Source organism: Gracilinanus agilis, chromosome 2 (genome assembly GCF_016433145.1).
Source record: "Gracilinanus agilis isolate LMUSP501 chromosome 2, AgileGrace, whole genome shotgun sequence".
Classification (NCBI taxonomy): Eukaryota; Metazoa; Chordata; class Mammalia; order Didelphimorphia; family Didelphidae; genus Gracilinanus; species Gracilinanus agilis.
In genome coordinates this window covers 266,565,039-266,637,127 of record NC_058131.1, presented here as the reverse complement: position 1 = coordinate 266,637,127, position 72,089 = coordinate 266,565,039, and the positions used below count along the sequence as shown (strand labels likewise).

Below are 72,089 nucleotides of genomic sequence, written 5' to 3'. Positions count from 1 at the left end.
CAACAATGTGTTAGTGTGCTTATCATTACACAACCCTTCTAACACTATTGCCATTTTTCGCCAATTCACAGGGTGTGAGGTGAAACCCCAGGATTATCTTGATTTACATTTCTCTTATTTTTGGAAATTTGGAGCATTCCTTCACAGAGTTGTGAATACTCTGCAATTCTTATTTTGAGAATTATTTGTTAACCTTTTTGATTTTTAGCCATACACATATGTGTGTACATTCCTTTAATGTGAATGTCACCTATACATTTAGGATGTACCATGGGAAATGAATGGTGTAAGATACAGGTCTAACCCTAATTTCTCCCAGAATGCCTTCAGTTTTCTCAGTTTTTATAAAATAAGGAATTTTTTCCCCTGGGTAATATATTTTCCACTTTGTCAAACACTGGGTTTTTGAGCTCTATTATTTACGATTCTTCCTTATCTAGTATGTTCCTTTGCTTGCTCTATTTTTAAACAATACTCTATATATATGTGTGTGTATATATATATATATATGTATATATATATATATATATTTTTTTTTTTTAAACCCATAACTTCCATCTTAGAATCAATACTGTGCATTGGTTCTAAGAAGAGCAATAAGGACTCAAGTACTTGCCCAGGGTCACAGAACTAGGAAGTATCTGAGGTCACATTTGAACCTAGGACCTCTCATCTCTAGGCCTGGCTGTCAATTGACTAAGCCACCTCCTCCCAATATGGTTTTAATGACTGTGCTTTGATAAGTTGGAGGACTGGCAGTACTATTTTCCCTTTGTCTCTACTTTTAATTATTTCCCCTCATATTCTTGATTGACATAGCATTAAAAGCGCAAATTAATTTTGGTAGTATTGCCATCTTTGTTATATGGGCATGGCATAGCCTTGAGCACTGAATTTTTCTCCATCTACTTAAGCTGTTATTTCTTTAACATTTTGTAACCAAATCTATACAAATATTCTGAGTGCTTTGGTAGATTAATCTCTACATCATGCTTTCTGTTTTTGGGATATGGTTTCCCTTTTAATTATTGCTTCTTGGATTTTGTGATATAGAAATGCAGTTAATTTTAGAGGGTTCATTTTGTAAACTACAACTTTGCTTAAGTCACTGTCTTGTTTCTATTTTGTGGATTCATTCCCTGTTTGTTTCCCAAAGTGCAGGAGGGCAAAACCTGACACTCTGTTGAGCAAAGCTCTGGAGACACGGAAGGCAAAAAGTCTGAAGTCTGTCATGTCTCTCAACTTTTCAGCCCGAGGCCTGTAGCCACAAACCTCGCTCTCCCTCTTACCCTGTAAAATCACTGATGTATGTTATTTCCTTGGGAATCTAAGCTAGGTTGTTACATGGTGATTTATGATCTATAGAAATCACTGTGTAGACCCAATGAGGTAAACCAGATTACATTGTACCACTTTATCACTTTTCATTGTGAAAACTTGTGCGAAGACCCCAGATTGCTCTCTCTCTATAAAATGTTAGCTCTTCCCAATAAACCTTCGCCTTGAAAGTCATCAGCTTTCTCAGTTCTCCTGACCTCCCATTTACTGCCTTTTGGGACCCTGTTTCTGCTGGGCTGGACTCATCAGATGGTGCCAAGACCAAGGATTCTCAGAGGCTTATTGAGGGGTCACAGGTAAGGGAACCCCCTCAGCAGGGGGAATGATTTGTAGAGCAGGAAGGGAATAGTTGGGAGTAAAATGCAGAGGACAAGCCAGTTCATAAATCTAAAGCTAAATCTGTTCTCCTTTCAGAGGCATCTAGTTTAAAAGGACAAAATTCTTTCCTTACTCCCTTACTCTCCTACCCCCCAGAAGTGGCTAGTTATTCAATATTCTTTTGCTTATCCAGAAAAACTGGTTCAACAAGCTTTAAATCAAGCTCTTTCTGAAGCTCAGGTACCTAGGCTAGACATTTGTCTCCCCATTGCCCTTTTGATTTTACCAGCAATATATACTCCCACTGCAGGTATTTATCAAACTACTTCTCCAGCATGCATGGGAATTATTCAGGCAGGTATTAGAGCTACTTCATAGTAATAATCAGGAACCTGAATCCTTAGACAATTCTCCACGAATTTATCCTCCTTTTCTTGCTCCACCTCTTCTTCCCCTTTCCGCTGCTGCTGTCTCAAAAACCCCTCAGTTTCTCAGAAGAAAGTGTATGTTTTAGGAAGTAAACTTAGAAAGCTTTCAGACTCTAAACATAACATCAGAGTCAGTTTTGCAGGTGTTGGTGACCATTAAAGTGTGAAAAAAAGTCACTCTTAATTCCTTGCAAAAGGGGCAGCTGGGTAGCTCAGTGGATTGAGAGTCAGGCCCAGAGCCTGGAGGTCCTAGGTTCAAATCTGGCCTCAGACACTTCCCAGCTGTGTGACCCTGGGCAAGTCACTTGACCCCCCATTGCCCACCCTTACCACTCTTCCATCTAGGAGCCAATACACAGCAGTTAAGGGTTTAAAAAATTTTTTTTTTTAAAAATTCCTTGCAAAGTTAACCCTTTTCCTGATTAACTAGCTCCTGCAATGTAAAAAGCTGGTTCTTCTAAGCCCAAAGGGCTTTAAAAGACTGCCTGCCCTTTGATCCAGCCATACCACTGCTGGGTTTATACCCCCCAAAGAGATAATAAGGAAATATATGTACAAAAATATTTATAGCTGGGCTCTTTGTAGTAGCAAAAAATTGGAAAATGAGGGGATGCCCTTTGATTTTGCTATATGTTGGTGATGGAATACTCTTGTGCTAAAAGGAATAATAAACTGGAGGAATTCCATGTAAACTGGAATGACCTCCAGGAATTGATGCAGAGCAAAAGGAGCAGAACCAGGAGAACATTATACACAGAGACTGATACACTGTGGTAAAATCGAATGTAATGGATTTCTCTACTAGCAGCAATGCAATGATCTAGGACAATTCTGAGGGACTTATGAGAAAGAATACTATCCACATTCAGAGAAAGAACTGTGGGAATAGAAACACAGAAGAAAAAACAACTGCTTGATTACATGGGTTGATGGGGATATGACTGGGGATGTAGACTCTAAGGCTTAGAGTCTAAGCGATCACCCTAGTGCAAATATCAATAATATGGAAATAGGTCTTGATCAATGATACATGTAAAACCCACTGGAATTGCTTGTTGGCTGTGGGAGGGAGTTGAGAGGAGGGGAAGGAAAGAACCTGAATCATGTAACTATGGAAAAATATTCTAAAATAAAAATTTTTTAAAAGTCTGTTCTTTTTTCTTTAAGTTAACCTAAGAAGCAGAAGAAAAGAATTCTAAGTGAAACAGAATATAACTCACAAGTAGAGAAATAGTGAAAACAGAGAAGGTGTTAGGTACAAAAACAAGAGAATTCTAGTAATCATTTGTAACCCCAAGGGACTGTTTAAGGAATGAAATGACCCCCTTCTTAGTGGTAAAAAAAAGTGTAAGTCTATGTTCTATGTTGCCAGAGAGTATAATAGCTGGGAAGATATGTTTGTGTTGTCTATGTTTGTTGTCTGCATGCCCTGAAAGGTTTTAATTTTTGGGAAAACAAGCCTCAGATAGAAGAGGTAACCCCTTTCCTCTCCATTTGTTTCAGAAAAATGAAGAAGGCAAACAAAGACTGGGAAATTTTAAAAAAACATTTTTTTTTGGTGTGGATTTTTGAGTCTCCTAAACTTTGAGACAATGTAATTGATTACGCATAAAGGACAAATATACAAAATTGTCAAATATTTCTTCCTTCTGTTCCTTGCTGGCCAAGAGGAAAGAAATGTAGAAAAGGTGAAAAGGTTAAGATTGAGGTATATCGTTTTGGAAATCACAAAATGATTTTGGAATGTAATCATGGAACTAAGTTAAAGAAGCTAAAAGTGAGTTTTTAAGGTTTGAAGTGAAAAAGAAGTTTATTTTCTCTGAGATTTGAAATGAACAAGGTTAAAGATTTAAATGTTTAAACATACCTAAAATGTTTGCCATTTTGAGTAAGTTGACTTTGAGAACTGACTGAATGTATCTAATAACCAGCCTGATGCAAATTTTTTGTTTTACAGAAGCAGATGAGCAGCAAACAAACTCCTGATAAGTGCTATGTTGGCAGCTTAATAAATATTAGGGTTTCAAAAAATGAGCATTGAAGTGTATAAGAATTTAACCCCAACTTATTAGAAGATGTGAGGTAGTATGTAGAATATTTTGCATGATCTAAATTTAGGATAGTCAACTGAAAAAGTGAAACTGTTACTTTAATACATGTATTATTAAATTAAGCAACAAGCAAAAATATCATGAACATTAGGGTAGGAGAAATTGAAAATCTGAAATGAAAAATGTATTAAGGATTTGGAATATTACAAAAATGGAATTTTAAACAGCATCGTACTTGATTAGGATACAAAAACTGCTTTCAATGTATGTGCAGTGTATAAGAAGAAATTCATGGTCTAAGAATTAACCATGCATTTAAATACAATTTGTTAGAGTGTAATTATTAGAAAAACAAAGTATGTATGCAGCTGTACTGTAAAGAGAATTTATTTTTCACCCGAATTGGATAAGGCCAGATGTACAAATGTGATATGCCAACTGTGCATATGAATAATGCAATTGTCCAGAAATCAAATAGGACTTGGAATAAGACTACTGATTATAGACAATTAAGTGTAGTTACCTCTCCTCTGTTTGTTATAAGGGTAAAGAGAAGCCAGATGAATTAGGAATAATAAAGAAGATACTGAGTGAAAAATCTAGTTTATTTATTTTTTATTATCGTTTATTTAATTAATTAATTTGGAGTATTTTTCCATGGTTACAGGATTCATGTTCTATCCCTCCTCTCCTCCCACCCCAATGTGCAATGCCACTGGGTTGAGTGAAAAATCTAGTGCAAAATAGATACAACAAATGAATATTATTGGTAGAATTTAATCAATTATGTAGAAATATTTTGAGATATACATTTGAAATTATGAAGTTTTGAATCACTATCCATTGAGAGTAATTTAATATCAAAGTTAAAACATGCAAATTTTAGAAGTATAGTAATCTAAGTTGTAAAAAAAGGAATAGAAAAACAAGGTTATTTATTAGTAATAAAAAGATATTTTTTCCTCATTTCCCAAGCAATATACACTTACTGGGATATGAAGCCAAGATAAATCACAAGCAAGACACCTTTTAGATAATATCACTAAAGACTTAGAACTTCCTAAAAACTTATTAGCCCCTTCCTCACAATAAACAGAAACTTAAAACCTAAGATGTTAGTTAGCAGCTTCATTAAATTTTGATCTGGCATAAAAGATAATACTGCAACCAAAGCCAACAGCAAACAACAAAAAATGGTGTGTGTGTATGTGTGTGTGTGTATGAAAGTTGTATGTAAACAATAACAACTGAATAACTATTCAGATACCTATATGGAAATATCAGAAATGAAAGATTATAAATTTTATGGGGAAAAAATCTAGAATGTGTCTTTACACCAAATTGTACGGTAAATACTTCCAAAATTTTAAAACAAAGCAGATTCACAAAGTATTTCAGCAGTGATTTTAGACTACCAAGACTCTGATTATCCAATTAACATGTCACAAGTATAGATAACTACTTAAAAAAGAAATAAAATCTTAATTTTAGATTAAGGGCTTGGATTTTTGACTAAATTGTTATATACTGAATGTTTCCAAAACATGTACTTTGTGTAAGCATGATTCTGCTAAAACTGGAAATACATGTTTAAGTATAAGCATATGTTTAGAAGCAATCTGTTAAATTCAGTCATGTTTACTTGAAATAATATATGATTTGTACTGTAAACTAAAAGTTTAAGGTAAATTGGTTATGACAATGTGCAAAAGATATTACATTATGCATGAAGATAATGTTGGTTCAAATTGATTTGTAGTAAGGTAGAAATTAAACAATAGATATTTTCTTTACAAACTTGTAGTAAGAAACCCTCAAAGTGAGATCACAAACTGCAAATTTTAAGAATGAAAGTTCTAATTTCCATTTCCCAAACACAGTAAATTAGTAATTAAAGGATAGAATCTAATGACCCACCCCAGCTCCTGTCTTCCCAGGCACAAGTGAAAAGTTTGTTATGAATGTTTTGCAGCTAGGAGAAAACAATTAAGCATTTTCCTCTATTCTCAGTATAGAAACAACTGGAAGTTTGAAGTCATCATTAATCAAGATAATTTTAGTAGAAATTTAACTCCCAGCAAAATTATTAACCCTTTTTCTGTATGAATTGGGAAGAATTGCCAGATAGTTTACGCATTGTCTGTGAAACTCAGACAAGACTAGAAAATTATTGGAAAGAAAAATTGGTAATCATTAACTGGAGAAAGAAAAAACCAAACCCTTGCATATTTTCCTCTAGTGGTAACTTTTGGTTTGTGTGAACAGTCACTAGCTCTGCAAAACAAAAAGCTTATTCGAGTTAGGGAATCTCTAAACAATGGAATTGGATCACTGAGAATACATAAATCTGTTCATAAAATGGCAATGATTTCTAATAATTGGTAAAAGAGAAGAGAATCAAGTAAAAGCTATGAAATCAACTCTCTTCATTGTATATGTGAATCCTGGAAAAAAAAATTTCAGCTCTAACCTGCGATTGGTGAGATTTGCTGTTTAAGGTAAAAAAAGCTTTTGGGATTGCAATTATTTTTGAGTTTTGAATTCAGGTATAGTTGTCTGATGGATCATTGAACAGTATCCACCACTCAAGAGAAAAGACAAGGTACTGTGAAGTACAAATGTTACTGCATTACTGACTAATAACCGACTCTTACCTGAAGGCAAACTGTTATAATCCTTTCCCTGCTTTTTCCTTTCAAAGCAAATTTCTTTAATCAAAGCAAAGCAAATTAGTAATCGATGCCCCTTAAATCTGAATATGCATAGCAACCAAATATGTTCTACTACTTACCTAAGAAACTGTACCTCAACCCAAGTTTCTTTTTTGCTTCAGTCAGAGTACAATAAATCTCTTGTAAGTTAATTCATTTGGGTAATCACTGAACATGAGTGGGAAAAATCTATCTACAAGAATGTTAAACCCAATTTCTACATTGTACAATTTACCTCAGTAGCTAGTTCAACTGTCCATAATTTTCTCCAACTAAGGCCTTTTAGACATTACCAATATCAATTCCTGAGGGTAGATGGAGACTGGACCATGAGAGAATACCCATGCTGTACCCCTTCAGGGAAGCATTCTGACGAGTCAAGAACATCACCCATAAGTCCTTGGACTCATTGCCCTATCTCCAAAAAATTCAATTGGACAGTCCAATATAGTATAAAGCAACTTGACCATTAAAAAAAAAAGGGGGGGGGGAAGACTTGAAAGGAACATCACCAGACCCAAACCTATCAATTTTTTATAAAATTATAACATGGGGGTCAGGTTTTGCTTCTGTTTATACAGGAAATGAACAAGCCTAGATCCACACCCAGCCCATCAAGCCAGAGCAGCAGACAGATGCAGCAGAGGACCCGTGGGAACAATGGAGTATGGAGAACACAAATGACCGCCTTGAGGATCCAAGCCACGAAACCCATGACTTGGGGACAAGCCAAAAGAACAGTTCACATGGCAGAGCAATTCCTGGAGGTGGCAAGTCTCCCCAGGACTGGCCAATCTTAAATAAGCCACTTGTGCAAAACACATTTACCCGATTTTATGTTAAAAGGTGGCTGCCTCACCCTTTGTTTTAACTCCAGCCCAGTTATTCCAGGGAGCTCCATCCATTATATCTATAACTAATTAGATCTTTCCTCTCCCACAACCCCTTTTCTTGTCATTTTTCAAGTACATACTCCTGGCTCCCGTTATTCTTACCCAAACGATGAGGTAAACTAGATTACACTGTACCACTTTATCATTTTCATTGTGTAAGTGAAAACTTGTGTGAAGACCCCTGCCTGTTCTGCTCTCTATAAAATGTTAGATTTTCCCAATAAACCTTTGCCTTGAAAATCATCATTCTCAGTCCTGCAGACCCCCAATTGTGTCTGTCATTTTTCATTACTGCCTTTTAGGACCCTGTTTCTGCTGGGATGGACTCATCATCCAAGTATACCATATTATCAGCAAATAGTTTTATCTTCTTTCTGCATGCCTTTATGTCTTATTTATTTCTCTTGATTTATTGCTGTTGCTAGCCTTTCTAATGTTATGTTTTTAAAAAATAGTAGGGAATTGAATATCCTTGCTTTATATCTGTACTTATTGCTTTTGTTTTTAGAGATACTTTTTTATATGGATTTAATATCTAGAATTACGGTCCTAGTCATCTTATCAACAATCTTTTAAGTAAATCTATCCATTCCTTTCTACTTCTACAACACTACAGGCATTCATTTCCTCTTAATTTAATCTCCCAAGTTATCTTACTGTCTTAATCTTTCCCATAGCTTATGCTTAATAATCAATTATTGAACGAATCATCAAACTACCATCCAACTTGCACTTAAAGTCTTCCACCAATGAGGGGGAACTCATTACCTCAAGACAGCTCATTTCATTTTGGGGTAGGTCTTATCATTAGGAAACATGCAAGGCTTATTTTCCCAAGAGATTGGGCTAGATATCTTAAGATTCCTTTCAGCTCTTACTCTACACTCAATTTTTCAAAGATCACCATTCAGCAAAGACATTAGCCAGATCTTTTAGCTCCCTGGGATATATAGTCATTTAGGGCTGATGACTTGAACTTGTTTGGTGCAGCTAAATGCTCCATCTTTACTAGTTACTTTCTTATCGTGAGTTTAAATTTCATTATTTTCCTCCTATCTTTCCCAGTCTGGACTTTTTTTTTTTTTTTGGGCAGGGAAAGAAAAATGGCTCAACAATTTTGCTGCTTCTATTGACCATTATGTTTGTTCCATCTACTGTAAGCAGTGGAACTATTCTAACAGTCCTTGGCTCCCAACGCAAAAAGTTTTTTGTTGCCCTTAATTCTGCTGTCCAAATATCATTCCTGATGCATGGTTTTGATCACCCCTTCTCTACATATCTACTGTTTGAGACCCTCCCCCAACCTGGCTCCAATTTAATTTGCATTATTCCTTCATTTGTTCTTTATTCTAGCAAAACTGTACATTCACACCTCTCCTTTCCCAAGCTTATTTTACCCTTTCTCTTTCAGTTCATGCTATTCTCTCTACCCAAAATGGCCCATCCTATCTGAAAATACTTCCCCCTACTTTTAAGGTCCAACTCTTAAGCCACCTTTAATGTCAAGCTGCTCTAGGCTGTAACCTACTGAGAGAAAGACATCTAAAATTTCTCTTATTACTTTATCTGGGCTTCTTTAATCACAAATCATTAATTCTGCCTAGTATTTTAAACATTTCTGTGCATCGTATCTCTTGCTCTATTAAGTTTGTAAGCATATTGAGAGCAAGACCTATATTCTTAGTGGTTCTACCATCAGGCACAGAACCTTGCATATAAGAGACACTTAGAAAATCTATTGAATTAAACTAGTCAAACCATGTTATCTAGTGTTTTCCAGTCAGTTTGGTCTTACTGGAATGTGAGATAAGCTGCATAAAGCACTTTGTAAACCAAAGCATCACATAAAGGTAAGCTATTATTACTACTACTATTAATTTTCAGCAGGATCATTTCCATTTATCCAAACACAAAGGTTGATAAGCCAGGGACAGGCCAGAAATCGAAGAATGCTCACCTTATCATTCAACATTTACTAAGCATCTATTATATTTAAGGAATTGTGCCAACTAATTTCAGCACTACAACAGTCCAATAAGGCCAGTTTTAAACAAAGACCAAACACTAACTGATATGCATTGAAAACATTTATTTTACAACAGTAGTTTCAGATAGATAATTTAGCAATCTTTATTTTAGTGGATATTCAGACATACAATACATAAATTACCATGCTAAACCATAAAATAATTCCTTCGGCTTTAACCTTATGTATGTACAGGAGCTCAGTAGTATCAAGTGTTAACAATCCACAAAGTTCTGACAGCCACATCTACTCACATACAATTCAAATTATGGTCCTTTCGTAACATAACAAAATATATGTCTATATATATAATTGCTTTTTGGATGCATTTCTACTTGGGTTTTATTTTTTTTTTTTTACATCTCATATTCCTCATATCCAGAATTGAAATATAATCCAAATGCAAAATACCTTCCCATCATTTTGACTCAGGGTCTGACTTGTACTAAAAAAAATTAAGAACCCTCTCCTTCCTACTGTTTTGGATATGTAAAAGATTATAAAATATTCACTTCTCTTGCTCAGTCTCTTTTCCAAAGTTGGGGGTGGGGGATGTTGGACAAAAAGGAAATGGAAGAGCCAAGATTGCCTGTTGGCCATTCCACCTAAATCACCAAGATATGCCATGTGCTTTTATTAAGGTGACAAGTTAGACAGCTCATGGATTTCACCAAAAACAAAACAAAATAAAACAGGTTTTGATGTTTGAAGGAAGGGAGGAAGGAAGAGGAGTAATTAGGGAAAGGGAAGCTCTCTAGTCTCCCCTATATTTCACATCTTGTGGACCCAGAGAGGAATTCACTTAAAACTCAAATGTGCTTTGTGCGTGAATCTGTTCACACCAGGAAGAACTTTAAGGTCGTGAAGCTATTTTGTGCTCCAGACCCCCCCCCCAAAAGGATGGTGATAATAAGTGATAATTACTACTACTGTGCCCAATGCAACTCATTTCCAGTTCTTAAAGCCCACCAACCATACTCCAAATAGTAGTTACTCCCTGAAAGCAGAATGAGTGGCTGGACAATATATCAAAAAAGATGGACCTAAGCATCTCCTTTCCTGGGCTGCATCTAGTCATATACTGGGGAGAAGCCTGGGGAATCTACATGTAAACTAATGGCAAAGGTTCTCCAGTCTGTCATGGATTTCTTCCACTCAAGCAGTCTATTTACACAACAGGTGTGACATCTTGAAGCTAGATGAAATAGCCTAAAGGCAGTATACTTGCTTCCATTTTTGCAGGACAAGAATTTGGAGAAAATAATTTTAGAGCCAAGTTTTATTAATAACTGTTGCTTTACTACATAATAGCAACAATATGGACATACCTGTTGTATAAATATATACATATACACATATGTACATACATGACAAAGATACACAATATCACATTCCCACACTTACAGCATGTGATTTGAGCCTTACTTTTCAAAGGCATAAAAATGTATTCATTTTTTGCAAGTACCACAGGACCACGAATTACAAGAATTAAAGACATGTCTGTGTTTTTGTGTTCACAGTTTTAAATGTTAGAAGTTGGACAAAAGTTATTTTTTTATGTCATCTCTCAATTCCATTACTCTAAGGACTCACTGCATTCATTATCTAGACTTCTTGTTGAGTTTGAATTGTCCCCATCTAAAATGAAATCTTGGCTAGGCATATGTTTGGTGACTGGTCCAAGAGAGGCTAAGGGGGCTCAAAACTGGATGTAAACACCAAAGGAAGCCATAGCTGAGCAAAACAAAAAACAAACAAAAAAACAAAACAAGGGTAGACAATTCAATCTATAATGAAAGCAACACATAACCAGATATAAAAATGAGATAGAAGAGTACCTGCAACTTTTCATGCTTAATATTTACCTTTCATCCTGTAAACTAGTCAATTTGATTCCCCCTCTCAGTATTGAGCTTAAACTCTAAGCCACACAGATGGGTGGCACAATGAATTTTAAATTTTAAGTGACTTTCTATTTTCTAACAGAAATATTTATTAAAGATTGAAACACATTGACTATAGACAAACATACCTCAACCTCTCTCCTTTGGGGATTGACAGGCCAAGAAAGCTTTTTAATCCTTTCCACATTTTTGTTTAAACTGGTAGCATGCCTAATTAGCCCTTTCAGTATTAAGACAACATTACAAAGACATATTCAGTTTCCTTTCGCAGGTCTGAAAGATATGTGGGTTTCATGAGGTTTCTGACCACGTTTCAGTGAAGCTCTGCAAGGCTAGGATTCCAGGTTTCAAGCTTCAGACTTAAGTTTGTAGAAAGTCCTACTGTACTGAAGCAATGCCTCTGGGTAAAAAACCAACACAAAACAAAACAGCTCAGTCTTAGTTGTCCTTCAGGGCCAATGTTTTTTTATCATCATCATTCAACCTCTATGTAGTCCTAAGGCTTCATTCTGCTGTCTGGCCAGAGTACTTAATTTTTTTTTTTTTTTAGGAGGACCTACTTACACTGCTGGATGTATCCATTTGATTTCAGAGAGCTTAAGAAAGGTTAAAGAACACAAAGAACAAAAATATCTAAAGCAGTTTAAAAATACTACAAAGCTTAAAATAAGACTGCAAATAAAATGAGTTCAAAACAATCCTGTGTAGAAATAGAAAGCTACATGATCAGTTGTGTTCACCAAGATGTTCACAAGTCTTTAAAAACAAATGGAGAATGACATTTTTCTACATATTTTGCCAAAACAATATACAAACAAAAAAAAAAAAACCCAATTCCAAAATCTTGTTTATATCATGTACAAGGCCAATTAGTAAACAATCAAAAACAATCTTCTTCAGACTTTTCTTAAAAGCAATGGAAATTTCTACATCTATAAGAATGAGACTAACATTCACTATATCAACTTCAGCACTAGTTATATAAGAAAACTAGTCTTTTAAAAACAACTTTATGTACTCTCAAGAGGCAAGAATGACAAAATACCTTGTTAATATTTATGAGATGACAGAACTACAGGATACAATTAAAAAAAATTAAATACTATTACTTTAGGGGACATCCCACAAGTAAATTATTTAAAAAAAATTCATTATATATATATAAATAAAAGAGTATGTGTGTGTGATGAGAGAGGAGGGGGGTAGGGGGGCTAGACGGGGAGGGGGAGAGGGAGGGAGGGAGAGAGAGAGAGAGAGAGAGAGAGAGAGAGAGAGAGAGAGAGATTGATTGCTTGATTATTACTTGTATTTTCTCAGATCTGACTTTATCCCTGATGATTTTTACCTTAAGGGGATATATGGGAAGATCTAGTTTTAAAAAATTTCATAAAGATATACACCCACACCTCAGGAAGCACCTAATTAATTGTGACTTGGAAAGAAACTTTTAAAAAACAAGTGAGAACTCAAAAGTGATGTTGGAAAGACACAAAAGAAAAAAAACTTCTATTTCCATCAAAGTTTCAGAATTTAGAGACAAGTATTCAGCATGTCTAATAGTTTCAGTCCATCTGTGATGGTTCTGGGCTCAGGGATGCTGGGAGAATCTTGGCACACAATGATGAAGCATGGTAGCCATTGTTTCTTTAAAATCATTTGCAAGAAAAGAAAATTTTGGCCAGAAATTTCTTCAGACATGCCCCCAAATCCTGGGAAAAATTTTACATTTTTAAGCAACATTCACATAACCTATACATAAACCTGGCAAACTACTCACTTTGACACACATAGATAAGGGGTTTTTGAGTCTCCTGTAGCCCTCTTAAGGCTGTTAAAAAAATTTTTTTTTTTGTACAAAGGTTGGCTTCTCCAGGAAGGGAGGGGAGATGTTTAGAAATGAAAGTATAAAAATAAAAGATACCAGTAACATTTTTAAAAGAACACATTATTTTACTAAATCCATTTTTATAAGGTCATGTCAAACATGGACCTAGAAACACAAGTTACCAGATAAGGAGGAGGAAGCCATTCTGAATTATCTTCTAAGTTGTTAGTTATGTTTCTAAACAAAATAAAAGTGCTTTCTCCTCACCACTGCCAATCCCTGGGTTCAAAGAACTCCACTTCCTTTGTAGTGCTGGCACCATTACCACTTAAAACAGGGCAGTTTCCTACTATAAGAACTGATTTAAAAGTTTTGAACTTTGTTTTTGACAACTTTGGAAGAAAACCATTTCTAAAGCACTCTTTTTGAAAATGCAAATTCAAGACTAACGCATTTGTTAACAACTTGGACTTGAAGCTGAATTATTATTTTTAATGGCATAGATGATTTTGTTGTTCTATCATGATCCTTTATTTTAAGAGTGCACGAAATATGAAGCTACCACAATGAACTTCCCATCCCCTGAAACATAGCTTTAGAGCTAGAATAAAGGTGAATGTAATTCATGCTTAAAGAACAGATACTTTAGAACATCTTCCTTCTTTCAATGTCAATGTATCTACTATGACCTTAATGTTGGTCACACATTCTTTTGCCAATTTCAACTGCTTTGCTCGGGAGTAACGTGTCAGTGGAGTCATTAACAGCCAACAATGCTCTGTAAACCAGTTAAAAATACAGTATTGATCAGGCTAATTATACCCTTAGAAGAAAGTTTGTGCCTCTTACTAGCTACTGCTGTTTATAAAATGCAAGTCTGGAACATTTTATTAGGCCTCTCTCCTAATGAGAAAAAAGTGATGTTTATTTAGAGAAATATGGGGGTAAGCATGAAGAAGAATGTCTAGATCAGAATTCTCTGCCTGGTAGTGTTGTCACAGTCATTACATCATCATGCAAAGTATAAAAACTATCATGTAATCTTAGATTTGGTTTCTGACGTTTGCCAAATAGTCTCAAGGGTAAAACAAGGTGTCTAAAAGAATTGAGTTTTGGCAAGTCCTAGTGAGGAAAAAAAAAAAAAAAAAGCCAGGTTCATCCTGCTCCCAAATTTTATTTAATGGCGAAGAAATTTTCAGCTATAACCATTTAGGGACATTATTTAAAAAAGAAAAACAAGAAACCACTGAAGAAACAAAAAAAAAAGCCCCCCCAAACCTAAAAAGGTTTCACAGACTCAACAAGGGCACGGTTACTAAAGTGACTCTTTTAAATCAAGTGTCTGGATACAAAGGCAGTTCCTGGGAATAAAAGTAGCCCCAAGCCTCTCTAACCTAGCACAGAGGTATGTAACAAAAGAAATCTATTATAATCACTTGATGTAGAGAAGTTCTTAAGATGACCAGTAAGAAGGATGAGAAATTCACATCCTACATAAAAGTTCATATGGAAATGTAATAATCAAGACCAGGAGAGTATTATTCATCACATTCTTTGTTTTTTGTTAATGATGAATCAGGGCCAACCAGTTGAGAAACAGGAGCTGAGAAGAGTAATTATGTGATTGTTTGCTGGACACTAATGTAGTAGTTCTTAATTCTGTGTTGTTTTTAGCTGACAAGAGCCACTGAACGGGCTTTTCTTTAATCTATGAATTCAGCCTAATTAAAATAGCCATTTACTCCATAAAGTTTCAAAATGGGGGCAATGACATAATACATTCACAGATGCCCCTTGGTGATGATGGCAGGGCTAAGCCTATTATAAAGAAAGAAAAACAGGATGAAACAAGAAGGACAAAATAAAGGATAAAGGTTTATATAGTGGGGTTTAGTAAAGAGCACAATTACCACTTATCCTAGATACTATAGTTTGCCTACTGCCATTAATGACTAAAGAGCTTTTAAGAAAAATTTGGACTGACTTGGCAGACTTACCACAAGTCCCTTTAGAAATCTAAATCATTTGAACAGAGGCAAAGTTAGGCTAGGGTAACTTTTCAGTTGAATGTTTATAAATATTACAATTAACAATGTCTACGAAGGAAGCCCCCACATCAATCAAATCTTATAGAAGAAATTCTTTGTGTCTTGGACACAAAGACTGTAAACTAGGGAAGGAATTTATTACTTTAACTGCTGAAGAGGGTCTCCAATGGGAATGCTGCCTGGAGGAATGTCAAATAAGAAGCAAGAAAGAGTGGGTAGGAGAGAACAAAACTGGACAGAGTAAAAGGATAAAAGTTAAGGAATATAGTGTGCATCTGACTCCAGGGTATCTGCTAGGAAGTTGACAATGACTCTGTGACTCTTTATTTTATTGTCCTGGCCGATGATTAAAGACCCTACTGTGTGTATGGGGAGGGAAGGAGGAGGGGAGGGAAGGGGGAAGAGCAGGAAACCAATCACAGCAACCCAAACACTGAATCTTCCTTAGCATGAAATCTGTTAAATGCAAAGAAAAGCAAGAAAAAGACAACAATGATTATACTGTAGAGTTACAGCTGGGATAACAGAAGAACCTTAAAGTAAATTTTTGATACAGAAAACCACAGTTTTAAAACACTGTGCAAACATGATTTGGTTTCAATATAAAAAAGGAAATATTTTTCATTTCCACAATAAATTTACCTGAGGAGGAAAAAACCCACAATGATGTACGTAAACAAGGCTGAAGAGATCAGGTACACATAAATAGCAGGGATTATGTCTTCTGAAGAGTCATTTTCATATTCCCAAATTCCTTCATAGTCACAGAATCAGGAAGGGATCTCAGGATCATGTAATCTAACCTCCTTATTTTACTGATCAGTAAATTGGGGCTCAAGAGAGGTTTAGTGACTTGCCCAAGGTCATACAGAGGATGTGGGGAGTTGGGACAAACACAGGTATTCTGATTCAGGGCAAGAAGCTATTCATCATTTCAGGGGCTCAAGAACAAAAAGAAATGTCAAATGGTAAACCAGTATACTAAGGCCAAAAACCGAAAAGGAAGGATGAAATTTCTAACTGGAAATTCCCTTCCATTTTGTCCTAAGTTATACACTGGTTTTAACACAGGTACAGGGAATGTGAAAAAGTACTCTTGGTTGAGAATGATGAATTCCCCTTCCTATTTTTTTAAAGGTCCTCACAGCTAAATTGTATGGAAGCAAAAGTAGCTTCAGAGCAACTCTCACTTAAACTTGTAGGCTTGAAAAATATATTTAGGCTGGTACCACTGCTCAGAATGCAGATTGCTTCCATTATTCATTTAATGCAGTAACTCCTCGATACATTTACAACAGACATACATAAAACATAACCTCATACATGCGATTAAAAAAAAAAAAGAAGAAGAAAGGAAGACCGTAGCTAAACTGCTTTAAATACTGCATGCTACAGCACTTCATGTATCATCAAGATACGACACTGAAGGTGACAGAAAAGGCTGAAGGGATTACAAAATATTCTTGGCAGGTCAGTGTCTGCCCTTTCCCTGTGGCAGGAGTTGTTCCCTCCCCGATCTCTATTTCTACTGTTCATGATTCTAATGTTGATTGGCCAGGTACTGATTTATCCATTCTAATTACAGTGTTTTCTTAACTTAGTTAAATCCATCAGTATGGTAGCTGGGGTGGGAGTCAGTTGTGAGCTGGGTGGTCTCTGTGGCTGATGCTGGTTGTATCACAATAGGTGTGTCTGTGGCCTCTGAAAAAGGGGAAAACACACATACTTTATTGCACTAAGAGAACAAAAGATACACACACACACACTCGCAGCTTTTGTTATATGATAACTAAATTCCTAACCAGAAACTCCATTCCCTTTATTAGGAAATGGAATAGAATGATCATTTCAACAAGTCACTATGACATATCATAGTAACACTGTTGCTCTAACTGAAATCAAAGAATTGTCAATTGTGCCCACCCCAATCAACCTTTTTTAATTTCTTGAAATTTTTTTAGCTACCCATGACTAGAAGTCCACCTTCTCCATCCCTCCCAACCACCACCAATCTCCAAATTTCCAACCCCACAATTCTACTATTACTACAGAGTCAATGGGTGGGAAACAATTATTTATGTAAATCTGGTCATTCTTGTTTCTATTTTTACCTCAAATTTCCTTGTTCACACCTCAAACGTCCCAGCTTCCACCAAAAACACTCCAAGCACAGTATCAATGCCCTCCTGTTTGACAAGATAGTTCAACACTGGTTCAGGGATCATTCTAGCTATTACCCACACACACACACACTGGAGGCTGTATCTATTTCATGGGCTGTGACTATTAAAGATACTTACCCCTCTCGTCAGACTGTAACTGTGCCTCCAAGTCCTCTGGGGAGACATAGTATTCTTGGTCATCACCTTCAGGAGGTTTAGGTTTACACTTTCCACAGCAGCAGTTAAAGCAACAGCACAAACAGCAGCAACAGTAGCAGCCAGTAATGATCCCACAAAATAAAAATAGGGCCTGCGTGGAAGGAAGAGATGGTGCATTGTTTGTACTACCAGATTTTAACATACATTCCCATCTCACAAGAGACAAAGAGTTTAATGTACTTTCAAAGAATGACATTTAAGATGTAAGATAATCCTCAATTTAGAATGAAAAGGGAAAACCACATGTGACATTATTCTCTTATTTTACTTAATAGTAAAAAGAACTCAAAATACAAGATGGGGAATAAGAACAAAAGCTCATATTGAGATAAGAGAGTAACTGCTGATGTCTGACTCAAAGTCCACTCAGAACATAGGGAAAAAAATAAAATAAAATCCTGTGCCTAGCACAGTGCTGCTATTATGTAGCAGGCAAGTGGTATGTAAACTGAATGTCAGCTATTCATAATATGGATAGTTTTTGGTGGCAGAATGGTGACTGATTCTATACTGGTCCCCCTCTGAGAAAAACTCAAGTCTCACTGCAGAATGGTTATAATAACTGAAGAAAATGAATGTCATATACAAAGAAGCATTTGCATTTCTGAATATCTTCTTTTTTGTTTTTTCATTTCTGAATATTTCAATAGATCTGTGATTTCACATGAACATGGTTAATTCTATCCAGCAGCATAGAGGACAACCTATCTATGCCATCTCATCCTGTGAACTGTTCATATTGTCCCAGAAATCCTACTCAGAAAACACCCAATATACTGAAAATTTCCCTTAAGGTCTTTTAAAATCATTTTGTGTTTTATTAGCAGAGCACTTTGCTTTGTCCATGTGATCCTCATTTTTGTAACTTGACATTAGTCATGTCACTCCTTAACTGTAGTCACCAGATGGCTCAAGTCTGCGCCCACTAAATCTAGCCATTGCCTTTGGTTCACCTGTAACTTAGAGGTGGTGATGTTTTAAAAAATTCTGTGCCACAGACAATGGCTATGAGAACATTTGTAAAGATAGATATTTGTCCTGGGGATGTAAAAATATAATGAAATTTCCCTAAAGCAATCTCTTTTCCACCCATTCAATTCTGTGGCTTAGTTCATTGTCCATTTTGCAGTGCCTAGACTATTACAATAAATTCCCAATAAGACTGACTGCCCCAAGTCTCTCTCCTCACTCCAATGGATTCTTTATACAGTTGTCAAACTGGTTTTTCCTACAGTGAAAAATATGACCACGCTTTTCCCTTCTACCCAATGGTTCCAGTGTTTCTCTAATATATCCAGAATCAAATATAAAACCAAGTGTTTATAAGGTGGGGAGATGGAGTTTAAAGCCCTTTCCAATCTGGCCCCAATCTATGCTTTCAGCCTGTCCATGAACATGATCCAGTCATACTGACTTTCTTGCAATTCCTCATATAAAACATTTAATCTCCTGCCCAGGCTGCTCCTGGAATGTACTTCTGTCTCAATTTCATCTCTTTAGAATTCCCAGTTTCCTTCAAAATCAGTTTAAGCACCAGATTCTACATGAGACCCATCCTGATCCCTTAAGTTGCCTTGCCTTCAAAATCAACTGTGTACATATCCTACATTTACTTATATATGTATGTTATTTCCCTCTCTGAGGACAGGATGGTTCTTATTTTTGTTTCTGTATCCATAGTGCCTTGCAAATTATTTGGAACATAGCAGAAGATGCTTAATAAATGCTTGCTAACTGATATACTAATTAACTTGATGCACTGGCCATCCAAATGCATGCCATTGTCTGAACAATAAGTAACAAGGAATCTTATCTGATTTTAAAATATGCATGAGATTTTCCTTGCTGGAAAAGTGCCTTTAAGGCTAGGTCCTTCTCTACTGAGAATGCTTACTTTCTCTTGTAATCAACTAGTACATTGCAGGATCTTGTATTTATCTGCTGCACCATTCACCTATGTCTGAAAAGATGTGGTCTAGTACAGAGGATAATTTGCAAAAGCCATCCTCTTTCCCTCTCATTATACTGTCAATGTACTATAGATATCAGTGTCATAAAGATGAGAAATGAAACACGGGCCTGTAGCTGCTGATGCTCTCTTGATTGTTTATTTGAGGGATTAATAGTCTGTGATTTGTCCATTTCAACTATGAGTGCTTTTGACATGAAGTGACTTTAGTTAGACTTGTTTCCACTGCTTTTTTGCCATCTTATGAACACTTGTACAACTCCCCTAAGTAGTACTGTACATAGATGAGTTAGTATTCTAAACCAGTATTGTTCTTGGTTATCACGACTCTCCACTTGGCAAGAAGATCAGATATTTGCTAGTTAAGGGGGAAGGGGAAAGGAATAAACATTTATATAAGAGCCAGGAACTGTGCTTATTATATAACAAGTCTGTTACAAATATTATCTCATTTGATTTCTTGCTGAGAACATTCCTTGGTTTCTTTGGCCTCCTTAGCTCAATTCAACCCAGTTAGCATTTATTAGGTGTCTACCATATGCCATACAAACAACAAAAGTGGAAAGTGAAGCTTGACTCTTAGGTTACAAACTTAGAAGTGAGGAAGAAGAGTGGAGTTTTAAGAGAAGAGATAATGAGTCTTTTATGGACATACTGAATCTGAGATAGATGTGTATGAAGTATATCCAGTTGGAGATGTTGAACAGGCAGTAGGGAGATGAGACCAGAGCTCAGAAGAGAAATGAAGGCAGGTTTAGAAGTCAATGGGAGAGAGACTAATCCAAGGAAGCTTATGAAATTACTATTAAAGTGTAAAGGGAGAAGAAAAGTCCCAGAACAGAGCCCTGAGGTATATATTCATTATTAGGAATAAGCATGGATCATGAACCTGAAAAACAGACCAAGAAAGATTGGTCTGACAGGTAAGAAGAAAAACATCTAACAAAGCAGAGTATATCCAGAAGGAAGGGGGTAATCAAATTGTAGCGATGTCAAAATGGATGAGGTTTGAGAAAAGGCAATAAAGAGACCACTGATGACTTTAAAGAGCACAATTTTAGTTGAATGCTAGAGAAGGCATATTGCAAATTACTATGAAGTGAGTAAGGTGAGAAAGATGAGAGACAATGAGAGTATGTAGCTTTTTCTAGGAGTTTGGCCATATAAAGGGGAATGGCTTCGGAATAATAGCTTGAGAGAAAAGTAACACAGATTTTTCTTAAGGGTAGGGAGAGAAAGACATTAGAGAAAGAACCAGCAGACAAGGAGAAGCTGTAAAATTAGAAAAAACACATCCCTGGAGGAGACGGGGATTGGGATTAAGCACAAATTAGCTGGCGTTAACAAGAAGGGACATTTCATCTTTTAACACTGAAACCCTGGAGGAGAAAATGGGAAATGATACTGAGGTGATCTGAGGTACAAAAAGGGGGAGAAGGTAATGGATAGCTATAAATTTTTCAGTCAAATGTGGGTCTGCTAAAAGGGAAGGAGGGAGGAAGGTGATGAAGGCAGATTGAAAAAATTAAGAGTAAGTTTGGAGTGTGTGGGGCAAGTTAAGGCACATTTGAGAATGTTAACAGAAATGTTATGGATCCCTATAAACATGGTTTTATAACTTTTCCTAGTAGTATTCAGCAGCATTTGAACCATAATAGAGGTCGATAAGGAGAAATGCATGACTGAGTTCTAGAAAGGGCTAAGTGGTGACAATACAAGGGGTCAAGCAATTAAAGAACATTAAAAATTCAGTCAGTTAACTGAACTGGTGTAGACTGCAAAAGGAGAGCCAGACAAGGGATTTGGACTAAATGGCTTCTAAGGTCCTTTCCAGTTGTAAATCTATGATGCTATGACAGGAAATTATATAGTAAAGCACAGAATTTCAAAAGATTGCATTGGTGCAACACTTGTGGGTGATTAAAAGAGCAAACCGTATATACACTAAAGATAAAGAAAGTCATTGTGGAAGAGTCTTGAAGAAAATTAGGGATTCTAAGAGGTGAAAATAAGGAAGGAATACATTCCAGTCATGAGTGACAGCTTGTGTAAAAGCAGAGGTTACAGATAAAATATTGTATATAGGGATTAACAGGAGTTCAGATAAACTCAAATGTAGTATGTTTTTAAGGAGCAAAATATTCAAAATATATGGTAAAGTAGGATGAGTTGAGATTGCACAGGGTCCAACTGAGGAATTGGCATTTTTTCCTTGAGGCACTAGGAAGCTGCTGAATGAAGATATGAAGTTCAAGAAGATCATTTTGACTATGTGAAGGAAAGGATAAATTTGACACTGGGGACAGTGGTCTGAATTAGAGCAAAGTCTATGTGAGTAGAAAGGAGATGGATGGAAAAGATGTCTTGGAGAAGGAAATGATAAGAGTTGGCACCTAGCTATATGACACTGAAGGAAAAAAAGAAGAGCTAAGGATTCCTGAATTGAAAATCTAAGAGACTGAAAGGAAGCAATACATAAGACAGAAATAGGGATCATGAGATCACAAGGTCAAGTTTGAGCTGAAAAGGGACCCTTAGAAGTCACTGGAGGCAGAAGGAGAGGTGGTTTTAGGGGGAAAGATAACAAATTCTGTTTTGGACATGATGAGTTTGTGATGAAACAATGGAGATCGGGAGAGAGAAGCAGGCTAGATGTGTAGATTTGAGAGTGACTTGCATAGATGAAAACTGAACTGAAGGGAATTGATAAGTATCAAAAGTGGAATACAGAGAAGAAAAGGGTTATTAGAACTGTTTTGCTTTGGTTAATTTTTGGAAGAAAGAATGACAAAAAATTCCAATGCCTTTTCCATTCCTAGTTTTCAGTCTCTATGGACAGTCCATTTCATTTTTTGAAAGGCAGCATGATATAGCAGGAAGTAAGGCAGAGAGGCATCTTACTTTGCATTTTGCCATTCACGTTTCCTAGCTATATTACTGAGTATAAGTTTCCTTATAAGTAATGATAAAATTGTAAAGATCAAATGAGATTGCTTAAGAAAAACACACATTTCCACTGGTTGTAACATGTGTCCTTGTTCAGGGCCTATTTCCATATATTGTTTACTTTTGCTGAAGCACTTTTCTCTCTTTTGTTCTTATATAAGGGATGATTTTGGGGATGAAGTTAAGGATATATTGGAAAAGAAAAGTGATGCAAGATCAAAAGGCATCTATAAAAATCTTAAAAGAAGGATGGCATAGCATTCTATTTCCTTTTCTTTGCTCTTTCCATTTATGTTTTTCCTGCAGTTAATTTTCATACTGTCTAAATAACCAAGTTTGTAAAATTCTTGTAATCCACTGCAATTATTTTTAAACTAAACATTAGAACAAAATACAAAATTGTATAAACACATTTTTAGAAAACCCTAAAGAACACCTTGAATAGAAGAGCCTCTGATGCTTTTAAAAGAAGCCTTTCCTTCTCACCTTTGCCCACCAGCTGGACAGCACAAAATAGGTGTTCACGTTCTCCTCTCCAAACTGCTCAGCTACATAAAGGCCCAACGAGCCATACTTGTCATATATATTTCGTTTTGTGGCATCAGTTAATATTGCATGTGCGTTGTTGATCTCTTTAAATTTGTCTGCAGCTTCTGGGTTATCTGGATTCTTGTCAGGATGATATTTCAGTGCAAGCTTTCTGTAAACAAAAAGATTTTTGCTCACTTATATTTGGTTTCTTATTCTTTCACTTTACCATTCATCCATGTGGCACAATAGTCAATAAAGGAACTTCTAAAATTTTATGGTAGCATGCATTTTATGGTAGCATGGGAGACTTCTCTAAGAAACCAACAGAGCCTACTACTGACCTCTAGTGTTCCATTTAATTAACTGAATGTTGAAAAACAAAAACTTTAAAAAGCTATTTAGAACATGTGATTTATATTTGTCTGTCATTAACTAGTCTTAACACTTAAGGAGACCAGATGAGAATACTAAGATGTCTAGTTATATGTTAGTCCAAATCATTTAAATGATATTTCCATAAGCCCGAGGAATTCTTTAGGTTTAAGAGGACAAGAAAAACAAAATGCATAAAAATTAAGTGACATAGACCAAGAGTTTGCTAGTCAATCAATGAGTACATACAATTCTCATAAATAAAAGGGTTAGTACATACATGCATTCTTTACTTAAAATGGATAATGAAGTCTTCCTTGCTGCATCTCTTGCTAAGACTACTACTATCACCTTACTGGCAGTGAGTTTGTTTACTTTTTACTGAAAAGAACTGAATGAAAACAAAATTTTCATGAATAAAATATGTGAAAAAGAGGGCTGCATAGAAGTGAATTTAAAAGAAACCAGGTCACACTGTTAAAAGTATACATTTGACACCCCCCCCCAACCACCGCCGTAGTTCATCTTTTTCAATGTTTTATTGTTACTCCTTTTTAAAAAGAACACTCTCACTTCCCAATAACTCTTTCTTGTTGCCCTTCCCCTGAAACAAATATGCAGAATTGGGGGGAAAAAAATCAATGTTTAAAAATGTATATAGCACTGCACAGATGGCAGAGTTAAGTTAAATGGAAGTCTTTAAACATATTCATACTTTTCTTTCTTTTACTGCTTTAGAAATCAAGTTTTACATTCAATAACATGCAAAAGTCTGCAAGATGATATTTTCCCCTAAAGTAAATAATATAAAATTTTAAAATTCTAGGAAAACAAACACTCTTACAATTGGATATACAAAATCCAAAACAAAATAGCACCACCTATATAGTTACAAATAGATTTCTTTTAAAGAAAAGTTGGATATTTGAGGAAAGAGCCCTTACTATAAATGTTGTACTTTTATTGTCAAAATCCAGATCTAAACATGAGATAGATATGGCCACTTACGTGAATTTCCAAAAGCTAAAACTTATTTTCTTACCTATATGATTTTTTTATATCATCTGAGGTTGCATTCTTGTCCAACCCAAGAACATGGTACAATGATTCTCCAGAGGTAGAAAGTGAACGCTGTCTCTGGTCTGCCATTTTATGCTAATCTGCAAAATATATTTTAAAAAACACAACACTGAGAAATCATCCAAGTAGTTTGTAATGGGCAGCTTTGTAACAAAAGATTCAAGTCCAAAGCTCACTTTTAAGATTAAAATTTCAAATACTACAAAAACCTGGTAGAAATGGGTCCCCCCCTACATCCATGATACTAAAATGGAGCTTTAGTTTCTAAGATAATAAAAAGATATGAAGTAGTAGTCACTAGATATTAAACTACCTTTTAGCACTGAAGTTGATTATTTTGCAGTTCCTTCCATAAGAAACTTTGTTTTTATTCTAGCATATCTAAAATTTTAGGAAATCATAAAAGCATTGTGAAACCCAATTCTTGGGATAAGAATGCAATGAACAATACAATAAAATTAGTTTCTGTCTTTTTAACTCTTTGGATGGCACAAAACTAAATGAAAATTATCATAGTCCTGACTTAAATTGGGCCGAGAGGAAAAAAGAAGTATACACTTGTTTCCTGGAGTCAGAGAGACCCAAATTCAACCCAGACCTTCAGATCCTTTCTTGCTGTGTGACTCCAGACAAGTCACTTTACCTCTGTATGCTTCAGCCCCACATCTGTAAAGTGCTTAACAGACATACACATATACATAAATATATGTACATATTTGAGTTATTATTTCAGTTACCAATTTATTGATGCACTGAGAGAACACCTTGCTTAGAGTCACGCAGCCAGTATATATCAGCAGTGGGGCATGAAGCCAGGTTTTCTGGCCTCAGGCAAAGTTCTTTATCCACTACTGCTTTAAAAACAAAATGGTCTTTGTTCCTAACTTAAAAAAAAAAAGACTAAATTACAAATTCTCGATATATAATCTTAATTTGGCTCAATTCCCATAGAATATTTTTCTATTTTACTCTCACTGATTACTTCCTCTCTTATTTTCCATACTAATTGTTCCTAATTCCTCCTCAAACCCTTAACCTAGCAGATTATCTAAACTCCTATTTAAAGTCCAAAACAAGAAATTCTTCAATTTCTTTTCCCTAAACTTTTTAGTAGCATGATGGACTCATTCTTTTCTGTTTCAAAAGAAAATTGTATCTCTATTCATGTTTAGGTTAATTAATCTCTGCTCCTCTGCCTTTTGATTCATTCCCTTCTCTAAGAAGTTTCATCACGTATCTCTACCTCTTCTAAATCTTTAATGTTTCCTCTACTAGCATCTTTCTTTCTAGGTAGAAATGTGCTATCAAATTCTTAAAAAAGCTTTATTCAGTCATTCTAAACTGCAGTCATATCACTAACTAATTTAACAAGCATTAATTAAGTAGCAACTACATGCAAGGAAGTGTGCTAAGCTCAGGAGATACCAAGGACAAAATGAAAAATATTTCTTGCCCCTAAAAATCAAGTGGGGATGGGGGGAGGGGGGAGAGAGAGAGAGGGAAGAGGACTTATATTCTTTTTTATAATCCTTACCAACTGGCTTTCATCTTCACCATTTGAATGAAATTCATAGCCACTTTCCTTGACCCCTCTCACTGTAGCTGGAATCACCTGAGCCATGTGAACTATGTGAATAGAATGAAGGGATCTATGATCTTTTATTTTTTTGAAGTTTATTATGAATTTCAACAACAACTAATTCTTCTTGTCTGACTTTTCTTGATGCTATTTGAGGTTTTCTTGGCAAAAATACTGGAACAGGTTATTTTAAAATTTCATTTAAATAAACTATAACTACTCTTTAAGCTCCTCTACCCCTCCCTAAATATTACCAGTTAACAACATTGCTAAATTAAAAGTTAACTAAATTGGTCTTCATCCTCCCCTAACCTTTCTGTGGCATTTAACATATATGGTTGAATTACTCACCCTTTTGGGACATGCTTTTCTCTTGATTTCACTTGCTTATCCAACCTTTCAAATGACCTGCTCTGGTTCTTCTTTCTGATTCTTTAAGGTGGGTGTTTTCCAAGGTTGACCTCTATCTCTTCTCTTTTTATATCCTATCCTTTAGAAGTCTCATTCATGCTCTTGACATCACAATTTTAGCTGGCGAATTAAGGATCTGCATCTCCAACTATTTATATAAACAAACTCTACCTGCTAGTATTCCAAATCCAACATGTCAAAAAACAACTATGGGGGCAGCTGGGTAGCTCAGTGGATTGAGAGCCAGACCTAGAGACGGGAGGTCCTGGGTTCAAATCCAGCCTCGGACACTTCCCAGCTGTGTGACCCTGGGCAGGTCACTTGACTCCCATTGCCTACCCTTACCAATCTTCCGCCTATAAGTCAATACACAGAAGTTAAGGGTTTAAAATAAAATTAAAAAAACAACAAAAAAACAAAAAACAACTATAATATCTCTCCAAAAATATTTTGCTCCATTTTCTGATTACACTATTTCTGTTAGTGGAAATAGTACAACCATATCTACTGTCCTATGTCTTGAAATTTTGGTGTTTGCTGATGCTTCCTTCTATTTCACCTCTCACAGACAGTTGTTAAATCCCATTTATTGTACTTTTGCAATATTTTCAGCTCTCTTCCCTTCTTCCTAATTTCTACTACTACCTTATCACATTTTAGGGGAATTGGATCTGTTATTTCACTGGTATAGAGTGCTCAATGTTATTTATGTATAAGGCACTGTGCTAAATGCTGGGGACATCAGGGAAGGGGGAAAAATGGTTCCTGCCCTAAAAGAACTGACTGCCTTATAATGGGGGAGACAATATGCAAATAATCACATATTTTATTCAGTACAAATGAAAGGCCATTTTAGGGAAGGCACTGAGATTAAGGGGTGGGGAATGATAATGACCTCTTGGAGAAGGCAGGATTTGACCTGAGTCTTGAAGGTCAGTGTTATTGGATGGAAGTATAAAATCAGAAAAGTAATAAAGGGACAGGTTGTGAAGAGCTTTAAATACTAAACAGGATTATATATTTGATTCTTGAAGTGACAGGGAACCACTGGGATTTAGTGAGTTGTAAAGGGGGCAAGGGAGAAAAGGGGCAATATGATTAGATCTGTGCTTTAGGGGAAAAAACACTTTGGCAGCTGAGTGGAAGAGGGACAAAGTGGGGAAAGGTTTGAGGCAGGGAGACCAATTAAAAGTCTAATGCAGTAACTGCATATGTATAATCAATATCAAATCATATTTGCCTTTTCAAGGAGGGAGGAGGGAAGGGAAGAAGAGAATTTGGTAAATGTTAAAAGTTATTTTTACATATAATTGGAAAAAATAAAATATAAAAAAGCTTAGAGGGGGAAAAGTCTAATATAATAGGAAAAGTGTGAAATAATGATAGCCTGGAATAGTTTTGGTGACTATGTGAATAGAGGGGAGGGATCTATGATATTCTATGAAGGAAGAAATGACACAACTTGCAAACAAGTTGGATATGTGAAGTTAGTTGGGAGCAGCTAGTTGGTTCAGTGGATAGAGAGCCAGACCTAGAGAAGGGATGTCCTGGGTTCTAATCTGGCCTTAGACCTAAGGGCATATGGTGCCTTCAAAGTAATAAGAAAGTTTAAAAGAGGAAAAAGGTTTGTAGGAGCTGATCAAGAATTGTTCTGAATATATTGAGTTTCAGATGCCTACAGGACATTTGGTTTGAGATGTCCAAAAGATAGCTGGTGATATGAGATGGGAACTTAGGAGTCAGGGCTAATAAAAGTTAGGGCTTTATATATAGATTTGTAACTTAGCTGCAGAAAGATGATAACTGAACCTATTTGAGTTGATGAAGTCATTAAATGAGATGATAGGAAACTTTTTTGTCATGAATTCCTCTGTCAGTCTAGTGAAATCTCTAGATCCCTTTTCAGAATGTTTTATAACGAAAACAAAACGAATACATAGACTTACAAAGGAAGTGAATTATATTCAAAAAGTTACATATGTTTGTGTGTGAATAGAAAGGGTATCTGTCTGATATTTTAGGATGAGGACCTCTGATACAGAAGAAAAAGAAGGTCCAGGAAAAAAGCTTTAGCAACAGAGTTAAAGATCCAGCAAAGGAGTCTGAGGAGTAGAGTCAAAGAGGAGAACCAGGAGTAGCATTATGAAAACTCTGTGTGTGTGTGTGTGTGTGTGTGTGTGTGTGTGTGTGTGTGTGTGTGTGTGTGTGCATGTGTGTACACACACATGCACATGCACTGGGCAAGTAGGCAGAATGCTTCATCATGAGTCCTCTAACTATGGTTGGTCATTGTGTTGATCTAAGTCTTTAGTTATTTCTTTGCAATACTGTTTTATTATTGAATGAACTGTTCTAGTTCTTCTCGCTTTAGTCTGTACCATTTCCCACAAGTTTTTCCAGATTTCTCTAAAACCGTTTCTATGATTTCTTATAGCACAATGGTACTGCATCACAGCTGTGTACCCTAATTTGCCGAGTCATTCCCCAATAATAGGTACCCCCTTCAGTTGCCAATTCTTTGCCACCACAAAAAAGATCTGTTGGTACTTTTCCTCTTTCTTTGACAAAAGACCTGGTAGTTAGTGGTACCTGAGTCAAAGATTATTCATGATTTAATAGCTTTTGGGGCATAGTTTCAAACTGCTTTCCAGAATGGTTAGACCAACTCACAGTTCTCACAAACAATATAATAAAGTACCCATTTTCCCACAGCCTCTCCAGCATGTGTCATTTTCTTTTTTCGGGTCGACTTTGACAAATCTGATAAGTGAGATAGAACCTCAGAGTTGTTTTAATTTACATTTCTCTAATTATTAGTGATTTAGATTTTTTTTTAAAGATAGCTAATAACATCTTAGATTTCTTCTTTTGAAAACTACCTATTCATATCCCTTGACCATTTATAAATTGGGTAATGGCTTATTCTTATAAATTTGAATCAGTTCCTTATATATCATAGAAAAGAGATCTTTATCAGAGAAAACCTGAAAAGATTTTATTCCTTTTTCACCTGCTTCTCTTTTAAATACATTGGTTTTGTTTCTGCAACATCTTTTTAATTTTATGCAATAAAATTGTCCATTTTACCCTCTGTAATCCACTCTCTCATTTGATCATCCTTCTTTCCCCTATCTAAAGATCCAAGAAGCAATTTCTTTTTCTGCATATGTCAACCTCTATGTCTAAGTCATGTACCCACAGTGGAAACTTATCTTGCTAGTATCTGCATATAGTAGGTCTTTAAGAACTGTTTAATGAATTGAATTCCCTTCTCCCCAATTTAACAGGAAAAGGATAGGTGGACACCAAAAGCACTATCTATTTGAGCTCACTTTTTTTTGTGTGGTTAGAACTTAACATGATTAAGAAGTTAGACTAGTAAATTTTATCAAAATCAATTTTAACACCACTGGAAGCCATTTTGTACCAAGGCAAGGGAGAAATAATTTGTGAGGAAAATTTATATTCTTTAATCATTTTTACTAGGGCTAATTTTGTTTGTAGGGATTGGACAGACAGTATATCACACACAAACAAACATTTTCTAAAACCTAAATTACATCTTTCCATTTAAAAAAAATTCTTAAAAGTAGGACTGTTCTGAAAACTGTCATCCTCACCTCACTGACACAAATTTAAGGTATTTTTAATATGTATCTTAAATTTAACTTTTTAAGACTTACTGGCCAAAAAGACTGCTTTTCTGTATGTCCAACAACTTTTTGTTGACTTCATATTCAATCTCAGACTAGAGTGAAAAATGTCTTATTTATTTAAATGCTAATGTCCAACAATTCTTTTGAAGATGTAGGTTTAAATTTGCTTCCACCCTTTAAGACAAGCAAAACATTATATAATGGGATTCTTTTATGCCCACTGTTCCCAAAAATGACTTTGCAATTCACAAGGAATCCCTACTTTCTGAATGTAATAAGCTCCTTGAAGGCTAGGACTATTTTTTCTTCATAATAGTGAAGGTTATTGTCACTGTCAACTCAAAAAATGTAATTGCTGAACATAGAAAATATTTATAATAAGGCTATCTCAAGATCTGGTTAGGAAGGTATAATTTTTAAAAATAAAACTAATTTAGAGACAATTGCTAATTTAGACAATCTCTCTCCTCTCACTTCACTCTACCCCCAATTCCTGCTTCTTCTTAACTTTCCTATTCTTGTAAAAAATGCTACTTAGATCTAATCACCAAAAGTGTAAACAACCCCACTTAATTCTCAAGTGGGAGATCTGTAACCCACATGTGCAAGAGTGGGTGACAAATCAGAATTGAATGACTGCCCACCCTGGGCAGTCCTATGCGTCTGTTGTGATTGGGCACGTAAACTAAGAGGAAGGCACAGGAAGTGATGGAAAAGAAGCTCCTTTAAAAGGGAATGACAACTTCCTATAACTTCACTTCTTGTTCATTTCTTGGACCTGAAGGAGCTCTGGCTGGGACCTTGGTGAGACTGTTTTTAAATCTCTCCCTTTGAACTACATGTTGTGAGTGTAAAGACTGACCCTTCCTGGATTTCTCTGAAGGAACTTTCCTTTCAAGAGAGGCTTTGTGACTGAAGCTTTTGCTTCATCCGTCTTTAGCCCAAGACTGAACCCTCTCTGGTTGAGGACTAATTAGCCCTGCCTGGGTTAAGGCAGGGGCTAGAGCAAATTATTTAGTGTATTAGGTTAATTATCTTACCTTATTCTCTCTCTGACTTTCTTACTTTCATTCTCACTTCTCAATTGTAAATAAACTACCATAAAAGTCATTTTGACTTGAGATTTTTTCATTTGGAATTGATATTTATTCAATTCCTTGGCAACCACCCCTTTTTAATATTTAGTAACCAAACCCTAATTTTTACTCCTTACATTTGGTGACCAGAAGGTTGTGCCGACTACTGTCAATCTTCCTAAATTTTCTTGACTCTTCTTTCATTCTGTAAACCTCAAGCCAACACAGCTGCTAGATAAAAGGTAAGTTCAATTTTTTTTCTTTTTTCCATAAAATAAATAGCACACAGAGCTATTTTAATTTTAGCAGCAGGGCCCTAAGGCCCCACCTGGGGAAGAGGTTCCACTCCTTCTTACCCCAGGAAAAAGCAACCTAATTAGCCAACTCTGGGAGAGGGTTCTATCTTTTAGCTACTTTGCTGGCAGTACTGGCTGTTTTTCCTTATCATCAGCAACTGCTTTGTTTCTTAACTAGCTATGAGGGCTGAACCTGGGGAAAAGTTTTCAATCCCTCTCAGAAGGGAAGCAGCCCTGCTCTGCGACCAAAAAAAATCTCATCACATAGCAAAAAACAAACAAACCAAAAACCTGGAGAAAGTCATTAAGCTTAGCTCAGTTTTGTTATTAGAATGATCATTAAACTGAAATTAACTAAGTTTTTGCCTTTTTTTCTTTCTCCTAGAAATCTACCTTCATTTTTTTCCAAGCCCCATGTGTCTCTAGAATTAACTTAAGAAGTAAAACCTGGGGAAATTAATCATTTTTATCTTAAGAGGCTTTTAGGGCTCCCAAGAGGGAAAAAGTAAATCATAAAAACTCCTTTTGCCCCAGAAAAGTGGCATTTTGCCCAAAAGAGGAAGCATGTGGTCAGGAGGCACATAATTCTAGGTTTTTTACCCTTAGCAGCTACTTAATCCTATACTTGATCTCAGACAAAAGATTTCCCCCCCTGCCCTCCACCCAAAAGTTAAATAAATCATTAAACCAAGGTGTGACATTCTTAGAGACCACACTCATAATTGTAAATTCTCACACCCTGACCTTAACCCTTACCCAGCCTTCTGACAAAAACCAGAATTACAAGCCATATAAAATTAGATAAAATACTCTACCCCACCCATAATAATAAAAAATTATTAAGAATATTAAAAAATACAATAACCAGATAGAAATATATTAAAAACTATTTTCTTTTCCCCTTTCTTTTAACCTAAACTCCTGATACAAAACCCTGCAAGCATGAATTATACCATACTAGAAAGCCTTCTGGTTTTCACCCAATTAGGAATCTTTAAGGTTCTGGAATGCCTCATTCTCCTTATGTTGTTAGGAAATTTTATTTTCCAAATAATAAATGTTTTAAAAAAAAAAAAGGTTACCACAAGAAAAATAAAAGCTGAAATGCAGGCCAACATGCAAATTCAATTGGACAATTTCAAACACTGCTTGCATGGTCCAATGGAAAAGGAATATTCCACCCAAAGAATGTCTAATTTTCCTAAGCCCGTTCCTGAACTACCAAGAGAGGAAAATCCTATTTCTCCTAAAATAGAGATACAGACAAATATGTCTGAGATGAAGACCCTCCTCTCTCATGTTGTATACCTCCTAGCCAAACTTTCATCCCCTCTGCCCCTTCCCCCAATGCCCTGTCCTCTCCTATCCCTTCTCCCAGCCCACAGGAAACCTTGTCCTCTTACCATACTGCTACGGTAATCACACAAACAATTCCAAGGATATCAAGACTAAAGTGGGATTCTGATTCCTATGATGGCCTTTTCCTTTTAAGGGAATTTCCTTTATTCCTAATGGCTTTCCTAATGGAACATGAGAGGAATAAAATTATCTCTCATGTTAACAAAGCCCAAGGACGAAATGCAGCACACTGGCCATCTCAAGATCCTAAATGGGACTATGATAACCCTAGAGAATATGCACAATTAGATCGTGCTAGGGATGCCATTCTCAAAGCAATGTGAGAATGCTCCAAAAGGCCACATGCATGGACCAAATTTAAACACCTTACACAATTTGATGATGAAACATCCTCCCAATTCATGGATAGGCTCATTGAGCTGGGAGGTGGATACATGGTCCTTGACATTTCTATGGAAAAGGATATTAGGCAAATAAGGGAACAATTTGTCAATAACTCTTGTAGAGAGGTCCAGAATTACTTTAAAACACACTGGCCTGAGATGGATCTTGAAGAGTTAAGGAGAACTGCTGTTTTTGTCTCAAAAGACCATAAAGAAAAACAGGAAAAGACAAACGATTTACTGGCCAAAATTTGGAAGGAACTAAAATCTTTAAGTAATAGAATGGATAAACAAGAAAAAGGGCATGTCCCCTCCAAGAATCTATTGATTCCTTACCTGCCACTTCTATGAGAAGGGCCATACAATGATGAACTGTAGGAATTTGTTAAGAGTAATCATAAACCAGTTGAATAATAACTATGGAAATAATTATAGAAATTATTCCAGGAATCGCAGTTTTGGAAGTGATAAAAATCAGGAAGATAATAACTCATACCAAATGACCTCATAACAGTATATTTTAAGTGGAGCTCACCCCTGAACCACTCAGGGTGCTAATGCCCCTCAGGGGGGCAGCCCAAGGAACTACCCAAAGATTAGGAAGGTGTGATGGAGGGTAAGGGCCTTGGAATCAAAAAGGGAAACCTTTGATTTTCCAGACCCTAATGTTTTAATGCCAATTATTCCAATACATTCCCCCACACACATAGCAATGAACCGTATGTGACTAAAAGTGGGAAATTCATGCTATAATTTTCTTTTGGATACAGGTGCATTTAATTGCTAGATCTTAAGAGTTTCTTCTCTACAGCATCTCTCCCATATATCTCTTCTCTTTATTTACACAGCCACCACCCTAGGTCAGGTCACTTCTGGTCTTGATTATTGTGATCGTTTTCTAATTGGTTCCCCTATCGAAAGTGATTTTAGCTGTCAGATGATTTTCCTAAAGTCTAGGTCTACAATATTATCCCCCTTTTCCCTGATCAATGAGCTTTAATGGCTACTAATGGATCAAATATAAAAGCTTTTGGCATTTAAAGCTCTTTAAAAATTGGGTCTGTTGCAATATTTTTACAATCTACTTTCTACCATACACTATGATCCAACCACACTGGCCTATTTGCTGTTCCTCACACATATAACACTTCAACCATCTTCTCCTTACCCTTCCACTGGCTCTTCTCCATTCCTGGAAGGCTCTTCTTCCCAACTTCCAAATGAATCTTTGGCTACCTTTTAAGAAAGCTAAAACACCTTCCCCAGAATATCTTTCCTAATCTGGCTCCCACTGCTGCTAGCACCACCACTTCAAAGATTATCTTTTTACCTAATGGGTATTTTATCTTGCCTGTTTTGATTTACATGTGTTGTTTCTCCATTAAAATGTAAGCTCCTGGGGGCAGCCAGGTAGCTCAGTGGATTGAGAGCCAGGTCTAGAGATGGGAGGTCCTGGGTTCAAATCTGGCCTCAGCCACTTCCCAGCTGTGTGACCCTGGGCAAGTCACTTGACCCCCCCATTGCCTACCCTTACCACTCTTCTATCTTGGAGCCAATACACAGTACTAACTCCAAGATGGAAGGTAAGGGTTTAAAAAAAAAAAAAAAAGTAAGCTCCTTGAAGGCAGGGACTGTTTTTATTTTTTCTCTCTATATCTCTAGTGCTTAGCAGTACCCACAATAAGCACTAAATAAATGCCTACAGATTGGTTGAAATATTAAACATTTTAAAATTGTTTTTTAGAAAAATTAGGTCTGAATAGGACTATGTATCAGAAATGCTATTTTTTAATTTTTATTTTGGAAGAATATGATTTTTAATTCCTCACTTGGCTGTACTCTTTGGGACTTTTCTTACTTTCTACTGAGGCCCCTTCCCCCACCCCCCAGCTTCCTTTTTCTGTAGTCTTCCCCCATTAGAATATTAGCTCTTTAAGAAAAAGGGCTTTTTTCATATTTTATATTCCTAGCACTTAGCACAGTGCATAGCACATCATAGGTAATTAATAAATATCTACTGAATGAGTGATGAATGATTGAAATTTTCTCTAATTTAAGTGGTATAGCATAGCAATAGAGCTGAACTCAGAACCAGGAAGACGTGCTAATTTATTAGTTCAGCCAGTGACATCCAGTGACTTTCTGACACTGAGAAAGTTACTTAAACTCTCAGAGCTTTAGGAAACTGTTTCTAAGACTGTAAGTTAGACAACATGCAGATCCAGACCTGTATTGGTAAAGGGAGTTTCTTCATCTGGAAGTTCTTTATAATAATGAAATCATAGGTTCAGTTCCTATCTCTTCAGTCATTTAAAGATTATTAAATGTGGTCTAATAAGAAAGGGTGGTTGGCTTATAAACTAACCAAAAACTGTGTTAGTTTAAACTGTAACCAAGCTGACAAGAATGTGGTAGAAGATATGGGAAGGGGAAAAAAAGATAGTTAACGCATATATCCTGTACTCTATTTCATCATATAACATCTTCCAATTATTTTTTTCTAAGAAAAATGTTCTTTTATTTTGAAAAAGAAAAAAAATCTCACTTAAAGTAGCACCTTTACCACTATTTTATTTTTAAGAATAAAAATAGTTTGTGTGCTGAGCATTGTACTAATAATAGTAGTGGAGATTTAAAGGGAAAACAAGTATGTCATTCTTGCCTTCCCAGTATTTCAAAACTAGATGGGGGAAAATGGATTTGAGAATAATCACAAAGCAATGAAAAAAGCTGGCTTTATTTAGATATTTTTGCAATACCACTGCTTTAACCTTTCACTCCTAAAGTCTTTCCTAGTAACTTTGTATTTTCCCTTATTTTAACACTATCACTGAGAGATAAGCAGAAAGTCAGCAGCAGGTAAACATAAAACCTCTGCAACCACTCTCACAGTCAACAGAACCAAAGCTAATCAAATATCCCATTTCATTATTAGTGAAATTTGTTTGGAGAACAAAAAATTTCTTACAATATTCCTACAGATCACTTAAATAATGGCTTTCTGAATGCATTACTACTACAAAAAAATTCAGTCTAGTATTTAGGAAATGGAATCCTAGGTACCTAGACCAAGATTGAATCCAACCGAATCCAATAAACATTTATTAAGTGTCTATTATGTGAAACACACCATTGCAGGACACTGTGCTAGGTCACGAGGACATAAAGACAAACCAATAAACAGTAGTATCTTTCAGGAGTTGACAAGTCTCTTGGGGAAATAAATCATAAAGAAAAAGAATATGGTACTCTGATACTAGTTTTCCTTTATATTATTATTAAGCTAGATTATATATATATTTCCTAAACAAAAGTGATTGTAGGGTAAAATACAAAAAAAAAAAAAAAAGAAAGGATAAATGAAGCCTCATAACTCCAAAGCAACAGTTAAAACAAGTATTTTCAGAATCACAAAAATAGATTTGATAGATAAGATTAATGTATTTTTTTTCATAAATTTCATAAATGTTTAAACAAACACTTGGGGTGTTTTGTTACACAAATTCAGTTGATCCTCAGAAACATTCTACATTTCACCTCAATGATATGTGTGTGTGTGTGTGTATATATGTATGTATATATATATATACATACATATATACACACACACATACATTTTTAAATTTAAGGAAATGACTATTTCTAAATAACTTAATTCTATGATAACTTAGGTTCTATCCTAATAGCAGCTCATCAGAACAATAACATTGGAAAACAAGAGTAGGCTTGATCTAGTTGTCACTATCCTCTTCTGAGTTTTTTTCAAAAGTAATCCTAATAAACATATCATACAATTAAAATGTTTGGTAACAGAACAATATATGAAAACTGGATGGCCCTGTTATATAAGGAATGGATTTCTGGGAACAGGGCTTGGAGATAGGAAATGTAGGTGATATAAAAAAAACAAAAAGTATAATTTTATTTTAAAATACATTTTTGTTGATATCTTTTCACATCACCAAAATTTCCCCAGCATCTCTCCCTAGAAAGCAATTCCATATATCTTCAAAGAAAAAAATCAAGTAATTAATACACTGAAAAAGTTTGAAAATATTTGCCATGCACCACAATCTTGAACCTCTCAACACTGCAAAAGAGTGTGATGTAGATCTTTCTCATTTCTTCTTTGAAGCCATTTCTGTTCTTTGTAATTTGGCAATATTCATTTTTGTTTTGTGTTGCTCTTTTGATTTACAATGTTATAGTCACCATGTATATTGTTTTATAGACTCTGCTTACTTTTCTTGCTACATCAAATCAGATAAATCTTTCCAAGTTTCTCTATATCATTTCTTACTGAACATTAAAAGTTTTTATACTACAATTTGTATAGCATTCTCCATTAAATGGGCAACAACACTGTTTCCATTTTTTTGCTATCACAAAAGTGTTTCATGAAAAGTATTTCCTAGCATTTGAAATATAGCATGTCAAAATATTCATTCCTTGGATTTATACTATGAAAACAAGATCCAAATTTATGAGAGCTGCCATAAAGCTAACAATAAATTAGGTAATGTTATAACACTGTTTTTAGGCCTTAAAAAACAGGCCAGAAAACTATTCAAGTATTATTATTCAAGCAGTTATTACATTGAATTTGTGAGGAAACATAACGGCAAAACAGTTGTGAAAGTTCTCTATAACAATTTCATATTGACCCAAACATTATTAAGCAGAAAATTTGCTTATATAAAATCTATTCAGCACATGTAAAAGTACATTAATATCATATTTACAAAGGTAGCATACATAGCATACCTTGTGCTCATGATATCAGCTGCTGGTTCCCCCTTCCCCCCCAGAATTAATGGCTTAGCACTACCCAGACTCTATTTAAGGAATTAATTTATTCACTTCAAAATAAAATTTTAGTGATTACCTATTTAAAAGGCAGGAAGTAAGCTAACTCATTTATTATATTGGACAAAAGAATAAATCTATATCAGTTTACGTAAAATGTTGCAGAATGAAATATTTATCAACTATCTCTCCAGATTAAAGTTTAAAATAATCCATAATTAAGATAATCCAATAAGTAAAATTTTACCTTCAGTTTTTTCTTTATACTACAGTCCTATATGCAAGACCAGTCTCACTGGCAGACAACTCAAATGACTCCTATTTCTGTATACATACCCTACTGAAACGAAAGCAAGACAGACCATAAACTCTTCGGTCAGTGAGAGCAATGTGATATGCCTGGTGCGCCAGTTAGTTTTAAAATTCCTCTCTGGGATCTATTGACTTTTGGACTTCAAAACCATGTTCCTGTGCTCAATACCTTTATCCTTCCTACTTGGTTTTAGATCTCTTTTCTGACTTCCTTCATTAGAACATAAAGCTTCTGTACATTCTTATGGCTGTTTCTAGTCAAAAACTGTGCTACTGGCATTGGTGAAGAGTTCCAAGATGGCTAGATGAAAGCTTATTTGAAAGTTATTGACTTGGGGGCAGCTGGGTAGCTCAGTGGAGTGAGAGTCAGGCCTAGAGACAGAAGGTCCTAGGTTCAAACCCGGCCTCAGCCACTTCCCAGCTGTGTGACCCTGGGCAAGTCACTTGACCCCCATTGCCCACCCTTACCAATCTTCCACCTATGAGACAATACACCGAAGTACAAGGGTTAAAAAAAAAAAAAAAAGAAAGAAAAGAAAGTTATTGACTGGACAGTATTTCCATAGGTTATATCTAAAAAACCAAGAAGTCATTGTTAGTCCTCTAAAATCCCATAGCAAATATCTTACATCACCAGGTTGTCTTTCCTCACCAACTGGTACTTTGACAAAAATAATGTGGCAAAGTTTGGCCTTATGAATAACTTTAGAAAAGTTCTGGGTCTTGAACATTATGTGCAAGGCATAACCAGACATATGTTATTGTTTCAGAAGATCAAGTCACTGCCCAAAGAGATGTTCAAGAATAGGAAGATGCAAAAAGCAGTTCTGTTTTCAGGGGGGTGGGGTGAGGGTGCTTCAAGAGCTATGACTGTAGAGCTTGAAAAACAGCTGGAGAAGATCCATAGCATAATACTCATTTGAAAAGATGACAACTGAGGATTTCAATAAAGCACCCTCTCAAACCAAATTGGGTAAGAAGTATTCTTAGTGGCCCCTTCAGCCAATTGATAATTGATAACTTTTAAAAGTGATGCATATAGTAAATGGTGCTCCTCTTGTCACATGCTTTGAAATTTAGGATAAAGCAATTGTGCCATATAAATAAATCAATCCTTTTTTTCTTAGGTAAGTGGTGTCAAACTCAAACAGAAACACCCCTTTTTGCTGTATATTGACAGAAAATCCCAACTAACATTATTTATATTAGACTGTTTAAAAATATTTATTTTATTAAACATGCCCCAATTACATTTTTTTGCTATTTTTTTTAAACCCTTACCTTCTGTCTTGGAGCCAATACTATGTATTGGCTCCAAGGCAGAACAGTGGTAAGGGTAGGCAATGGGGGTCAAGTGACTTGCCCAGGGTCACACAGCTGGGAAGTGGCTGAGGCCATATTTGAACCTAGGACCTCCTGTCTCTAGGCCTGGCTCTCAATCCACTCAGCTACCCAGCTGCCCCCCCCCCCCCCAATTACATTTTAATCTTGTTTTTTCTGGAATTTTCACTCCTTTGACTTAGGTCCAGCACTGACTATATAGAGAATACTAATATTTTTCTAATTGGAAGGAAATGTACCCTTATAGATCAAAGTGTAAAGAGCACTAGTACTTTATCTGAAAAGTACTGAAGACCTTACTTTTTAGAAGCAAATGGCCTAACTATATAAATTCTAAATTTGACTATACTCATAAGGTTTGGGAAAAAGCTGAACTAAACAAAGAAAGCACAAAATGGCTAGTTAACAATATGAAGGGAAAGCATATATACATATGAAACTATCAAAAACAGATAGTGGTTTTTTTTTTAAATGTTTCAAAAATATTTAAAAGGAAGGGCTAAGTGAGATCATAGCTCTAGTATCCATCTTAGGCACTGCTATCAAAGAACTGCCTGACTCACATATTAATAACATGTATATTCTAGCCCAAAGGGCATATTATTCTTAATATCACTGGAACAAATGAGATTTTCCTTGATAGATTTCTTAGACCTACTTAATGTTCAAAAGCTACCATAGAGAGCAACTATAATGCTAATGTGCTTTTAAATAATCTAATAACCTATTCTTAATTCTCATCCTTCTTGACCTTTTGGTAGCCGTTGACACTGTTCATCACCCTTTTTTTGATACTATTATCTAAGTTTTCAAGCCACTGCTCTCTTCTGGTTCTCTTCTTCTTTGGTGTCCTTTGCTAGATGTTCATTAGTGACATTAACTGTGTGGGTGCGGGAGTGTGTGACCAATTCTCTGTTCTGTGTAAAGATAACAAGAAGAGCTACTGACTTTGTGGTTCATGTGAATAATGGATTTAAGAGATTACTATGGATGGAAGCAGTCAAGTCTGAAGAAAAAGCTAGAGGTAGCCTTAGAATAGAGAATCATCTTTATAGCCCAGAGAGAAAACTTCTAGTTGTCAATGACCTGTATTGACCTCGACCAAATTTTAAAAAAGGTGATAGCTCTTGTATATAGGCTGGAATAAGAGGGCAAAGTGTCCTAGGAAGACAGAACCACATGTAAGTCAAGAGCAGTTAAAATACAGTACTATCCTATTTCTGAAGACAAAAGAGAACAGAGGTTACAACAGTATCAAAGTATAAGCACAATACAAACAAAGAAGCAGAATTATCTGTTACAACTGAAATCTAAATGGACACAGGAACGATAATTACTATAACATTCCCCTTGGCTACCTAAGAACATAAAATGAGAATGACTAAGGAAAATGAGCAAGATATGACCTAAGTATAGGGATCTAAGTGTGAAAACACAAACACACACACACACACACACACAGTTTATTTATAAGTTAGGCAAGAATGATTTCAGTTTACAAAAGGAAAGGGATGCTGAGAGTCTGTTACCACAGGTTCTGTCACATTTTTTAGTCAGCCATCCATGTCAGGCAAAACAAGAGTCTAGGACAGTGATGGAAAACCTATGGCATGGGTGCCTAAGATGGCATGCAGGCCACCCTCTCCCCTAATACCTCCCCTTGTTACTAGAAAGGCAGAGAGACTCGGATGGAGCTGCTCCCCTCCACCTCTTGACCACGCTTGATGGCATTTTTTCATATCACCCCTCTGTCCAGCAACCAAATGGGAGTGCTTCCTCCCTCCCATGTCTGGGGTAAGGATGGAGGGATGCAGCATGACACTCAGTCTGGGGTTTTGGGGTAGAGGCAGGACCTGGCACTCCTCTAAAAGGTTTGCCACCACTGGCCTAGGAAAATGTATTTATCTTTCTGGAGGCAGGTAGAGGGCTCAGTGGATCCAGTGCTGGGTCTGGGGTCAGGAAAACCTGAGTTCAAATCCATCCTCAGACACTTACTAGCTGTGTGACCCTGGGCAAGTCACAAACTTTGTCTTACAGCAATGGAGAAGGAAATGGTAAACCATTCCAGTATCTTTGGGGAAAAAACAAAAACAACCCATAGATAATAAGGTCCACAGGATCAAAAAGCTTGTCATGACTAAAGAACTAAAGAAAAAAATCATCTTTTTACAGCAATATTGTACATATTTGAGAAATGTGAATGTCAGTTTCTCGATTAAGTGTTTATAATATCATGGAGCAATATGGAAATAGAACCTTCATTAACAAAACCAAGCAGACATCTCAATTAACTACTGTATTTCTTAAGTTTCTTGTAAAGAAAGGCAAAGGTCAAGAAGACATACTGATAAAGGATTTTTCCTTTAAGACTAACCTCTAAGGTATATCAAAGAATCAAAATAGGCTCAAGTCCAATTTCTTGAAAAGGTGGCACAGTCAAAAGAATATAAACAATTAAATCAAAAGAAACCTGGATCTTTATACTTATATCAACTAATCAGGGATATGGCCAATGTAGGAATTTGTTTTGCTGGATTACGCATATTTTTGATGGTTTAATTATATGTGTGTATGCGCGCGCGCACACACACACATAGATTTTATTTGTTGGGAGGGGGGAGACAGTGGGAGAGATTATATTAAAAACAACAACAACAACAACAACAAAACCCAGAGGGGTTGGAATCAATCCAGTTCCAACAATTTATGATAAAAAAAAAAGCATGACCATCTATTGTGTGCAAGTTGATATGGGGAATATAAAGTGTGTTCCCCTCAGGTAACTGGCAGACTGTCACAGCAAGAGAAATTCAATAAACCAGAACATTATAAAAAAAAATTATGGTTCATCAGGCTTTTACTCTAGTTTTGTACAAATGAGAAAAAAGAAATAGCAGAAGTGTATACATCTTAATATGGAAGCTCAAATAAAATGGAAATTATTCATTAAAGATTATTTTCTAAAGACTTTTTTGGTTAAAAGTATCTTCTCCCAAACCTTGTTTTCATACTGAAAATGTATTATAAATATTACAACTTCAAAATATTGAGTATAGATTAAGTTTAGGTCATGTAACCATAGATTTAGAAGTGGTAGATAGATTTGAGATTAGCTTAATTAACCCATTAATTTTATAAAAGTGAGATCCAGAAAGGATAAGTGATTTGCCCAAGGCATTGAGGCTAATACTCATTGATCAGGGATTCAAACTCGTCATCCTCTGACTCCAAACCATGGACTCTTTTTACGATAACACACTATCAAATAGGATATTTTTTAATAAGGAAAATACACATATAGATATGTATGCATATATATACTATTATATTCCTGAGATTAGAAATAAATTTAGAACAGCAAAAGGGCTTAAAAAATAATACTTTACATGAAAGAGCCCTTGTACCAAAGCACCAGTGACAAGTAGAGCCAGATTATTTCCTGGGTTCCTTTTTGCTTAATGTGGCTCAAGTACCTTCCCAGAAACCAGGGGAAACTTAACTCCCTTATTTGTAAATATGTGGGCCAACATACAAAGATTTTATTAGGCATGATTACAGGAAATACAACCCTTGAATTACTTTCAGTGTCCTACAAGTTCAAAGGTCACTAAAGTCACTTACAGCCTAGCATTGATAACTTTTCTATACAAAAGTCCTCCATGTGCTGCCCTAGACATTCCAACAAGCCACTTGGATCTTCCATAAGGTGCCAGCTCTCTATGTTTTCTAATTCCATCCTTTCTTTTCCACTTTATCTTCCTGTTGGGATCCTCTTTTCTTCACCTACTGTGGGCAGAGGAAGGAGGCTTACTAAAAGCAAAATGGTGCTCTTCAACAAGCTCTTTGTATTAAGGTAAGAAGTTATCCAGGATTAATTTTTTAAATCACTTTCTCAGAGAAACTTGGTTTTCTTTGAGTTTTCAATTATGTAGCTCTCTCACAAAAACAAAAAATTAGAAACTGAGAGGATGCGTATCAATTGGGGAATGACTGAACAAGTTATAATATAAGATATTAGAATAGTGTTATACTGTAAGAAGTGATGGGGGAGGGGTTGCAGCTAGGTAGCTGAGGGGATTCAGAGTTAGGCCTAAAGAGATGGTGGTCCTGGGTTCAAATCTGATCTCAAACATTTCCTGGCATGTGACCCTGGACAAGTCACTTAACCCCTACTGCCTAGCCCTTACAGCAATTGTACAGTACTAAATATAAGAGAAAAAAAGAAAGAAAGAAATTATAGAGTTTCAGAAAAACTTGGCAAGACTTCTACAAACTGTGATGCAAAGTGAGGTGGGCAGAACCAGGGGAACAATTTATGCTATAATGACAATATCATAAAGAAAGACAACTTTAAAAGACTAAAGATCTTTGATCATAAAAATGATGAACCACAATTCAAATCCAGATAAAGGTGATTTACTTGAGTGTAGACTGAAGCATATTTTCTTTTCTTTTTTTTCTTTCAGTCTAACTGAGCAACCTGGCTAACAGAGATACTATGTCTACAGTCTACAGGGAAGCAGCATGAGGATGCCCCAGGAAGAAAAAGAAAATAGCATCTATAGTACTGGAAGTATGAGAAATCTTGGCTATGTGTGTATCTCTTAGTGTACTTTATGCATGTGCCTACTCTTTCCAGAAATACTATGTGTATTTGTGGAAGATTACACTGAGGTTTTGGGAGGCAGGGTTCAGCTTTTTTTACTCTGTCATCTCAATAAACACCTTTGCTTTGGGAGAAAAAAAAAAAAAAGATAGTGGTTGAATCTATTAGCAGTCAACTGCTCAGGCCCAAACTCAGATCAGAAATTTGAAGAGCTCAGACCAGGGATGGAGAGAGAGAGTAGGCAGTGATCAGACTTTTTGTCCTGGACAAAAGAAAAAAAGGCATCTCTGAAAGTATGCAGGTACCCAGCCTGAACTGTCCCTGAGAACCTGGAATAATACAATATTCAATATCTCAAGAAAGCATCAACAGGACCAGCCCAGATCTTCCCTCCAGAAATACAGAACCTGGTCCCAAAATTCAAGTCCAAAATCAGAAAGGAAGCTGGAAGAATGGGCAAACAAAAATAGAATTCCACCACAAAATGCTATTATGGTGACAGGGATTCTCAAAGCACAAACCTAGAAAAAGAAATTGACTCCAAAAATCTATAAGCAAAGCCTCAAATAAAAATACAGCGTGGACACAAATTCAACTAGAATTCCTGAAAGAAATTAAGTATTTTAAGAGATAATTAAACAAATAAATGAAATGAGAACATTAGAGGAAAAAAACAGAAAAGAAATGAGAGTTTGTAAGGGAATTAACTGCTTGGCACAAATGTGTATAAAACCTTGTCCAGCCAACTAACTCCTTAAAAATCAAAATGGACCAAATAGAAGCCAATCAAGAAATGTCAAAATAAAACCAAAAGGCTAAAACAATAAAAGAAAATGTAAGGTGTATATAAAAAACAATTGATTTAGAAAACAGATTGGATAGAAAAAATTTAAGAATCACTGGACTATCTGAATACCATGTTCAAAAAAAGAGCTTAGATATACTGCAAGGTACCTTGAAAGAAAACTACCAGGATTGCTTAGAACCAGGGGACAAGGGCAGCTAGGTGGCACAGTGAATAGTGTCAGGAAGACCTAGATTCGAATCTGACCTCAGATACTTTCCAGCTGGGTGACCCTGGGCAAGTCACTTAGAGTCAACTAATAATCCTGTTTGCCTCAGTTCCTCATCTATAAAATGAACTGCAGAGGGAAATAAACCATTCCAGTGTATCTTTGCAAAAAACAAACAAAAAAATCCAAACAAGGTCACAAAAGAGTCAGACACAAACTGAAATGACTTAAACAACAAAGGATCAGTAAGCAAAACAAACACTAGGGATATGCAAAAGCATATATAGATTTTTTTCTGATGTGGTAAAGATTAGAGATTTGAGAGAGTGCTCATAAACTGGAGAATGGCTGAACAAGTTGTGGCATACAAATATGATGGAATACTACTGTTGCAAGAAATTACGAAAGAGGTGTTTTTAGAGAAACTTTGGAAAATTTGTATGAACTGATGTGGAATGAAAGCAAACGGAATCAAAACAACTTATACAATGAAAACAACAGGATAAAGACAATTTTGAAAGAATAAGGAGATCAATCTCAATTCCAGAGTTGACTAATGATGTAATAGGCTACCCTCTTCCTAACAAAGTGGTGAAAAACTTTGTGAAAAATGAGACATTTAATTTTTTTTTATCACAGTCAATGTAAATGTTTGTTTTGCTTGATTATACATTTTTGTAACAAGGGTTTTGTTTTTCTTTCATTCTCAGTTAGAGGAGGGCGAAGTATAGGAGGAAGATGATGAGCCAGATTTTTAATGATTCAAAAAATATAATTAAAAAAATCAAATAAGGTAATGTTTGTAAAGCACTTGGCATAGTGCTTGGCACATTGTAAGGTGCTTAGTAAATGCTTGTTTGGATTTCATTAACTCAACTTTTATAGCTGGGCTTATGTTTAACATTGATTTAACAACTTCTCAAATACAGTGAAAGATTAGAGTTAAACAAGATTATGAAAGTTTCTAAAATACTTGAAATGCTCTTTTCAAGCATTTACAAACACTATTTCTAGCCTACTGTTAAAAAAAAGATAACAAATTTTCTACACATAATGACTGATTTGACATTTTATTTTAAAAATCCTTTTGTGGAGTCACTATATTATTGCCAGTGTTATCATTAACAAGCCTACCACTTTTCTAGCCATGTGAAGTCACTTAAACTCTTAGGATCTTGGAGGATCTAGATGGTCTCTAAGCCATTTCTAGCCATGACATTCTGTGAGTCTAAGTCAGTGAAAACTATAGAAAGAAAATTGAAGCCTTAAAACTGTTAAATTAAGTTGTTCTTTGTTTTACAGAAAAACTTACCACAAGTATACCAAGTCCTTGGAGTCCATTAAAATATAATTCAATTTATAAAAATTTAAAAGATTTCTAGGAACATGGATTTTACACTGATAACACCTTGGTACAAAACTTATCACCTCCCACTTGGGCTATTGCAATAGCCCACTAATTAATCTCCCTGCTTTAAGTTTCTCTTCACTCCAATCTATCCTTCATTAACCTATCAAATTGATCTTCCTAAAGGACTGGTTTGAGTATGCCAAACCCTATTCAGTCAACTCCAGTGGTTCCTTACTACCTCCAGGACTAAATATAGACTCCTCTGCTCAACTTTTAAAGTGCTTCATAACCTGACCCTTTCTTATGCCTTTCTCTCCTCCACATACTTTGTGATCAAATGACATTCTTGATGTTCCTGACACTCCAACTTTGGACTTGGCATTTTTTCACCGGCTTTTCCCCATTCCTGGGATTCTCTCTTCATCTCTGTCTCCTGGCTTCCTTAAGTCTCTGCTAAAGTCTCACTTTCTGCAAGAAGTTTTTTCTTATGATACTGCTCTGAGATAATCTCCAACTGATCCTGTCAATATCTTGTTTGTAGTCATCTAAGTAGGAGATTGTAAACTTCTTGAAAACAGAAACTCTTTTTTTGGCCTGTCTTTGTATTCTTAGCACTTAGCAAGGAACTTGGCTTACACTTAAATGCTTGATGATCTGACTTATTTATGTAAAAAGTGAGGTATAACCATTTAAAAAAATTTTTTTTAATCCAGCAACCCTTACTTATATTGATAAATTTAACAGTAAAAGTTGGTCATATCACCTATGAGAAGAGCAGAAAGATAATCACAAGCTGCTATTGCTATGTCATAAACAAGTTTAAATGGGAAATGTTAACATTTAGTATTATGATAGTTAAATATTTCTTTAATAAAAGTAAAGTTAGCTGTCTAAACACTGCAATGCATATATAACCATGTTATTTCATATTTTTGTGATAGTAGTTCTGACATAGTACAAGTAAATTAGGACAGATAGATCACATAGTAGCAGTCTGTCTAGAACCAGAAACAAGGAAAATAAACTTGTCAGCTTCATTTCAGGAAAAAAAAAAATACTGCATTCAAAGTGAATAAAAGATGTGAAATCCACAAGTTGTTAAAAATCATGGGACCTATCATTTCTTTTTCTCAACTATAAAATGTTTTAAACTAAGATGCCAACCCATCTTTCATTCATCAAGATAAAGTCTGTTTATCATAGGAGAACACTCTCTTAAAAGACACGTCAAGAGGGAGATGGAAAGGCTGACTACAAATGCAAAAAAAAGACTTCAAATATTAGTAATCAAATCCAAAGAGAAGCACCTTAACAGTATCAAAATAGAAACAGCATTAGACTATTAAGTACATTTAAACAGCCATTTATTCAAATAAATGTAGATTTCTTTTACTCCAGAGGTCCTCCAAATCTTGTTGCATAATTTTTTTCTATAGCACAACTGCAAAGTTCCAGCCAATAAATCCTTTATCTTATGAAACAGATTTAAAATTAATTTTTATTCTGGAAATAATAACCACAAATTACAATGATCACTTGAATATACACAACAGAAAAAAGGATTGTCATGAAATGTAAGGTATCTACTATTTATAGCTTATTTTTCAATAGTACATAAGATAAACCTAAATGAAATGGGTTAAAAAACGAACTTAAGTTTAAATGTCCAAACACTAAAGTTCCAAGGTACATTTTAAATCTCAAGAACATATCTCAATAACAAACTCTTCCCCAGTCTCTGAACAGTGTGCCTAAGCAGCTAATCCAGTCAAGCAAAATTCAATGGGAATGCCTTGTCAAGACCAGATATTAACATTTGCAATTGATTTCACACCAATATTGTAACAACTCTTCCATGGGAACTTCTGTAATTTTTTGGAATTTATGGAAATTCAGAAAGTCTGAAATATTATAAAAATGTAATCCATAACACATAAAAAGGAGTATTCTTTTTCTGCTAAGTTCTCAGTATTAATAAAAACAAGACTCTCAGTTAAAACAGAATAGTAGACACAAAAGACTATTACAAGAATGTAGTCTTCATTTCATGCTGGACAGCTCCCAGCATAAAAAACATAACTGAACAACTTATTGCCATATTCTTATCTTATGAATGCAGCTGAGTTAGGAAAAATCCTTTAAAGGCAAATTAATGTAACCATATCAGAATTCTCTATTTAATTTTTTTTAATAAAAAGAATTTATTTCCAGTTATCTCAGCCCTCTGCCCCCTCCCTATATCAGAGGTTTCTTTCATCCAGCAGATACATAAAGGTTATGCCTTTTGTGTTTCCACTTTTCAGTTCACTGAAGGTGAACATTCACAAGTTATCCTTCAAATATTAAATCTGTAGCTGTATGTAATATACTCTTGATTCTAATCATTTCACTCTTCATTATCTCATGTAATTCTTTCCAAGATTTTAAAGAATTAATCTGCTCATTGTTTCTTACAATGCAGCAGTATTCCATCACTATCATATACCACAATTTGTTTAGCCATTCCCCAATTAATGGGTATTCCCTCAATTTCCAGTTCTTTGCCATCATAAAGAGAGCTGATATACATATAAATCATATATATGCATACACATATATATAAACATATAGGTTCTTTTCCTTTTTTCCTTGATCTCCTTGGGAAACAGGACAGCAATTGTATTGATGAGTCTAAGCCTAAGATATACACACTTTGATAGTTCTCTGGGCATAATTCCAAATTGCTCTTCAAAATCAATGGATCAGTTCAGAGTTCCACCAATAGTGTATCAGTGTCCCCACTTTTCTACATCCCTTCCAACACTATCATTTTGTTCTTTTGTCATTTTAGCTAATCTGATGGGTGTGAGATGCCTCAGAATTGTTACAGTTTGCATTATTCTAATCAGAAGTGACTTATAGCATTTTTTCACATAACTACATGTGACTTTGATTTCATCATCTGAACACTATTTGTTCATATTTTTTGACCATTTCTCAATTGGGGGATGGCTCTTATTCCCACAAACATGGCAAAGTTCTCTATATATTTTAGATATGAGACTCTAAGACTTTCTATGAAAACTCTTCCCCCCTCGAATTTTCTGCTTTTTTTCCTAATCTTGGCATTAGCTGTTTTATTTATACAAAAATATTTTCAACTGAATGTACTCAAAATTATCCATCTTACATCTCACAATGCTCTCCCCATCTGTTTATTCATAAATTCCTCTCCTATCCATAAATCTGATAGGTAATATGTTTCCTGTACCTCTAACTTGCTTGATATCTCCCTTTATGTCTAGATCATGTATCCATTTTGATTTTATCTTAGTGAATGGTGTAAGATATCAGTCTATACCTAGTTTCTGCCAAACTACTTTCCAGCTGTAAATTATTACCAAATAGTGATTTCTTATCCCAATAGTGTGGATCTATACTTTTGTCAAACACAAGGTTACTATAACCTTCACTACTGTTTGTTGTATGTTCTGTTCCATTGATCCACTTCTCAGCCAATACCAAATAATTTTGATAATCACTGCTTGATAACAGTTTAAAATCTAGTACTGATAGACTGATCTTCCTTTACATTTTTTCATTAGTTCTTTTTTGTCATTCTTGACAAAGGAGTACTAGTGCTTTCATGCAACACATATTTCCATATTCCTCATTCCATGACAGAAGACACACATAAAACAAAAATTCATAAAGGAAATAAAGTGAAAGGTGTGCTTTGATCTGCAATCAATAGTTCCTTCTTTGGCTGTGGATAGTAGATTTTATCATGAGTATGCCTTGGTTTATCTTGGAATTGTTTTTGCTAGCAGTTTAGTTGTTCACAGCTGATCATCATATAATATTTCTATCATGGTATATACACTGTTTTGGTTCTGCTCACTTCACTTTCCATCAGTTCATGTAAGTCTTTCCAGGTTTTTCTGAACTGATCCTGTTTGTCATTTCTCATGGCAAAACAGTATTCCATTACAACTATATCACAACTTGTTTAGCCCTTCCCCAATTGATGGAGACCACCTCAGTTTCCAAATTCTTTGCCACTACAAAAAGATGTGGTTAGCAGTATTATTAATCTTTAAATCAAGGCTTCATTCAATTGTAAAGCTAGTAAACAAGTTGACAGTAATCTTTAGAAAGCAAATCAATACACTTGATATAGCTTTATCATTCATACACTAAAGCTCCTCATAACAGTGGTTTTTTTGGAAAAATTATATTTTAGTTCCAATTTTATAGGATTAAAAAGGGAAAATGAACAAGAAGAAAGATTTTTTTCTACAGAAAAGCCCTTAGAAAAGGGCTCTGTCCCTTTCACAGGTGGACCCTGAGCTTCATTTCAAAGGCCTACAATTCTGAAAGTCCAATGCAAATATAACAACCAGGATTTTAGGAGAGCAATAAGATCCTAATCATGGAGACAGTGTGGGATACAGTAGGAGAACTGTTTCTCAAGTCAGAGTCCCAGGGTTGAAATCACTGATCCTGACCAAGTCACTTAATTATTCTGGACTTTGTGTTCCTTATCTTTAAAATGACCCTGACCTCTAGCATCCATTACATCTCTAAATCCTAAGATCAAGTATGGAATATGTAGCATCCTAAGCCCACCTCAGGCATGATATTTTCAAAGGAGAGGTTAATTGCCATTTGTTCTACCAGTTGACTCATCTGCTTAAACTTTTCAGGAATTGTCTACTTATACATACCAACCACCACCTAACATTACACTAATGAAATCATCCAAACTTAAAAAAATTAAGCCATCTGAACAACACTATATAATGGTATCATTAACAACAGTACACTGTAGTTACACAACTGCAATGAATACATTAATGATGTCCTTAACTAATATCATTAGATAAAATATTGAATTAATTTAATGCTATTTTAGCTAGAATTCCCTTTAGAGATCACTTAGTACACCTTCATTTTGCAAAAAGGAAACTACAGCTCAAAGAAGTTAAGAGATTTATCTGCCCAAGGGCATGAAGTTATTATTACAAAGTAGCAAAGTAGGTATCTGAATGATCCTCAGACTCCAAATCCTATGTCCTTTCCATTATACTACTGTACCTCCAAAGTTTTTTCAAATATTAAATACTTCAGAGGATGAGTGATTTCATTACAGTAAGGATCATATTTTTCTTAAATATGCAGAGAAAGTGTCAAGTCACAACACGAATGAGGCAATATCAATTACTGAAATGTGATCATAATTGCTGTCAAAATGTTACTATAATGAAAAATAGGGGGGATAGACATCATGTGTATTAAGTTTGTTTTTCTTTTTAAAAATTAGTTTGTTACAATAAAATTTCCAGGTTATCTCCCTCCCTCCACACACTAGAGAAGGCATCATTTTGCAAAAAGGTACATGTATTTCCAAAATTATATCTTGTTTCATTTTTATCAGTTCTTCCTTTGGAGGTAGTCACCCAGAAATCATTCTTCAAGCAATATTTGTTGTTCTTCATAATATTCTCTTGGTTCTGCTAATTTAATTCTTCAGAATTTCATGTATTTCCTTTTTTTTTTTTTTAATTCTTACCTTATGCCTTAGAATCAATACTGTATATTGGTGCCAAGGCAGAAGAGTGGTATAAGGGCTAGGCAATGGGGATTAAGTGACTTGTTCAGGGTCACACATCTAGGAAGCATCTGGAGTTACATTTGAACCTAGGGTCCTGGCTCTCAATCCACTGAGCTACCCAGTTGCTCCCCTTAAACTACTTGAGACTTGAGGCAGTTAAATAGTATGATAGATAGAGGTGCAGGCCTGGAGGCAGGAGGCCCTAGGCTCAAATTTGATCTCAGTCACTTCCTAGGTGTGTGACCTTTTTGTGACCCTGGGAAAGTCATTTAAGTCAACTGCCTAGCCCTTACTGCTCTTCTGCCTTGGTATCAATTGATACTAAGTATTGATTGCAAGACTTGATGAAGTAGCAATTCTAAGACAGAAGGTAAGGGTTTAAAAAACATGTAATCTGCTATCCCTGGAGTGCTTTACCTACAACTATCTAACTTGTATTCAGACTTGGGAGAATAGGTTGCTATTTTTGCTAATCCTATGAGAATGTGAAACTGGATAACATATGAAATGCAAAATAAATTATCATACAAGGTGAAAAAAAATTTTTATTTTGTATCCCATCACAATCATATGCCACAACTTGTTTAACCCCTACTCTCCTCAATTTCCAGCTTTTTGCACTACAAAGAGAGTAGCTATAAATATTTTAGAATATATAGGTTCTTTTCCGTTTTTCCCTAATCACCTTAAGAAATAAAACCAATAGTGGTATCCCTGGGTCAAAAGGCATAGTTTTCTAACTCTTTGGACATAATTCTGGATTGCTCTCCAAAATGGTTGGATCATTTCATAGTTCCACTAACATTTTTCCCTCACAAGAGGTTCAGTAGATTATTAAAAGTAATGAAAATGGAGACAGTAGATTGGTTAAAACCCAACTGAGGTATTAATTATTAGCTGGTCAAGTTACTCTTTGAACCTGTTTTCCCCAAATGTAAAATGGTGATACTATTAACAGTATTATCTATTTCAAAATGTTACTGTAGGCAGAAGAGAATTATTATTTAGTCTAATCTCATCTCTCATACCTAAACTGATGGCATTTTCAGTGCTTACTATCAAATATTACAAGTAAATATAACCCTAATGAGGATAAAGCCAAATAAGTATAAAAGGAAAAATTGTTCTAGTACAATTCAACACAACTTAAACATTATAAAATGTTTCCTCAGAAAAAAAAAATGGATAGTAGGGCATAAAGTTTTATAACAAAACCCAGGGGTATCAACAGCTTCAGAAAAAAATAATGCTCAAGAACAAAAATGACTAAGAATTCCCTAGAGTTCTCAAACTTTGTAGTATCAGGATCCCTTTAAACTCTTTTAAGAATTACTAAGGATTTGCCAGTTTTTGTTTATGAGGGTTATGTCTATCAATATTTGCCTTATTAGAAAGTAAATTGTTTTAGTGTTATTATGAAAATAGTTTTTACCTTGCAAACTCCTGAAAGGGTTTTAAGGACATTCCTGGACTATATTTTGAAATATACAAAATAATGTAATGTAATGTTTTAAGATACATGGACTACACTGCTTTAGAATTACCTGCTGGAACCAACTTTTTAGGTTGATAGAAATTGCCCATTTCTTCTAAGAAAAAACATTATATAATATATCCTCATCAGAATTGCTATTAATGAGGAAGTCCTAATTCTAATTTACTTCTTCAAAATAAATTTTGCTAACCACCATAAAGTTCAGATTCATTCAGAAGACCATTACAGCTGGAGGAGCAGCTGGGTGGTTCAGTAGATTGAGAGCCAGGCATAGAGATGGGAGGAGGTCCTAGGTTCAAATTTGACCTCAGACACTTCCTAGCTGTGTGACCCTGGGCAAGTCACTTAACCCACATTGCTTAGCCCTTACCACTCTTCTGCCTTAGAACTAATATACAGTATTGATTCTCACACAGAAGGTAAGGGTTTAAAAAAAAAAGACCGTTACAACTTAAGCATGTATATACTTTTCATTCACTTAAGAAAAAACCATAATTTTTATTGGTGTAAGTATGGACTCTTACTATTTTGTCTAAATCCTCCATGGAGAATACTCAACATGTTCCAGATTTTCTCTATTAAGTTATCAGGGGTATCAATGTATCATTCGAACTGTTCAATCACTGTTTTATTCTCAATACATGCCTGGCACACCTTTTTCCCCAAGCATGAAAATCCTAAATATCTTTTAATACTACACCTTAGTCTAAAACCATCATTGGTAATGTTCTGCAACCTGCTTAAGCTTATAATGCATTTTCCCATTAGTTTTTATTCTTCTGAGATCACTATTTCCCAGTGTTTATAACTACATATCATCATGAGAAGACTGTTAAACAGATGGGTCAGGAGGAAGCAGTCGGATTACTAAAAGCACTACACAATTTCCCAAACCCGACCCAGTTTCCTCTTCCTCCTGCTCAATTCTAAGCTCAGCTCATAATCCAGCTAAAACATTTCTCTAAGAGACAAATATTTTAGTTTGTACACTGGAACTAACTGAATGGAATGCTGCATGTTACAATTTGGACACTATGCATTTTTCATCCACTTTGTTCTTTCCAGTGTGGATGGTTAGTCCAAGTAGTTTTGCATTGTAATATTTGGAGGTTCAAAATGTCAACTAATAAGCTTTTAGAGAAACTATCAACAGAAAATCCTTAAGATTAAACTTAAACAAGAGTATCTTCCCATGGCCATTCTTTAAGGTGGTCCTACAAATATTAATGTGCTTCAAACCTACTCTGAAGAGATCTATGTTAAAGAAGTTAAGTCTTTCTTATGGTTATCTAGAATATTTAGGAATTCTTTCCAGAACACATTTTAAAATAAGTACTAATAAGGAACCAGATACATTTCAAACATATTCCACTGAAACATCAAGATATTACTACATTGCTGTTGATGATTCTGCCATGTTTGTATTCGAAGACAAAAGTATGACACAATAAAAATGTGATTCTGGATCTGCTATCCCTTTCAACACCAGACACCAACAGAAGAATCTGTCATTTATGAGTGGTTCTCTTCTCATCACATAGGTTACATAAGGCTTTTGAAAGCAAGAAAAGAATTAGTTCACTTTGCACAGTATTTAGCATGGAACTCTGTACAAATAAGGAATTAGTCGATATTTTTGGCTGTTTTTCCAATGAACAGAGGTTACTCTACTGTTGATGATTATTTTGTAGTTATTGTTTCCCATAGGTTAATATCTATGGTGTATGGCTTAAAGTTTTTAATCTTTTTTTTTTTTAAATTCTTAAAAAAAAAACAACTTTCCACTTTCTCTTAGAATCACTATTTCATCAAGTCTTAGAATCAATATATATATTTTTTAAACCCTTAACTTCTGTGTATTGGCTCCTTTGGTGGAAGAGTGGTAAGGGTGGGCAATGGGGGTCAAGTGACTTGCCCAGGGTCACACAGCTGGGAAGTGTCTGAGGTCAGATTTGAACCTAGGACCTCCCGTCTCTAGGCCTGACTCTCAATCCACTGAGGCAGAAGATGGATAAGAGCTAGGCAATAGGGATTAAGTAACTTGCCCAGGAACACACAGCTAGCAAATATCTGAGGCCACATTTGACCCCAGGTTCTCCTGACTCCACACCTGGTACTCTATATACTGGGCTACCTAACTGCCCCTTCAACAAGTCTTTTTTAATCATCACCCCTCTTCCCCCTGCCCCCCAATCTTTACCTTCTGTCTTAGAATGCTATCAGTTCTAAAGCAGAAGAGTGGTAGGGGCTAGGCAACTGAGGCTAAGTGACTAGCCCAGGGTCATACAGCTAGGAAGTGTCTGAATTCATCAAGTCTTAACTTAATAATGCTCTTTTTCACACACTCCATCTGTAATTACCCCACTTTAAATTTACTATAGAGGAGCTATCTGAAAGCTCTCCTGTCACCAAGTCTAATAAAACTAGACTGTAATTAGCATCTTTATTAGGCTGATGTGCTTTAGTTGATAGTCCTGCCCCATCATTCATTGTTGGTTACAAGACAATGAAACTTCAAGTAAACAGACATGTCCTTTCTGTCAACTTGAAGACTCATAGCTATATAGAAGGTCAGACATAATCGGCTCTCCTACAGACTTTCAGATTAGTTTGGAACCTAATCCCACACTGCTACGCCATTCTTCCCAATCTCTCAGAGTACTGACAGGTGAAAAACGATAGTGAATCCATTAATGAGCGACCCAGTCTTCTATGTATACGAATTTAAATAGTTCCATAAATTTTAAAGTTTCTTATTTTATCTTTCAAGTGAAAGATTACATGTGCCTGAAATTCAACTTATTAAAAAAAAGTTGCAAAGTAATTAACACAAACTAACCTAATTTCAATTAGCCTTCTATATGGGGTAAAATTTCTCCACCTCCAAGAGAAATATAAATAGAACATGATAATGGACAGAGCCAAGCAAAATTTTGCTGTTAAAATATTTTTAAACAGACAAATTTTGTGACTACTATGCCCTTCTGGTCAAAATATCTAATCAGTAGTTTATAAGTCTGTGGCTGAAGAAATGTCACCCTGGGGTATATCTTAACAAAGATTGCCTCCCTCCACTTATTTCATCCAATTTTGGCTCCAATCCAATTTTTTGGCTCCATCAATGGGTGAATACCTAGTATTTCTCAAAAAACAAATAAACAAAACAAAACAAAACAAAAAAAAACAAGTAAGCCTGCTGAAAATAATATGGTTCTAATATAGGCCCTGCTGTGGCTATATGATGCTTTCAAGACATTTTTAGAGAAAATACAGCATAGAAGATGTAGTCATAGATGGATTGGTTAAAGGATCACACCCCATACTGTTAAAACTACAGATCCTTCACAAGTTTGGGAGTATTTTGAATCATTAAAAAATCTTTACATTTTAAAATTTACTTTAAAAGTTTATATATGTTTAATATTTTTAAAATCCTTACTTTCTTAGTATGAATTCTAGGACAGAAGAGTGGCAAGGGCTAGGCAATTAGAATTAACTGACTTGCTCAGAGCCATACAGGTAGGAAACATCTGAATCCAGATGGGAACCCAGGTCCTCCCACCTCCAGAATTGTATTCACTGTGCTACTTAGCTGCCCCAATACATGTTAAATTTGAGAGAATAAATTTCTAACATTACATTTTTTAGAAATAATGCTACCACTTAAGAACAGGGACAGGGAAGGAACAGACATGTAATTTGATTGGCATAGGCAATTATAGTCTCTGAGTTGCCTGGGCATTGAAAAGTTAAGTGAACTGACAAAATTAGGATGTCTCAAAAGCTTAAGGTTAATCCAAGTCTCCCAGGTCAGCTATAATTCACAAAGCCAGGTGCCTACCACAAAGTTCACTTAAATCACAATCTATATGATATGCCTAAAATGGCACTTTACCAAACCCCAAACTGCTAAAACAGGAGGAATATTCTTTTTTGCTTGTTAGATCTGATTAGAGCATTAATTATGTTTACTTTTTCTGGACAACATGTTCAAATACCTTTTCATTTTGCCAGCAAATTTTGGACAAAATAGAAAAGCAACAAAAATTCTCAGTTGCAATTCACCAATTCTTTCAGTTGCTATTTTGTTTTGAGGCATACTGTTGGAATGAAAAATGAACCCACCATCTGAAAACTGGAAAAAATATTTATTAATATATGTATTCTCTCTCCACCTATCCAAAGTCTTAAAAATATATATAATTAGGTTAGTAAAAGCATCTAGAATCCTTGCAACTTGCCATTTTCCATCAAGAAGTGCACTTTATAGACTAAACTAAGATGGCTTTGAGGTTTTTCTCCTATTTGGGGGGGAAAAATGCATGCATTTCCAGGTTTTAGAGGTCTAGTATTAAACAAAATACTAGAATATATGTTCCTTTGGGTTAAAAAGCTTTACCATCCAACTTCCCTAGAGAAAATACTTCCCCAATCCCCAAAACTATCTGTCAAGATACTTCACTAAAGGGGGCAGCTGGGTGGCTCAATGGATTGAGAGCCAGACCTAGAGATGGGAAGAGGTCCTAGGTTCAAATCTGACCTCAGACACTTCCTAGCTGTGTGACCCTGGGCAAGTCACTTAACCCCCATTGCGTAGCCCTTACCAAACTTCTGCCTTAGAACCAATACACAATATTGGTTCTAAGGCAGACGGTAAGGGTTTTAAAAAAAAATTCTCACTAAAGCACTATCAACACAGGCCCAACGAATGACAAAGCCAAGCAATCACCTCCCTCCATCCTTAAGTCTTCCCAAGGCCTATAAATCTCAATCTTCTGTTGCTCAGGCTTGTCACTATTCCACAGCAGATACATGTATCCAGAAGGTTGACACTTTTCTCCATAATGTTCCACAGGTTCCCTTCCTGCCCCCATTTCTAGGACCATCTTCCATTACTTCTAACCCCTTTTCCTCAAAGGCGCCCATCATCCCCCAGCCTCTCCTGGCGGACCTTCCCGGCTCAAGGCCCCTACTCTTTTTCTTCGGCTCCCCCCGGGACCCCCCTCCATTCCCTCTCCTCCACTCTTCTTGCTCAAGTATCTCATTCCCTCCCAGCTTCTCTTCTGGTTTTTCCGCCCCGCGTCCCCTCCCCCAGTTTCTCGCGGCTCAGGTTCTTCATCTCCACGTCCCCCCAAGTGGGTGTCCCCATACCCTAGAGCCCGGGAGCTCCACCCAGTGCTTGCGCCGGTGTCCTCCCCTACTCGTCCGGGGTTCCCGAGCCCACCCGCGTCTCTCCGGGAATCGTCTACTCTGGCTCCTCCAGTGCCCCCAACCCCCACCTTAGGGGTCTCTTCTCTCCAGGGTTCCCCGGCTTCAACTGCCCGGACTCTCCGCCCTTCCCCCCCAATATTTCCCGTGGCGGCGGCGACGCTGCGGCACCATCTCCTCTCCCCACCCCCGCCGCCCGTGGCTCCATCTTGGCCTTCCGCGCCCCAAGGCAGGCGGGCTACGTGTGAAGAAGAGGGAGAAGCCGGGCCTGGACGCGGGCAGTAGCGCCTGAGACTGGAGGCCCGGCCCGGCCCGGCCCGGCCCCTCTCCTTAGACGCTTACCTGCTCCGGCTACAGCTGGCCGGCCGGCTCGGCTCGGCTCTTCCGTTTGTGCTTCCGGCTCCGCACCCGGCGCTAGGCCTGGGCCGCGCTGGCTCCACAGCCGGTGACCGCTCCTCCGTGAGACCCTGGGCGGCGGCGACGACGGCAGCGGCAGAGGGCGCGGGAGCGGCGTCGTCGATAGAGGTAGGAGCGAAGGGGGCGGGGTGACGGGCCGGAGGAAGAGTCGCGCGCGCTCACGCAACACGCTGCCCTACGTGCGCATCCCCGAAGAGCTTTCATCGTCGAGAGCGCGCATTGGGAGGCAAGGAGGAGGGGGAAGAGCCTGAGAAACTCGGCTGGGAGCGGGCGCGTGCACGCCTCTAGAAGCTTGGTTGGGCGTGGGAAAGAAGGCGGGGCGCGTTTCTGAGCGTCATCTGTAAGTCTTTCCCGAACCGGCATCCGTTTAGTTCTCCGTCTTTTCTTTCGTCTTCTGGTTTCTTGGAGTAAGGGAGGGGAGAAACGAGTCCTTTACTCTTTAGCGGTCAGACCTGCCAGTACAGGTGGTTTGGTAGGTAAGTGGGGCCTGCTCTGTACATCTGTTCAGGGCGGCAGATTGTGGCCTCTGGCATTAGTGGGGCGGAGGCGGTTGCTTCTGGACAGCGAGCAACAAGTGCACGCTAAGCTCTCGTTTCTCGCCTTGGGCCAGCCTCCTCGGGTTCATGGAGATAGCCCAGTTCCATTCTGCCCACTCCTGAGCTACTCACAGAACTGCGCACGGGAAGAGGACGGAGGCACGTTTACACTGGAGACTGACGTATCCTGTCGGAGGGGTGACTGATCTCAGCTGCCGAGACCCATTCAATAAATCTGAATAGTAACAATCTTTCTAAAGGTTTACCAGGGTCTACAAGACCCAACACCTGGGGGGTCAGGATGGGGGAGGGATGAGTAATGCAGTTACTATTAGCCTTGTTTTACAGGTGAAAAAAAACTGAGGCTTAGAGAAGTTGACTTGGCAAAGACCATAGTTAATAAATCTGCCATGCTCCCCCAAACTATAGGGCAGTTTTGGGTTTTTTTCCTCCCTAAACCATGCAATAATATGAAGTGATCAAATGGCAACTCTTGTGACCTTTAATGGTTATAGATGGCTTTTGCTTTCGTTGTGTCTTTGGGCCATTCAATTCTGTAGACAACTATGAAACACCTTTCAGGGACTGTGCTCTGTTTTCTAAAAGTATGAAAAACTACAATCCTTGCCCATAAAGAGCATATATACAAGGAGAATGTGTATAATACAAAGTAAAATATGTGGGGAAGAAGAAAAAGCCAAATAAGTGCTCCAAGATAATTTGGAGTGACTGCTTTCGACTGTAGGATTAGGGCTTTGTGAAAATGTGAGCTGGGCCTTGAAGATTATTTCATTAGATGGAGGAGGCCATAAGGGGAGTGGCAAACCAAAATTGAGTAGAAAGTCATTTAACCTGCTTCCTCAATCTGTAGAATGGAGGGAATTGACTGGATGAACTCTAAATCCAAATAACTGATGGCATTAATCATATTCCTGGTTCTACCCTAGTTGAAGCTATAGTATGGTTGTTCTGGGGTTTGAAGAGCAGACCTGCAATTACAAAGACAATTATTTGGGATCCCTAGCAAGAAGTCAGAAGCTGACCATTCAGCCAGCTTTCAACTGTTACTGTACATTAAAAAAAAAAAAAAATTTAAACCTACATACCTCAGCTAATTACTCTGTAATTCACTTACTTTTGGGGCTACTAAGCTCTTTCCCCCCCCTTTCCTTGTACAAGAAGATTCTTAGAATGTTTTACATATCCTAATTGGGAATAAGCTTCAAAAATAGATTTGACACCTACTCATATGACTTATGGATCTGGGGAAGACTCAAATTTCACCGTTAGAATGACTACATTTAAATTAATTATTATTACTCAAGTTTAATAAATAACAGCTATAGTGTGCAAATTACTTGGGACAAGTGATAATGGTCAGGCCTTTTAACACTAGGCTATCTCAGGCTATATCAAGGCACTAGATTGAACTGGATTCTCCACCTTTAGTCTAATGTTACTGGCCAAACGTGGCAAATATGTTCATTGCTCTCTTTTGTTGTGTTTTTAATTCTATGGTTTTTAAGAAGAGATGTGCTGAGGATATGCAAAAATATTAAATAAAAGAACAATTTGGTGACTATTAAGAAATGTTACTGACTATTGGTGTAGGGATGTCAAGCCTTTCAAGGACAAGATCAGTTGCATTAAAGCACAAAGGACTGTTTAGTTAAAAACAAAAAAATAATGCCAATAACTGACAAACGCAGTAAAACAGCTTAATAATTCTCAGAAAACAAGCAAAGACCTTCAGAAGGACCCAGCAGCTGGAGGGTTGTTGCTGATTCCCTTACAGTGCAACATCAGCTTCTTAAAGCTGGAAGAATATCCACAACAGTTTGAAAAAACAAAAACAAAAAATAACAGCTGCTAACCATTGATATGAAGTAAAAAAATGCCTGTCATGGGAAAAGCAGTACAAAGACTGGAGTATTAAAGATTGTAAAATAGTTAACTTTTACTGATGAAACTCAAGTTTTTAATTTAGAGCTATTCCAAAACAGTTGTCAGGAGTCCAGGTGACCCTATAAGATCTGAGCATCTTTAAGAGGCTATAAAACATTCACCAAAAAAAAACCAACAAAAAAACCCGTTTTGGAATTTTTGTCTCCAGTTGACCTGGAAGTCTTTTCCTAGGGAGAGACTAATGAACTCTTGTAAATATACTGATATACTGACAAGCAGAATTGTCCTGGAATTACAAAAACTCCTAAATGGACACATATTGCAAATACTTATAAATACTGCAAAAAGATCATGCATCATGCCACAACTCACAAAAGATTAAGAAATTTACCCAAGAGATAGAATTAAAAGGTGTTAGAAGTTTAAGAACTTCCTTCGTTTAAAGTTTAAATTTATTAAATCCTAAAGAAAATCTATGAGCAATAATCAAGGCTAGATTTGGAAAAAATGTACTGTTTGTCAAAGGTGTGCTTAATATCCAACATGATAAAAGTATCGTTTCATAATAAGAATGTTAAAATCTTGTGAACTCAATGCTCAATTGCATAAAATAAGTGATTTCAGTAAGACATTGCATATTAAAAGGTTTAAAAAAAGATATAAGATTTGTTTTGTCAATAAATTTAATTATTTTGTTTTGTCCTAAGTAATTTGAATACCGCAAGACAGCGGTTTAGACAGCAAGAGCAGTGATTCTGAGAAGTCAAAAGTTTTCACTCATACTATCACATTTGTAAATTCCATTAACTAGGTTGTTTGGAAATACACTTCCAGGAGGCAAGGATCTTATACAACTGAGCCAGCTGGTGTTTATATCATTTCCCTTTGGCAGTCGATGTAGCTTTAAGATCCATTCAGATAGTTGAAGATCCAAATGCTGATTTTTGAAAACTGCCTTGCTGCAGTTATCCTTTGTGCAAAAAAAATAAATAAATAATAATCCTCTACTTGGATATCATCTCATCTTTTTGATCTCTTGATTTTTAAGCATAATATATCAAAACATGAAAGGAAGCATGTAGTAGATATTAGTCTGCCCTCAGAGGAAAACCTGGGTTCAAATCCCACCTCTGATGCATACTGACAATTCTGCAAATCACTCTTCTCTTAGAATATTAGTTCTTTATGAACAGGGATTGTGTTTGCACTTAGCTCGGCTATTTGTATGTAGTAAGTGTAATTAGGAAAATCTGAGTTCAAATTCAGTCTCAGATAATTACTAGCTGTGTGAACCTGGGCAAATCACTTAACTTCTATCTGCCTCAGTTTCCTTTACTGTAAAATAGGGATAATAAGAATACCTACCTCTCAGGGTCATTGTGAGGATCAAATGAAGTATTTATAAAATCCTTAGCACATAGCAGATGCTTATTATATGCTTGTTCCTTTCCCCTCATTTTAGTCAAAAACATAGTATACTGAGTTCTTGTCAGCTCTGTATCCTACAGCATATTTCATCTTTGTGTGTTCTGCCATCAGAGTATTTCCTTCATTCTCATTTCTTACCACCTTATAAAAGAAATAAGGATTACTACACTAATAGATGAGGGATTTGCTCTGGGCACTCTTGTGGAGAAGCTGAATTAGACATAAATACACTCAAATAATTCTAGAGAATAGTTGTTAATGGTTCAATGTCACTGAAGGAGCTTCCTTTTTTTTTTTTTTTTAAATTATATAACCTTGTCCTATAGAATCATAGAATCTTGAGTACCCCAGAGGTTATGTACTTGGTGACCCTAAGCCATTTAACATTTTTCTCATTGGTTTGGATAAAGGCATAAATTGTATGTTCGATTTGTTGATCACATGGAGCTAGAGGGAACCGCCAGAACAGTGGAGAGCAGGCAGGCTCCAAAAGTTTCTTGAAAGCTAGAAATAAGGATAGACAAATTCTGAAAAAGTTAGGAGTTTTAGTTGTATGCAACATGAATCAGCAATGCAATGTGGCAGCTAAAAAAGCTATTGGGAAAGAGCTGCTTTAAGGACCTAGCTTTCAAGAAAAGGGAACCAATAATACTGAAATCTACCCATGTCAAACCTCTTTGGAACACTCTCTTGAGTTCTAAGTACCACAGTTTAAGAACTTTGATTAGCTAGACTAAAGTATTCAAAGGGCAATCAGAATGATGAAAGGCCTTGAATCTATGATAGATGAAGATCAGTGAAAGGAAGAGGCATGATTGATCTAGTGAAGAGAAGACTAGGTGGGGGGTGGGGGTGGGCATGATAGCTATTTTCAAGTATTTGAAGGGTTGTCATTTAGGGGAAGGTTTAGACTTGTTCTATTTGGCCCCAGGGGGCAGAACTAGGAGCAATTGGTAGAATTTACAGAGGCAAATTTAGGCTTACTGTGAGGAAAACTTCCTATTAGAGGTGCCCCAAAGGGAAGGAGGCTTCTTTGAGAGGTGGTGGCTCCCCTTTCCCTAGAGATCTTCAAATATTTGTCAGATGGGCCCTGAGATCCCTAAGTTTCTGTAATTCTAGGAGCTGCTATTCAGGAAAAAGTAAAATTTCTGGGCCCTGCCTTTAATATGTCCCATCTTTAGTCTCAGTAAAAGAGAGAAATAAGCAAAGGAGAATCAATCTAGTACAGTGAAGGTGAAACTTTTAGAGACCTTAGAGACCAAGTGCCCAAACTACAACCCTCATGCCAAATGTGAGCCCCCACCCCCCCCACCCCCAGACAGGGGAGGGAGGAAGTGCTCCCATTGGGCTGCTGGGCAGAAGGGCAAGTGATGTCAGAAATGTCCTCAGGCACATGTGGAGAGGGGGAAGGGAGCAGCCCCCTCTGGCACATGTGTCATAGGTTTGCCAACATGGATCTAGTAGAAGCTATGTGGAATTATAGGGCTATAAAACCATGCGATTTATAGCTGAAAGAACCCTAAAGGCCATTTTATCCTAATTTTACAGAGGAAACTTGAGGCCCCTAAGGGGAAATAACTGGTCCAAGATAACATATACTTGAGCTGACATTCCATCCAAATCTTCTGACTCTAATCCAGTGCTGAGGCCTTAATTTATACCTTTTATACGATTCCTAACATATTTTACCATCTGACTGAAGATCATAAGATCAGAGATTTAGAAGGAACCTTAGACATTATGACCTCATTTTATATTTACAATGGAAACTAAGGCCCAAAGATTTGCCCACAGTCACACAGCTAATAAGTATCCAAAGCATGATTCCAAAAGTGGAATGGCCACTAGATATCTTCAACCCAAAGTTTGGTGATGACCACTTATTGGTAATATTGTGGGATATCTTTTCCAGTACTGGTTGGACTAAATGGTTGCTGAAGCCTCTTTCAACTATGCGATTCTTTGATTCTTGTTCTTTGATACAATGAACTATCTTGAGCCATTCATCCTGCAGCTGAACGAACTTACACATTAGGGGAAAGTTACAAAGGCATGTCAATTTGGGTCAAACTTGTTGTGCAACTCAAATGAGAAAGTACATGGAGAACTTTTCAAACATTATATACATGTCATCTATTATTGTTAATAATAAAATACTCCTAACACCTTAAGAGAACCATATTTTAGAACTACTCACTAAATCTTCAACTGTTAACCCAGTTAAATTTGTAGCTGTATAGTCTGCAAGAAGCTTTTATCCTTTATAACATAACAGAAGATCATTAGTATTTCTGCTAGATTCAGAAATTCAAATTTCCCCCTATAAAACAGTAAAAAACAAAAACAAAAACAAAAAAAAACCCTATCATACATGTTTAGTTTTTTTATCCCGAAAGGAATAATTTATTGACAAATACCCAATATCCAGTTTAAGGAGAAGAAAGATTTCCCATCCCTGCATCTTCCTTTTCCTTATTGTTCCCCAACAAATTCAGCCACAAATAATAAAACTTGATAAAAAGAACTACAAAGTATGTTTCCTACTGCATCTGCCTTCTAACATTGCATGGAATGCAGCCCCCAGGATTAATAAACAGATACTAGTGTATTAGAACTTGCTTCTCTAGAGAGCATTAAGGCTGAACAAAACAGGATCACCTTGGTCTGGAGGGAACATTTCTTCAGCCAGCGAGATTTTATTGATATGTATACAAGCAAACAGACTTTAATCCCACTGCTGAGAGCCAATAAGGCACAAAACTTCACCCTCAAAATGATGCGTCACATTAGGCAGGGCAATTGCCTTGAGAAATAATGCCAAATGGCATAATTTTGAAAACAGAAAAGAAAAAAGTCTCAGAGCTCCTGAGAAAGTTGGATATTAGGAAGTTGACAAAATCCCAAGTCAGACTCCTGCTAATCCATATCAACTCTTTCCATCCACCTCCAGCCTGTCTTGGGAGAGTCTAGTCCTGCTTCTCATTAAATCTATTTTCTGAATTTATATCTGCTGTAAACAATGGCAAATTCAGATTTATAGACCAATAATGTACAATCATTTGGGCTAATTCTTAAGGAGAAAAGCCAATAGGACAGGGGTTGACTGGCTGTTGTCACTTAAAAGTTGCTTAAGATAAAGGTTTATCTCTCATTTGGTTCTGACATTCCCTGCTGTCTAGCAGGCTTTGAACTGATTAGCAAAAGTTAGGAACCTGCTAGCTGCTGCTGCAGCAATTCAGAGGAGAATAGAGAAGCAAGTTTCATACACTCAAAGTTAGGGAGTGAGCTAGATAAACACATCAAGTGGCAAAAGCATGCTGCCACAAGGGTTAAAAGCAAAACCACAGAGTGCTCAAAACCCAGCTTTAGAACTCTCAATTTCTTTATATAAAAAGATTATAAACGAGTAAAGCATAAGGTGATGTAAGGCTTGCATTTCGGCTTCAGAATTCCAAGATAATATTTATCTAACATGAGGCTAATGCTGCTTTGCTTTGTTTTGATTTTTGAAAAGTCCACTGCATTTAAAAAATAAAGATTTTTGTTTTGTTAAAGCTTGAGCATTTGTGTAACAACCAGGCAGCTGCTAATTAGAATCTCCTTTCTGGGGGGCTCAGGAAAATGGACAGTTTTATATCCTGACAATCATATTTTTGGGAAAAAATAGTTGAGCTAGTTAGAATCTTTTAGGTTACTTATAGGAGCTTTCAGAATTTGAGGGAAGAGAAAAAAGAAGCAAAATTTTCAAAGGATTTGTTCCATAATTATACTTCTTTCCATTCTCAAACAGAAATCTTTTTGGACATTCAGCTAAGCTATGTAGTGTTTTCCAAATGGGAGCTCACACCTTCGACTCAAAAGACCCTTTCTATATACTCAATGAGGAAATTATGCCCATTTAAGTGTACCTCCCAGAAAGATTAGCACAGTGATACATTTCATCTATAAACTTTAGTGTAAAATATCTGTGTATAAAACTTCTTTTGTCCTCTATTTTACTCAAATCCAGCAGCAAGTGTCTATGTATGTATGGATATGAATTCTCAAAACTGGACTCTGTCCATTTCCTGGTTTGAATTATCATTATATTGTTTTGTTTTTTCCTGCAGAGTTGCTCATGACGAGTTGAGAGGATTCTTGAAGTTGTCTAGAAAGGAGCATGATCCTGCAGAGGTTTATCACTGCTTCCTGTTGGTGAAGGAAGATTGTCACTGTCATTCTCTCTGCCACCGACGACTTTGGACTGCAAAGGGGCAGAGACAAAGAAAGAAAAATATATAAGAGCAATGGTTCTAAACTGGATATATTCCCTAAGAACTCTGGTCAATGCCATGGTCAATCCTGACTTAAAAAGATTAATAATTAAGTAGGCCATTCTCCCACCCCTTGATAGAAAAAAGGCAGACTACAGTGGAAGGGCCAAAATAAGCTATACATTTTCAGACATAGCCAATATATTGATTAATTTTATTTGCTTATGTGCATTTGTTAAATGGAAAAATTTGGAAAAAGGATGGAAGGGAGAAAGAAGTTAATGGGAACTGATGGGGTGGGGCAGAAAAGAGAATCAATAAAACAAAACAAAATTTCAGAAGGAAAAAAGATCAGAAGGTACATAAGTAGGATAATTTTCCTATTCATTAAGTTTAATATACTATTTAAGAACAAATTGTACATATAAGTTCAAGACTTAAAGTATAATCTTGCTATTTATATAATGGAATGTTTGTGTTGATTAAAATTATAATAAAAATATTTAATTTCTAAAATAGACATTTTCAAAATGTACTCAGGTCTTATAAGTCTTCTCTTGAGATTAAACTTTTCTCTTAAGTAGCTGTACTTACAGAAAAAACTTAAAACAGTTGATTAGTTATAAGTATTACTACCTTTATGGTCCCAACTCGATCTTCAAAAGACTTGAAAGTCGCAGAGTTCCTTTAAAAAGACAGAGGGGATATCAATTGTAAGGAGCAAGTGAAATACTTTCACCTGGAAAAATTGCTTCTGGAGAGAAGTCTCAATTAAAAACATCTCCTTTGGTCCTAACAGTAGTCAGTCAGGAAACAGACATATAAAATGATTAATTTGGTCAAGCACCCTCTGCTGTTGCTGATACCTCCCATCTTCTATAGCCTTGCTCAACTTGTCTCTCATGTCTGGAATACATTACCTCCTTATCTCTACCCAGAGATTCCTTCAGAGCTCAACATAGGTGCCAACTATTCTATGAGAGCTTTTCTGGTGCCCCTAATTATTAGCATTCTTCTTAAAATTACTTTGTATTGTTTTGTTTACTTGAATAACTGTTGTATCCTCCATCTCCTTTCCTCCCAGTAGAATTGAGGCTACTTTCCAGCAGAAACAATTCATTTGACTCTTATCTCCAGCACCTTGGATAGTACTTCACATTTAGCATCAACCTGAAATGAATCAGTGACTTCTTCAAATGTGCTTTCCACTCAACAACAGCCCTTCCCTTTGCATCTTAGATACTTATGTACAGGTTTTCTCCCTCCCTCCCTTAGATTCTAAATTCCTTGAGAAAAAGAACAAAATTTTTCTTCATCTTTGCATCTCCAATACTGTGCAGTACCTTGCAAAATAGTGGGTATTTAGCATGTTTGAGGACTATGTCAAGTAAAGGTATAAAGCACTTATAAATTATAATAGGTTCACAAAAAGATTTCTTTGATGGAGTTCACACTTATACAATCTAATCTTTACATGGAGATTTTTCCATATATAGCCAACCTTGAAGAAACTGATGTAAAATTAGCAATCTGGACTGAAAACTGTGACTTGGGTTTAGAGTAGACACAAGGGAGTGCTGGGCTATTAACAAATATATTAAGTTCATAGTAATGTTCAAATTTGCTGTATAGATTTAAGATAACAGGAATTCAGAGGTGTAATACGTTCTTTAGCAATCACTAAAATAAATAACTGAAAAAAGAAGAGCTGCAGACTATGAATAAAGAAAGATATAAAAGAAAAGAAGCAAGGAGAATCAGCTCCAGGGCTCCAAAGTGACCTCATTTACATAATCTTATTTTCTTCAAACGAGCAAATCACCCACTCCACCCAGGAACATTTCAAAACAAATGCATCTATTACCTTTCAGGGCAATAGCTGGCTTACAGGAAATTCCAGATATGAATGCCAAACTAGATTTTACAAGTGGCCACAAGGAGTTTAAAATAGAAGTTTCCTGAAAGTTAGCTCCAGGGCTGGTTCATAATACTTAACACAGTTTAATGCGAAGATAAGCAGATTATGTCTATGGAGGTTTAAAAATATTTCCCAAACTTCCACCACTTGGGCTCAAATAAAACAGTTCCACATAAACAGTTCTGGTGCCACATGAAGCCAAAATATTTGGGTTACCAGTTCTGACCTCCCTAGTAGAAAGACAATACTTAGACAAGAAAAAGTCCACAGGAGTCTAATGGCAGTAGTTCTTTGGTATGAAAGACTACTTACTACCTGATTAGCCTAACAAGCTAGGCAGCCAATAAAGGATCCTTTGGGTCCTTTTAATCTTGTTTAATCTTGAAGCACGGTTTGGCAGGAGAATATTTTTCTCTAGAGACTTCATTAAGAACCTCACCCATCCACTAGGTTTACCAACTGAAAGACAGTCTTTTTGCATCCTGAACTTTTAGAGAACTAAGGGAAAATGGTTATTGTCTGTTCTACAAGAGAGGAAGACTGGAAATTATGAGGAGTAGTGGGAAGGTAAGCAATTTTTAAAGGCAAGCACCATAGGAAAGTCTCTATCCCCATATCCCCAATCCCCTAAATGCATTCTACACAAACACCTGGACTCTTAGTGAGTAACTGAGATCTTTTATACGTTACCTCATAGCTGGCATACTTATTGAATGACGAATGGAGTAGCTGCTACTTGGAAGCATTATAAAAGCAAAGAAGGAAGTAAGAGTTAATAATGAAATTCAGATAGAAATCGGAGGTTCCTAACAGAGTACTAAACATTAATTCACAAAAATTCTACCTAATAGTATGCATCCTGATTATTGTTACACAACACAATTTAAAGGAATTATCAATTACAGAAGTGTTTTAAGAGCTCCTTCCACAATGGTAATAAAAATATTACATGACACCAAACTATTTGATCCAGTGCTACATATTCCTTTACCAGGACTAGAGAAGACTACATTGTAAGAAAAAAATGACAAAGTCCTAAATCTTCTGGTACAAATAATCTAAAGATTTCCTTAAGTGATTTTCTATCATAGTTTAAAGAAAGCTATGGCGAAGGAGATCTGAACAAATCTAAGTAGGTCAAAGTATTCAAAATCCACAGTGCGTTTTATATTTATAACTGGGATTTCAAAATGTAAAGTAAAAATAAGTTAAATACAAATAACAAACCTGTGGCTTTTTGTTTTGTTTTTTAAAGTTTGATTTATTCCCAACATAAAGTGCCCAAAGTAGAAGCAATATCAGACTAGATCTCTTCCATGTACCAGTGTAGAAAGAATTCCTAAGTGCTTTTCACTAAATGAGACAAAATTTAATTTGAAAACAGACAAAAGGGGGGCAAGCTGCGTAACTCAGTGGATTGAGATACAGGCCTAGAGAAAGGAGGTCCTAGGTTCAAATCTGGCCTCAGACACTTCCTAGCTGTGTGACCCTGGGCAAGTCACTTAACCCCCATCACCCAGCCCTTACTACTCTTCTGCCTTAGAACCAATACACAGTATTGATTCTAAGGTGGAAGAGAAGGGAAGGGGAGGGAAGGGGGGGAGGGGAGGGACAAAACACCTCTTAGAAAAATCAGGAATCAGCAGTGATTTAAAGTAAGAAGTATATATCACCAATTAGATAATGAGACAGGTACAGGAGTCAGCATAACTTTTCCACATGAAAAAAGCATCTTTTCAGGATGGACTATGCTGCTGCCTCAAATATACTTCCCATAAACAATGAATAAGATTAATGAAATACAATCTAAGGTTTACCTACATGGCAGCTAGAGCCTGCAAGATCTGCTTTTGTCAGTATAAAAAGATACAGACTTCTCTGATAAATGCCCGTTTAATTTGGATGAAGCTAGTATACAATAAAATTTACTCTACGGAATACAAGTAAAGAGAGGAAGAATGCACATCTGCCCCACATATGTACCTATTGAAAGCCTTCATAGATGGGCTCTGGTGCTACCTCATTTATGAAATCCACCCTGATTCAACAATACAAAATGTTCTCTTTTTCCTCAAAAACTCTTATGACATTTTGTACTTCTCCTTTGTTCTTTTCATAATCTACCTTAGGAAACACTTTGTGCATCTATCACATCCCCTTTATTGGAATGTAAGCTCTTGAAGGGCAGGGAGGCCCTTAAATGTTTGTTGGATTAAGCTGTTTTTCAAAAGGGAGAAAATGCAGAAGTTATAAAGCAATGATGGCAAGCCTTTTAGAGACCAAGTGCCAAAACTGCAAACTACAGGGAGAGGAGGAGGGGAGCAGC

At 36.3% G+C, this 72,089-nt stretch overlaps 2 protein-coding genes across 9 annotated transcripts in view; both read right to left on the bottom strand.

Moving 5' to 3' along the window:
* Positions 1-16,793: 16,793 nt before the first annotated feature.
* DNAJC5 (DnaJ heat shock protein family (Hsp40) member C5) lies at positions 16,794-59,778 on the bottom strand. Of its 2 annotated transcripts, XR_006505367.1 has the most exons (6): positions 59,649-59,778; positions 24,784-24,901; positions 23,325-23,538; positions 17,843-18,014; positions 17,654-17,728; positions 17,161-17,243 (listed from the first exon to the last, which is right to left on the bottom strand). XR_006505367.1 is itself a non-coding variant. In XM_044661183.1 (5 exons), exons 2-5 carry the CDS (start codon positions 24,888-24,890, stop codon positions 17,140-17,142), a joined length of 597 nt encoding a protein of 198 aa, XP_044517118.1. In that variant the 5' UTR covers positions 24,891-24,901; positions 59,649-59,778; the 3' UTR covers positions 16,794-17,139. The 2 variants fall into 2 exon arrangements, 1 of the variants encoding a protein (XP_044517118.1); XM_044661183.1 differs by lacking the exon at positions 17,654-17,728 and having other exon boundaries at positions 16,794-17,243.
* A 6,188-nt stretch (positions 59,779-65,966) lies between these two features.
* The window catches only part of TPD52L2 (TPD52 like 2), a 34,100-nt gene continuing 27,977 nt past the window's right edge, over positions 65,967-72,089 (bottom strand). For 4 of the 7 annotated variants that reach the window (XM_044663885.1, XM_044663886.1, XM_044663889.1 and 1 more), the window contains 3 exons: positions 70,454-70,495; positions 68,482-68,530; positions 65,967-67,835 (listed from right to left, as the gene is read on the bottom strand). In XM_044663885.1, coding sequence (XP_044519820.1) covers positions 67,740-67,835; positions 68,482-68,530; positions 70,454-70,495 — 187 coding nt within the window. In that variant the 3' untranslated portion in view covers positions 65,967-67,739. The remainder of the gene's footprint in view (positions 67,836-68,481; positions 68,531-70,453; positions 70,496-72,089) is intronic. The other 3 variants (XM_044663884.1, XM_044663887.1, XM_044663891.1) reach the window with 1 other exon arrangement.

Bases quoted from the DNA above. Each gene is read 5' to 3' on its own strand.
- DNAJC5 (XM_044661183.1), bottom strand. From the start codon at position 24,890: ATGGCAGACCAGAGACAGCGTTCACTTTCTACCTCTGGAGAATCATTG. The intron at 23,539-24,783 runs GTAAGAAAATAA...TTTTGTTTACAG, and splicing joins GATATAAAAAAATCATATAG to AAAGCTTGCACTGAAATATC. The intron at 17,244-17,842 runs GTAAGTATCTTT...CCCCTTTTTCAG, and splicing joins GTTACAGTCTGACGAGAGGG to AGGCCACAGACACACCTATT.